This window comes from Manihot esculenta, chromosome 8 (genome assembly GCF_001659605.2).
Source record: "Manihot esculenta cultivar AM560-2 chromosome 8, M.esculenta_v8, whole genome shotgun sequence".
Taxonomy (NCBI): domain Eukaryota; kingdom Viridiplantae; phylum Streptophyta; class Magnoliopsida; order Malpighiales; family Euphorbiaceae; genus Manihot; species Manihot esculenta.
Window position 1 is genome coordinate 5578944 of NC_035168.2, and position 72089 is coordinate 5651032.

The 72089-nt window shown below is 34.8% G+C and overlaps 4 protein-coding genes across 9 annotated transcripts in view; 1 reads left to right on the forward strand and 3 right to left on the reverse strand.

Annotated features, from left to right (window-relative positions):
* The window catches only part of LOC110621295, an 8858-nt gene extending 1895 nt beyond the window's left edge, over positions 1-6963 (reverse strand). The window contains exons 1-7 of one of the 4 annotated variants that reach the window (XM_021765527.2): positions 6823-6963; positions 5352-5407; positions 5189-5248; positions 4765-5099; positions 1701-1922; positions 343-519; positions 1-88 (exon numbers count right to left, since the gene is read on the reverse strand). The exon at positions 1-88 is cut by the window's left edge and continues 116 nt beyond it. In XM_021765527.2, coding sequence (XP_021621219.1) covers positions 1-88; positions 343-519; positions 1701-1922; positions 4765-5099; positions 5189-5248; positions 5352-5382 — 913 coding nt within the window. In that variant the 5' untranslated portion in view covers positions 5383-5407; positions 6823-6963. Of the gene's footprint in view, positions 89-336; positions 520-1700; positions 1923-4764; positions 5100-5188; positions 5307-5351; positions 5408-6822 lie in introns of all 4 variants that reach the window. The other 3 variants (XM_021765524.2, XM_021765526.2, XM_043959177.1) reach the window with 3 other exon arrangements.
* Positions 6964-13216: 6253 nt separating this feature from the next.
* LOC110619979 (UDP-URONIC ACID TRANSPORTER 1) lies at positions 13217-20462 on the forward strand. The gene is made up of 4 exons (XM_021763508.2): positions 13217-14670; positions 16430-16533; positions 19110-19338; positions 20113-20462. Exons 1-4 carry the CDS (start codon positions 14179-14181, stop codon positions 20257-20259), a joined length of 972 nt encoding a protein of 323 aa, XP_021619200.1. The 5' UTR covers positions 13217-14178; the 3' UTR covers positions 20260-20462.
* Positions 20463-22803: 2341 nt separating this feature from the next.
* LOC110621167 (calcium-transporting ATPase 4, plasma membrane-type) lies at positions 22804-29384 on the reverse strand. 3 transcript variants are annotated; one of them, XM_043959310.1, is made up of 8 exons: positions 28040-28996; positions 27072-27126; positions 26740-26974; positions 25011-26629; positions 24763-24921; positions 24483-24654; positions 24088-24386; positions 22804-23276 (listed from the first exon to the last, which is right to left on the reverse strand). In XM_043959310.1, the coding sequence occupies exons 3-8, from the start codon at positions 26783-26785 to the stop codon at positions 22974-22976; spliced, it is 2598 nt and encodes an 865-aa protein (XP_043815245.1). In that variant the 5' UTR covers positions 26786-26974; positions 27072-27126; positions 28040-28996; the 3' UTR covers positions 22804-22973. The 3 variants fall into 3 exon arrangements, with proteins under 3 accessions (XP_043815245.1, XP_021620987.1, XP_021620989.1); XM_021765295.2 differs by lacking the exon at positions 28040-28996 and adding an exon at positions 29022-29384 and having other exon boundaries at positions 25011-26974; XM_021765297.2 differs by lacking the exons at positions 27072-27126; positions 28040-28996 and adding an exon at positions 29022-29157.
* Positions 29385-61408: 32024 nt separating this feature from the next.
* LOC110620680 (zeatin O-glucosyltransferase) lies at positions 61409-63103 on the reverse strand. The gene has a single exon (XM_021764493.2). It carries the CDS (start codon positions 63067-63069, stop codon positions 61615-61617), a length of 1455 nt encoding a protein of 484 aa, XP_021620185.1. The 5' UTR covers positions 63070-63103; the 3' UTR covers positions 61409-61614.
* Positions 63104-72089: the final 8986 nt, after the last annotated feature.

Below are 72089 nucleotides of genomic sequence, written 5' to 3' on the forward strand. Positions count from 1 at the left end.
AGTTGCACAAAATTTTCATCTCATTGGAGTCTGCAGTCGTGTGCCTAGTAGCATTTAAGCCTAAATCTTTAACTGTAGGATTTGCAAGCTGTTCATTGCCAGAGGAAAGAACCAAAAACAGAAAGTTAGATCAGCTGCAACAACTCGTGGTGGAGACAAGTCAGCTAGGACGACCTGATTCAGTTGCATGCAGTATGCAAATCACTTGACCTACAGGTTCAACCCATGTTGTCTTCCCTAGATTTCTGAGCCCTTCAATACATGATCATATAGACTATGTACTGATGCACATTAAATGCTTGCTTAATTTAAAGCAGATGTGAAAGCTACTGGTACCTTGACCTTTTTACTTGGATCTGTTTTCTTCACCACAGACTTCAGCGATGAGCCTACAATTACATCATCTTTAGAGATATAATTACGTTCTTCAACCTCCTCACTTACAATTATTGAATCAGAATTGCCAACTGGATGCTCTGAAGAACCTGGAACTGAATTGCTAACCCCAACATCTGCAGGCTATTCAATGTCAAAGAAGACACAGCACAAACATAGATCAGTACTTGTGTAACCAAGATCAGGAATTCACATTATAAGCTACAGGGAAGAATGAAATGAAATGAAAACAATTTTCGTGGCCTATATATATGCTGGATTTCAATTGTTACTTATTAGCACAAGATAAAGATATTCTAAGTCGCACTGTAAGCATGTCAATGCATGTGTCTTACTATGTGTAAGAAACTAGAAATTCAAACTGCAGATTATTAGACCATCCTTGAAACACTGAAAGATCTGATCCTAATTTAGTTCTAAAAATAAGGACACTTCTTGAATTTCAGCAATATGATCTTTCTGTGTGATTGTTTACTGGTAAAAAAAATGTCCAAGGATTGACCAGAATAATGAAGAATATGCTTAACATCAGGTCCCCACAACTCCAACTTCTGCAACAAAGTCTTAAAAGCTAGGGAAGTTGAGCTGGGAGCTACAATCCAACTGCAATTCCCAATTTCTTATTCTTGCAATCCCACATTTGGAGAAACAAACTAACTTGAATAACCAATTCCAGCTTGTGATCATTATTACTTGGTTACAGATGGAAGAAAAAAAAAACTTTACTCACGGTTTTTCCATTAAATATAGAAAAATATTGATAGCCATTGAAAACCTGTTATGTCAGGTTTCCGCCTCTGATTTGTGATTTTATGTGCAGAAGTTATAGTAGTCAAAGAGTACTAAAATCTAATTGCAATTACTATTTAGCATTTTCATTAGAAAAATTAATTTCATAGCCTCTTTTAGACTCCAATTTTTTCACAAAAAGTATTTTCTAGAAAATCATTTTCTTCCACATTTTCTTATGTTTGGAGCACTCAAGAAAAATTGGTCTATGAAAAATATTTTTCTGGTCAAAGGTAAAATTAAGCCATTTTTAAAGAAAATGGCTTCTATTTTAAAACAAGAAAATCATTGTCTAAATTTGAGAATCTAATTAACACCATTAAACTTTTTTATATAAATTTATTAATGCCCTTTATTTTTTAATGTTTCAAAACATTTCCACAATATATGTTGTCTAGAACAACGCCTTTGTAAGTGAAAAAATTATGTATCCATTTGTTTACAAATCAAATTGCTCCAACAGATTATTTTCCTTTCAACGACCATATCTAACTAAAAACGATAAGAGAAACTACCTGAAGTTTAATAGTCTCGACATAGCATCTCGCCTTATCTTCAGAGTTTGATGATGAACTTTTTATCATTCTCTCGTCTTTTGGACTAAAATCATGTTCTCTATTTTCCCCCTTCCTAATATTTTTGGGACCATAGTAGCTTGATAATATCTCTTCATCAGACTGACCATCGGCCAAGTTCATAGAATGGGAGTTGGAGTCTTTGACACCAGCATTTGCAGGCTGCTTATTGTGAAAACAAGAAGTCAGGAAGATGCCATAAAAGTATATCAATTATTAAAGCAAAATGCAGCAGTCATCGATTTCAAGTATCTGGAAAAAAATGGACAAATGGAAAACATTCATTTGACAAGGAAGGAGAAGCAAGATTGTCTTACAAGACTAAGTACATCTTCTACTATCAAAGACCGGCATAATTCGACCGGTCTCGTTTTACTTCATTTTGTATTTTCTAGGAAAAAAGTGTAACAATCCAACTCCAACTGACCCAAATAAAATTTGAACCCTTTTTCCACTAGATCCAAATTGGTTAAGCCAACACAGTAGTTGAACCAATGATATATATATTCCTCAAATTCTTCGTATCCCACTGAATGTGGGATTGTTCTACCACTCCAATGGAGGGATATTATGGTTGCACGCATATATATGTGTGTGTGCATTATGCCAATTTTATTAAGGCATATGTGACACTTAGGCAATAGGGTTCCCTAGGGATCAGATGACTCGAGGGCCTTTTTGAAGCAAGCCACACACACAAATTTTCTGAAGAGAGCAAATATACGTTTGCTATAAGATATTTGTCAAATATTTTAATCCCAGCATTATTAACTGACAATAACCAAGAACAATTTTTTGCAATTTAATCAGGTTATTCAGTTCTACTTATTTAGTGACAGATTGGAAATTGTCTAGCAATAGCAACTAAGAAAAGCACATTTATCTGCATAGAAGATGCAGCTTATTGGCAGAACAAGTATGAACTTTTATGCATAATCTAAGAAAAACAGAGACTTGGACTTATAATGTTATCCCCTTCTCATTTTTCCTAGTGTACATGAGTTAATGCTTTTTTCCTCCCAATAGGAAGTTAAAAAGCTGAAAAGGATGGCTAGGTTAGGTTTTCTTTATACCTTTGCTATTCTTTCTTTTTTTTTTCTGTTAAAAAAAGGTCATTTCAGAGAAGCAGCACCTCTAGGCAAGGCACTCGCCTCTTACAAGAGAAGTTGCTACCTCACCCGGTGCCTTTTGGCGAGTTTAACAACAGTGATTTAAGTACATATGTGATTAAGTGTGTGTGTTTGTGCGCACACGCATAGAAACAGATTTTTAAGAAGCATGAAAATTTAATATGTCAAAAGCATAACTACACTAGAAAGAGAGATGCTAATAGAAAACTACATGCTAGGAGAGATCATGACATTTAATATACAATTGCAAGCAAATGAACAGTTGCAGGGCACTATGGCAACCATTTTGCTCCAGTTTGTTCAAACAATAGACCCTGGAGTCAACCCAAAGTGGCCTAAATTCCTCATACTTTAGTATGTTGTACCACTGCAAGTTAAATGTGCAGAGTTGGTGTATCAGAACCTTAACAGTTTTAGGATTGTAAGTTTTTATTACATATTAGACCTGTAATTCCCTTTGAAACAAAAGAATAGGGAGAGCAAGAGAAAGAAGTAGATTGGATTGAGAAAAGAAATAGATAAGGTAGAAGTAATGGGGACTATAAAAGAAGAGGACAGAGCAGAAAAATAGAGAGATAGAGATAACCTTTGACTGCTAAATTCCATTTTACAAGTAAGTTCCTACTTAGACTACTTTCGGTCCTATGATTGCTTTCTACAATTACAACTGAATGAAGAGAATACTATTCTACTGATGGACTAATCCAACACCACTTTATTCCTCAGTCGTAACATTTCCCACTCCTTAAAATCATTTTTGTCCTCAAGAATGAAGAAAATACTGTAAATTGAAATGAATCACAGGTGCTTCTTTCCCCTTGGAAGAATGTGAGAATACTACATAGCACCTTCTGCTGGCCAGTTAATCCCCTGAATCTGGAATCCCAAATGTTAACTTCCATCACGTGCTTAAGCTGAAATGTCCCAAAAAAATTGGGCTAAAAGTTGCAGGTGATAGTATGAACTCTTTATTGACAAAGAATTAACCTCTTTACAAGTTCGTTCCTATTTATACTACTTCGGGTCCTATAACTGCTGTCTACAATTACAACTGACTGAAGAGAATACTATTCCATTGATGGACTAATCCACTACCACTTTATTTCCTAGTAATAACAGTTTTCTTCTTAGCCCTAACAGTTTTCTTCTTAGCAAGCTTCAGTGGTGGATTTAAACTTGCAGCACGTCCTGTTGTAGAGCTTGCCCTCATTTCTTTCCCCATGATAAATCCTGAGGTATGATTCCTTGATATTTTTCTTTCATCTGCAATGTTGGTCGTTTGGCTTGGAACAACGGAACTTGAGTTTAAGATATTAGCAAGCTGAACTTGCTTAGGCTGTTCATTGCAGAAGGAATAACAGTGTCTAAATTAAGTTCAGTTCAGATAAGAGAAATCTGGAACAAATAGATCTTAGATAAATGTAAAATTCATTAAGAAAAAAGGTAAGAAACAGTTCCATTCAAGACAGAGACATCATAAACATCAGAAAAGACAACATCCTCTAAATGTTTGCACCACGGCTTCATACTAATGAATTTACTAAGAGAAATACCAATTTTCCTCCTTTCCAAGGAGACTACTGGATGGTAGAAGGAAAGTTTTGACATGACCTTGGCATCTCCAAGCAATACCGACAATAGCCCATAGAACCATACAAAACATAAATACCAGCCAGAGGATCTCAGGATCCAGACTTAGTTCTACCATGTTGGCAAATTAGTTGGGTAATAACTCATCACATGGATATACAGGACATCGCCATGCATGCATATGTTAAGTTGTAAAAGCTTGGTATATCATACTAATAAATTTCAAGACTGGAATGACACTAGAAAGTTAAGGAATCAACTGTAAGATATATTCAAGAGTAGACCTGCTCATCTTTGTTGCAGAAGTAATTCCTGAGCAGAGCCTTCAATATTTCATGCAGTTTTTCAACTGGTTGTGTATGCATCAGTATCTGAACCTCCATGTCATTCTTGTCCTTATTCCTCAAACTCGTTATTGAAATATCAAGGCAATTTATCTTTTCTCTCAAAGCATTAGAGCATATTTCAGACCACTCCTTATTTTCTACCCAAGCCAGTTCACATTGCAGGGATAACAAATCTTGTTCAAGTGTATCAATTTCAGCATCTGCTTTTGTTATCAAGACCTTCAAAACTTGTATGCAGCTTTTCTCATTCAAAGCATCTTCTTCAATCACATCTATATGCGTTTTTCAAAAATCATGTGAGAAACACAAATATGTACACATAATATAGTAATAAGAGAGTCAGCAAGAAAAATATTTATACCAGACACACAGCCAAAGTTAAAGTCACACTTCCATTCAGGTTGCACATAAAAGCTGCTTTCTGCAACTCAGAAGTAAATTAATCAAATCAACAACAGCAACCAAGATGGAAACTTAACCTATAAAATTCAACAACAACAACCAGGTAAGAGATTGCTATAAACCTGGATCATCAGGCCCTAGATCCCAGTCCATGAAGCTCTAATATATTTATCCTGAACTGAAAAATACACATACATCATTTCACAAGTACACACACACACACAGAGAGAGAGAGAGAGAGAGAGAGAGAGAGAGAGAGAGAGTTAGAAAAGTTTTTCCATAATACATAGTTTTAGATATTTCAAAAGGAAAAATTACTATTTAGTCCTTGTAATATGTAAAAACTCATTAGTTGGCCCTCATTTTTAAAAAAAATATTAAAGCATCCCTACGGTTTTAAAAAATCTACTAGTTAGTCCCTTCATTAATTTTAGCCGTTAAAAATTAGAGAAAAGTGTAAAATGACCCTAATTGTATTAGTTATTCACTTAATAAAAAGAAAGGTAAGTTTGGGAGGGAAATTTTCTCGCCACTTTTCATTGTTAAAGCTCATGAAATTAGCTTAAAAATCTAAATCTAATGGCAGGACTAACAGGTAAACTTTTTAAAAGTTCAGGGACAAAATCGAAGAACCAACAAATGAGTTTTCCAATCCACATAAACTAAATAGTAATTTTTCCAATTCAAAATTAGTAATTTTATTCCTTGTGATTTGTAATGCTGTCCTTTACTCTGGCGGTAAAAATGTGAGTTGTCATCATACATGTTTCAAATTAGACCACAATCAAGTCCCTAAAATTTTAAAATTTAGTAGCATTTTAGTCACTGAGTTATCAAATTACAGAACACTTTGGTCTCCAAAAATCTTTTCCTTTTCTACTAAAATTATTAATTTTGATTTAGTAGGAAGCAAAGTGTAATTTGATACAATCCTCTCAGAATTTTCCATAACTAACCCAAAAAAATTAATGTGTGTATGTGTATATATCCCATCTTGCACCTCACCAAAGGAGCGGAAATGAAAATGCCGATGAAATAATTCAATAACTAGAATATCGATTAATAAAAACACAGGTTTCTTGAATTAAGTTGAAAGTTATTGAAACATTGCAAAGATTATTCAATTCTCAATTCCTTGACAGTAAGAAACCCCAAGAAAAAAGAAATTTAAAAAGCATAAGAGATAATCCAAATCACAATGCAATAATCAAAGTTTAAGCACAATAATCAAGCCGCACCTAAAAAATTTATAAAAGCACAAAAAAGGAAAATTTGTTACTATTTTTTTAAAAGCATAAAACAGTAACATAGTTCATTAAAACAGACCAAGTTCCATATAGAATGAATTCCAAATAAAAGAATCTAAAAAACAAGAACAATGAATAAGATGCATAAAGAAAATATCCAAATTACAAAAATACTCAACTATTCATCAAAATTTGCTTCCAAACAGAGTCCAGAGTACAAATGAGAAACAAAAAAGTTATAAAAGTACTTGTGCTCAATCTAAGGCGCGAAAAAAAAAAAAGAAAATAAAATGCAACTTTCTCGCCGGCCAAACAGGATAGAACAACAATAGAGAAAAAAAGTAACCTGCGATCTCCGTGAAACAGGAGAGTGAAATTGCTCAAAACAACAACTTTAGGGCTTGGAATTCTCGAAATCATATCAGTAGTAGAGAGTGTGTACAAGTTAAGAGGAAAATAAAACAAAAAGCTGCTACAGAGACAAAACGGGAAATACAATTGACGAATCGGGGCAAAATAGTAAACATACCGTGCTTCCAAATAGGGAGAAGGAGACACGTAGACTTTCGTGGGACCCAAGAGGAGAGATTCCCTTTTTTTTACTCTATTATAAATGAACTGGCAGAATTTGGACCGCCCATTTGTTGACTTTGATGGACAGGCTGAACAGATGGTTGAAAATGAAAAACACCTGATAACGCGGGGTCCACAAGTAAAGATTTGTCTATATTTTAAAAGAGAGGGAAAGTAAATATGAAACGGCCGATATTTTACTCCGTGTAACTGCCGTTTTGATATGAGAGGGAGGAGTTGACGGACCCCAAGTGATAAAAAAGGGTTTGGACTGTAGTGGATACGTGGCGTAAATATAGATGGGTTATGGCAAGATGGTAAATAAATGGCATGTTACGAGCATTTGGATAGAAGAAACTTAAAATATAATTTATAGTCTTTAAAAATTGATAAAATAGTAAATTAATTCTTAATTTCTAAAATGAGAGTGATTTGATTCCTCAGTAATTTATAATGGAGTTCACACTATTTAATAAAATTTATAATTTAATTTCTAAATTTTTATTTTAAAATTATTTTAAAAAGTAAAATTTAAAAAATTAAATTGATATAATTTCATAGTAAATTTTAATAAAATAACAATTTTTCTTAACAAAATCAATTTTAGAAAACTAAATTTTTTTTATATAAATAATCGGATTAAGTTATAGATTTTATTAAATTTTAAGTAATATATTATAATTATGATAAGTATTCAGTAATTTCGATTTAAAATTAAATCGAACTGAATAAATTGAAAATTAAAATTTAATATTTATAAAAATTAAATCGAATCGATTTTACAAAATTGAATCGATATAAACTGAATTGATCAGTTTAAATTTTTAATATATTTTTTAGGTTAAACTGTAATTTAGTCCCTCTGGTTTAGTGAAATGCAACCTTTCATCCCTCTGTTTTAAAAAACCTTCAATTTAACTATGTCATTAATCCCTCCCGTTAGATTTTCAGTTAAATCACCATTAATTTTAGTTAAAAAGACTAAAATACATATTCTCTCTCCTTCCTCTTCCTCCTCTTCTGCTTCTTCTTCTCCTTCTTCTTCTCCTTCTTCTTCTCTTTTCCAATCTCCTTCTTCTTCTCTTTTCCAATCTCCTTTTCTTCTTCTTCTTCTCCTCTTTTCTGATCTCCTTCTTCTCCTCTTTTCCGATCTCCTTCTTCTTCTTCTTCTTCTTCTTCTTCTCCTCCTCCTCCTCTTCCTCCTCCTCCTCCTCCTCCTCAAATAAGCTAATGAAAGCAACAACCTAACGGGAAGAAAAGAAGAAGATCGGAAAGGAGAAGAAGAAGAATAAGAGGAAGAGGAAGGAGAGAGAATTGATATTTTTGTCTTTTAATTAAAATTAATGATGATTTAACTGAAAATCTAACGGGAAGGACCAATGGCATAATTTTTAAAAATTACAGTGACTAAATTGAAGATTTTTTAAAACAGAGGGATGAAAGGTTGTATTTCACTAAACCAGAGGGACTAAATTACAGTTTACCCTTTTTTTTATTTTTTATACTTTATTTTTAATATTTTAAAATTTAATTAAAATATTTTAACCTTAATATTATCTAATTTCCCTATATAATTGAAGATAATATATTATTATTATTAATCAATTTGATTTAATTTTTTTAATTTTTAATTTTTTTTATAAAATCAAATCGAACTAAAATAATCAAAATTTTTAAAATTAAAAATTAAATCGAATTGAAATAAATAAAAAATTGATCTGAATAAAAAATCGAATCAAATTTTTAAATTAATTCAATTCGATTAATTTTTTAGTTTGAAACCGTACATTCTAATTATAACACCAAAAACTTTATTTTATGAGTATTATTTACTATTAAATTACAACCGTTTAAAGTATTATATTTTATATTTTTTATAATACTTCAATTCTATAATTTTAATATTTATAACACTTTTGAATTAATTTATTAAATTTATAATTTATTAATAATAAATTTAATATAAATAATATCTCACTAATATAATACAATGTTAAAAATTAATTATTTTTTATTAATAAAATAAAAAAATAAATTACACCCTCTTCGTCTAATAAAAATAAGTTTATAGTCATTTTATATGAGTTAAATATAGTTAATATAACTAAAATAATAAATTTTATTTTATCTTTTTTAATATATTTTTATTCATTATTGTATTAATAATTATTCTTATAATTAATAAACTTTAATAACTTTATCTACTTTATGCATAATATATAATTTATTTGATCTTTTAAACTAATATATAATAATTATTTAAATTTATAAATTTTTTAAAAATAGTTATTTAACTTTAAAAATGATAACACCATTAATTATCTCATTACAAATTAAAATTTTAAATATTTAAGCTTTTTAAAAAAATAATTTAATAGCCACTAAAATCCTTATTAAATAAATAAATTTAATTTTTTTAATTTTAGTATTTAGTTTATAAATTGATGAAGCATAATTTAACCACAGTTTTAGTATATTTATTACTGTTTAATTATACATTTTCTAGCTTAATTTATGTTTTTGTTATATTTTTGTAGAAAAAGAAGAAAATAGAAAGTTGGAGAAAAAGTGAAGAAAAAATTAGAAAAGTGATTTGGGTCAAAGTGATTTGGCCAAAATACTGCCCAGATCAAGCTGAAACAGAAACCTGGAGGCAACAGACAGAAGTGATTTGGGCAAGCGATCTGCCCAAATCACTCGCAGAGATAGGAAGCTAAAAACTGGACTGACTCACGGAAAAGCGATTGGGGCAAGTGATCTGCCCAAATCACTGCCCCAATCACACTGACAACAGAAAATACAGCAGAAGCGGAAAAGTGCAGAAATTCAAGATTTAAAATAAAGAAGTCCTAACCCCTCTCAAACACTTTAAGATCAATCCTGGGGCATCTCAAAGAGTCACTCTCAAGATAGACCTCCTCAAGAAGAAGATTTATTCACAATTAAAGAAGAGATCAAAGACAAGGACCAATCCAATTTAGGATTCCAAAACCTAATTGGATTGGGATTTCTCACCTATAAAATGAGGCAGCCCAAACCAGCAAAGATATCTTCTCTCCACTGCAGAATCACAGCAGCAAGTCTGCAGCAGCCTCTCCATCTTCCTTCCTTCTTTCTTTTGTGATTTTGTCCATCATGAGTGGCTAAATTCCACATTTTCTAGTTGAAAATTGGGGAAATTCAGATTTGCGATGAATCGGGAGATTTAAAACTCCATTATTAAACTCTTATTTGCTTTCAATATTTATGCAACTTGATCTTTCTATAATTATTGTTTTGCTTTTAGAATCAATTAAGGCATGTTGCTTTTAATTGCTTGAGTAATATATTGTTTGAATAATTTAGGTCCGTAATTGCTTAGATTGTTTAAACACAAGTATAATCAGTTGCATAATTTAAACTTAATCACGCGGTTGGCAAGGTTAGAGTTGGGTTTCTCTAAGTCGTTCGATACTAAAGCCCCAAGGACGTTCCTTGGCAACTTGTTAACTAGAGTTTGATTAACGAACGTTTCCTAATCAAATTAAAACTAAAGAGGAATTTGGATTGTGAGAAGCGTCTTCCACATCCTAAACTAACTTATTGAAATAAATAAGAGTATCGAAAAGATCAATAATCAATTCTAAACAAACTGAAATAGATCCATTCTTCAACTAGAATTCTTCTCCTATTGAAATGCTCATCTATTTAAATTATTGCTTTCTCTTGCTATTTAGTTTTAATCATTAAAACAAAACCCCCCTCTTTTAATTTCTTGTTATTTACTTGTCCAAGTCATTATTAGGAAAATCCGTAGTGTCAAATCACAGTGGTTCGACCCTATTGCCACTATCTACAAGTTAATCGTTGATTGTTTAGTAGGTTTATTTTTTACGGTTTCGACAACCGCTATCATAAATATACTTATTTATATTTATATTATTAATGAACAAAATAATAATTTTATAAAATAAATAAAATATCATAAATATTTATAAATATTTGAATTTAAAATTACTATAATATATTAAAAAAAATTCATTTTAAAAAATTCAAATTATCTTTTATTTTTCTTTAATTAAATACCAATTTTAATATTAATATCTCATTATAAGTTATTAAATATATAAATATTATTATAATTATAAATAATATTACATATAAAAAAAATATAAACCATAAAAATATATTGAAAAATAATTTATAAGAAATTAATTAATATTTTTCTTAATAAAACTTAACTATAAAAACTATAAAAATATAAGAATTACTAAAATTGATTCAAAACTAAAAAAATTATAAAATATTTTTTTAATTAATTTACAATATTATTTAAATCCCATATCTATATAAAAAATTATATTTAAAATTTTAATGTAATTTATTATTTTTCTTATTTCTATTATATATATCATATTACATTATTTTCATGACATGTTCAAAATCTATAAAAAAATTTCTAATGTTAAAAGTTTAATTTTTTAATTAATAAGAAATAAAAAAAATGAAATCATTTAAAGTTTTGATTAATGTAAAAGATCTTTTAATTTAATTTATTGTTTGTTAAATTTAAATTTTTTTAGAACTTTTAAATAATTACTTTATTTATTTTATAAATTTTATAAAATTATTCTATTCATTTATATCGATATAAATTAATATAAATTATTTATAAATTAAATTATTTATTTAAAAATTTAAATGATTATTATGATATTTATTAAGATTTTATTATTTTTTATGGAGATTTAACGATGATAAACTTTAATTTTTTTATTATTTTTAATAATTTAAAAAGTTAAATAGATCATTTTATTTAGTTAAAATTTAAATAATTTTTAATAAAATTTTGAAGTGTTTAAAAAATAATTTATATATACTTATTAAAAATAAATAAAATATATTTTTCGATCAAAATATAATATATATTAAAAATTATTATCTTTAAAAAACTTTAATTTGAGGTAATAAAAAAAGCAAAAACTTAATAAATAAAGCATGAAAAAAAAATAAAGCATGAAAAAAATAAAAATAAATAGGTAGCCGAAGAAATTCTCTCAATCGACAAGCATCGCTTTTCTAAAAGAAAAACCAATAATGTATATCCAACTTAATAAACAAAAAAAGATATTTATAAAAAAAAATAAAAAAATATCAAACAAATATAAATAATTTTCACAAAAAATTTAAATTTTTTAATTGAATTACTCCCGATCAAATAAACTCTGTCATATTAATCTCCGTATTTAAAAAAATATTATATTTAATCATTGTAATTTGTCAGTTGTTTAATCATTATGGTTTATTAGCTATTTAATTATTTTAACTTTAAAAAATAACAAAATAGTCCTTAATATAATTAAGTTTTTTTAATTTCAATTAGTGATCAAAATTTTAGGCCATCTCTAACACTGCGCCAAATTCTATTTTGGCGTTGAAAATGGTCCTGAAATGCAGCGTCAAAATCCACAGAATTTTGACGCGGCGCTACAGTCACGCCAAATATAGCAGCTTCATTTTTTTTAATTTATAATATAATTTAAATTTTATATTTTTTTTATTTTTTTAATTTATAATATAATTTAAATTTTATATATATTTTCAATTAAATTTTTTTTTCATTCTCATAATTTATCATATTTTAAATTTATTTTATATTTTTATAATGATTGAAATTTAATTTAAATTAATATATTCACAATTATAAATAATATTATAAATATTTAGAGTGAATATATAAAATTATATGAATTTTTTGAGTGAAATATATAAATAAAATTAAAGTAAAATAAATAATATAATATTAAAGAAAAAGAAAAATATAAATAAAATATTTTTTTGGTGTTAAAAATGATGTATAATGTTGGAGATAATATTACACTATTTTAATGTAAAGCATCAAAATAATGTAAAAAATGGTGTATAGAGTTGAAGAAGGACTTTAGTTTCTATTTCACAATTTTTTTTATATATAATTTATGTGCAACAGATTATTTTTTTAATTAAATTATACAATAACCATGATTTCATGGTAAAGTTAATTTATTAATTTTTTAAATTATACAGAATAAATAATTGACCTTAAATTATAATTAATTTTATAAAAAAAAAATCATTAACAACTTAACAATTTAAATCTAGCTAGCCCTCAAATTTACATCAAAATATTTTACTATTTCTTGTTTTTCTTTTTCTAGAGATGTTGAAAGGTATTTTGTTAAATTTAAAGCAGACTTTAATTCACTAAAAAACTAGCTCAAGGAAGATCCTATCCCAAATTGGATTCAACATGTTCAATTCCAGCTGCCACGGTCTCTCTCACCTTGGCTGATCAAATAATGTTTTGTTTCTTTCAGTTACTGTCTTTGTTGTTGTATTTTCAGATCTTGGTATTTCATGGAAGAGGGTTTATGCCAAGGATTTGTTGCATATAAGGGCTTAGGTATGGACTCAAGGTGTTCTACTTAGTGAAGGATTCTTCCGGAGAGTTGACGATCATCCTCTTCTACAATTGGCTTCTCTAAGGCTAAAATAGAGTGAGACACTAACGAAAATTACTCCACCGCCTCCCGAAGCTACTCCCTGGTTTGGTTTAGAGTTTTCAAAATCTTGCAGTCTAGTTTTGTAAATCTGTGAGCTTCTTAGAATTTATGCAAGAACTCCAAAAAGGCTCTTGTGCAGCGAATTTCTCCATTCTAGAGGTAGCGGTTTGCTAGAGCTTTGGGTTAGATGGTGGCACTAGTAGGGTTTACGAATTAATGGAAGTGAGGCTCTTTGAGGTTTTAGCTGGAGTGATTAATTTTGCTGTCTATCTAACATTTTACTTGTATTTACTCTTTTGAGCCTTATTAATGCAATTGGGAAAAAAAATTTTGTCTTCATTTAAAAAAAAAAGGATATATTTTTTGAGAGAAAAAGAGAAAAGAAAGCTGAATATAACATGAGATTCCATGTAATAGATTTGGACTTAAAAATTTCAAAGGCAACTTGACACCAAATTGCAGTTAGTGACAAAACTTCAGCACCGCATAAAATTACATCTTTCTCTTTCTCTCCACCCACCCACGTACATTCCTCCAAATTTTTACAAACCTTTACAAACAGAAAAAACCGAAAAACATCCCAAAAATTTTCCATTGATGAAGCTCAGATGAGATCTTCATCACCTACTTCAATTCCATCTACAATGTCATCATCTTCTTCCTCAAAGAAACAAGCCCTTTTCATTTCTTCCCTTATTGTCCTTTGGTACTCCTCAAACATTGGTGTTTTGCTTCTCAACAAGTACTTACTCTCCAACTATGGCTTCAGGTTCCCAATCTTCCTCACCATGTGCCACATGTCTGCTTGTGCCATTCTCAGTTATCTATCCATTGTTTTCTTCAAGATGGTTCCTCTTCAGCCTGTCAAATCTAGGCATCAGTTATTCAAGATTGCAACTTTGAGTGTTGTCTTTTGTGGGTCTGTTGTCGGTGGCAATATTTCGCTCAGGTATTTGCCCGTTTCCTTTAATCAGGCCGTTGGTGCTACGACACCGTTTTTCACTGCCGTTTTTGCCTACTTGATGACCTTCAAGAGGGAGGCTTGGGTTACGTATGCTGCTCTTGTGCCTGTTGTTGCGGGCGTTGTCATTGCCAGTGGGGTGTGCTTCACTTCCTCCCTCCCTCTCATTTTATTTTTCTAGATTTTTATGTTGATTATTGTTATTATTTTTGAATTTGATCCGAACTTTCTGGGTTGCTATTTGAGTTTGAGATTCAAATTTCTTAAAAAATGCAATGCCCTTTGATGATTATAGTGCGGATCTGAGATCTAGTTTGCATTTGTCTCTGTTTGAATTGATGCTTGCTAATTGCCATTTGTAACCATCATATGCTATGATCTTAGATATCAGATGCTACAAGCAGGTCTAGTGCATGATATTGTTTGGTAGAATAACGATCATTAATAGAAAATAATCCTCACAGTTTCCTCCTTTTTGAAGCTATGAAATGGTGGGTCAAAATGGTAGACTGACTGAACAGTGTTAATAGTTTTGAACTATTTAACTGCTACAATGCTGATATGCAGTATCCTATTCTGAAGAAGCAAAAAAATATCATATTTTGTTGAATCTTGACAAAGCTCCTTCTTAGCATGTCCTTATCCGTAAATTTGGAGTACATCATTGCTGGTTTTGCTGTAAAATAATAGCAAACCTAAAGGAACTGATGCAGATTTTTGTAGCTTCGCCAGAAAAAGGGGTCCTACAGCTCATGAACCTTAAAAGGACTTGCAAAATAAGAGAAAATTGTTAAAGGTCCACCGGAGATGTCTTGGTGAGAATCCTCCGATACTCGAGTTAGATCTAGAAATTCACGGTGGTAGTACCCCTTAAGAAGGTTGCAGAGAAGGATTAAAAGGAGAAGATGAGAAGAGAAAGAGAGGCAGAGTTGTTGGACTCTAGGACTAAAGGAAAATTGCCCCTTTGGAGCTTAGATATTCACGAAATGTTGTTGGTCTTTCTTTAGAGTATATAATTGAGTTATAGCAGAATGATGAATTATATATATAATCCCAAGTTGGGTGTCTAACTGGATGATTTTGAATTAAATGTATTTTTTCCTTTGGTTTTCTTTTCTGATGACAATTAGCTGGTTACAGAGTAATGGTTGCATGTAACCTAAATTAGTTTAAAATTAGTGACCAAAGCATAAATACAAGTAAGAAATGCGTCAAGTTGCTAAATCTGTTACTGGAGCTGGGATGGACAGAAAAGGGCTCTTTCAATTTAATTGACATCACTGCAATGTGGAATGAACAGTTTGAGCGTGCCATGCTGCAACTTAGACCAAAGATGCCGTAAACCTTGTAAATTTTTATGTTTGTATAAGAATAATGTCACTATTAATCTCCCACTATGCATAGTGATTCCTCGAAAAACTTTGTCATGGTTGGTGACACTTTTGAGTAAATGATTGAATAGTTGTGGCTTTATTTTTCAGAGAAGCAATGGTTGATTCAATTTTTATAGCTGCACGTATCTTTAGTATGCCTGTATGGTGCTATACACAGGCTATAGAATTTGCAATCTTCCTACATTTGAGGGACATTATGCTTTTTTCACATTTTGTCTAATAGCTGTAACCTATAGTTTTCTTCCCTATTGAGTCATAATCTCTTGGTTTACTTTTAACTATACATTGTACAGTGGAGGAAGTTCTTTATATTAGCTCAAACACTGCCCTTTTTTTTGGTATTCTTTTATATTATATTAGCTGAGTTTTAGTATTTTAAGTTTTTGTCTGTTTTAATATTGCTACTTTTGTTGTATGGTCAAACTTTACTAGTCTCTAACATCATTTATGCTGTCTCCTAATCCCAGCAGAGGTTTAAGCTTAAAATTTTTCTGTTGGTGGCAGGGTGAGCCAGGTTTTCACTTGTATGGATTTATTATGTGCATAAGTGCAACTGCTGCAAGGGCCTTTAAGTCTGTTCTCCAAGGCATTCTGCTTTCTTCTGAGGGGTAAATGCATTTTATCCTTGAAGTTGATATTTGCTATGAATGCATTCCTGTCATGTATATATTATAAATATCCTTGTCATATTATTCATATTGAACCTCACGTCGGTTTGGAACAGGGTAATGTGCCTCTTATAAGAATTTTAGGCACTCCTTCCTCTTAGCTAACTTTTGCGTGAGTTAGATTTGATCCAAATTTAACATGCTATTAGATTTTCCCAACGATATTAGGCCTCCCGTAAATATGTCACGCTGCAGTGTAGTCTTGAGTGTGAGGGGTGTGTTGAATCCCATGTTGGTTTAGAATAGGATATTATTTCCTTATAATGGTTTTAGGCACTCCTTCTTTAAACTAATTTTTGGGTTGAGTTAGGCCGGACCCAAATTTAACAATTTATAAGTCTTTTTAGTATTTTGGGGAATTGAAGAAAGAACTACTCTTCCTAGTCTTCTCATTATATTATGTGTGCCAGTCTTTTTTCTTAATCTCTCGCTCTCCGCCCCTCCCCCCCTCCATTCTCCCATTTCACATGAGCATTATATAAACTCATTGACCAAGGCATATTTCTATTTGTCATTCATTTTTTCTTTTCCTGATTTTTTATGTGCCAAACTACATTATTCATTCTTAATATAGATAACATTGGTTCAAAGATTTCAGGCATTTGAAATGAAAATAGTATGGACACAATATATAGGGAAAGCTCAGTTTCAAATGGATATGCACATGAAGGGGCACAAAATAGTTAACACATAAGAAAAGAAGAATAACTGAAGACAATCCTACAATAACAAAATGCAGCAACCATTAAAATGGCGTCTTTCAAATTTTAAATTTCTAACTTAAATATATTTTTCTCATAAATTTCATTTTTTCTGGTAGAGGTGTGCACTTTCATTAATATGCTGACTTAGTTATCATAGGTTAAAGTGAGGGGTCAAAATAACTTTGTGATACGCATATTTTCAGATGTAGCATCTCCTAAAATAGTAGGATATATTATCATGAGGATGTTTCAGTCTGAAAGTATAGGATGTGAAACCCAAAATGAAAGTATACATGATGTGTTAAATACTCTACAAGCTGCAACTTACAGTAACTTAATTCAATCAGCTCTTGTGAGTTTTGTGAAAACATGCATTATAAAAGCCATTTTAAATATCAGGTATGATTGATTTTGTTGATAGGTCAAAGTGTTCATATGTGTAGTAGCAATTTAGTATAATTATACACAATTGGTATGGCTTGAGAATAGAATCAGGTAAATTAGGGCAGAAAACCTTTTCATGTCTCCATATCACAATGTGGTCATGTGTTTCCACTGGCTCTTCTACAGTTTGCCAGACTTTGAATCTCACTATTGGTATGTTCTACTTCGATTTAAAAATCCCAAAATGGAAAAAAGTCTAAATAAGCCCCTATATTTTTATGTGAGGACCAAATAACCCCAATTTCAACTTTTTGGCTAAGTAAACCATCCTACTTTACATTTAAGTTCAAATAAGCCCATTTTTAAAATTAATAATTTTTAAAAATAGAACATTAATTTTTATTATTTTAATTGAAAATAATTTAATTAAAAGAAAAACCTAGTACACTGGGAGGCTTTCTTCCATTTCCTAATGTTTCTTGAATAACCACCAGTTATTAATATTTATAAAATAATATAAAATATCATTTTATTGTTAAAAAAATAACATTTATTATGTGAGGACCTACTTGAACTTAAAAGGAAAGTAGAGGCTTTAATTGGCCAAAAAAATTAAAATGGAGTTTATTTGATCCTCACATAAAAAAAATATAGGGGTTGATTTGGACTTTCTTCCATTTAAAAACCATTTGTTCTTATCATAATCATTTGATGTTCCTGAGTGTAGCCTTGGTTTAGACCACACTTAGCTGGATTATATTATTTGCACCCCAATTCAAACAGATGTAATGTTGAGGTGTAGATGTGGCCCTATGGATTGTCATAGATGAATTGACTAGTTGGAGATTAAGGCTTAGTTTAATTAAGTTATCATAATTATGTGCTGCTCCTTACGTGTTAAGCCACATCAGATGCAGATGGATGAACTTTATAATACACAGTTTATCGTTTCGCATCTTCAGAATTAAAAAATATTGAAAGTAAATTCACGCGGGTTGGCTATAGTCTGGTGGCAACTTGGTTCCATGTATTTCTTCTTTTTCATTGTTATAGAAATATGGAAGAGGCATCCAGTGCTATGAATCATCTTGTTGTACAATTAAAGTTATGCTTTATATGGATGGAATTTTATGAATGAGTCTCTATATGACTCAAATTGCAGCCTACAGCTCGTCACAAACTTCTTATTATTTTCTTCTTTCCCTTTTTCTCTGTGATATGTCCTTTTAGACTTGAGGGGGATGGATTAAAAATGAAAAGAATTGGGTAAATGTTTTAGTTGTTTGTTCTGTCATGCTATTTAATATTAAAGTTTTAATTTCTTTTCATCTCTACAAGAATCAACTTAAGCAGATTCTTACAAAAATTCCAATATTCTGTCGCTTAAACGGGTTGATGCCTCATATCTTCAGTTCTTTTGCATTGCAGAGAAAAGCTGAACTCGATGAATTTGCTGCTCTATATGTCCCCAATTGCGGTTTTAGTATTGTTGCCTGCAGCAATTATAATGGAGCCCAATGTGTTAGAAGTCACTTTATCTCTTGGAAGGCAACATAAATATATGTGGTTGCTGCTGATTCTTAATTCTACAATGGCCTACTCAGCTAACTTGTCGAACTTCTTGGTTACTAAGCATACAAGTGCTCTAACGCTCCAGGTTTGGCATTGTTCGCCCTCTTCACTCTTCTTTTTTTCCCAATTTATTTGTGGATTGCAGGATGCATAGCTGAATTTGAAGAAAATGGAAATGCTTATTAGTTGATGTTTTGAATAATTATCATATAATGTCTCGTCTGTGTTGTTCATGAATAGAATTATTATGCAGCTGCTGTATTTATAATCCTGATCCTAAATTTGCTAGTATCGATCAATAATAAAGTTGACAAATTCAGTGGTTGTAATTAAAGAAGATGAAGAAAGGTTCTTATTTCCCTTGTTTAGAATTAAAAATTCTACAATAATTCAATTAAATTCATTTCTTTTCTATCAATTTTCTTATTTGGAATGGAAGAATTTATTTCTTTTTTAACTTACGAAATTTTCAATCTCAGAAAATGAAATCATGCATGTCTTTGTAAAAGTTCATTTGAATTCTTTTCTTGCGTAATAAATCATGTCAAATGGAGGATTTATGATTGCTTTGGGGTTATTTCTACCTTGAACACAAAACCAAATGGCCTGTGCCATGTTTGTCTTCCCCAAATGTTGTGCAAGTTTTGTCAGAGCTCATAAGTAGTTCCTCGTACACAACTACAATCCCATTGAAACCTGCAACTAACAAACAAAACTGTTTGGTTATAATTTTGGAGAGTTACTTTCTCCATCTGGGTTTGGGAAACAAGTTCTTGTCATCAACTGGAATTGCTGCATTGCTCAGTTTTCAATCCTCTTGAGCCTTAGCTTTGTATCTTTTGTGGAATGTTGTGATCAGGTGTTAGGCAATGCAAAAGGTGCTGTTGCTGTTGTTATCTCAATCTTCATCTTCAGGAATCCTGTAACGTTCGTGGGCATCGCCGGTTACTCGATGACTGTTGCTGGTGTAGTCGCTTATGGAGAAGCAAAGAGAAGATTTAGATGAATGGTTTTGCTAGATCTTTCATTTTTAGTTATTTATTTTAGTTACCACTGAGGTTAGTGAAGTTGTTATGTAAGTCAGAATCATCATACTTTCTTTCAGAGGTGAGAGACAGATGAAGGGAAACAGAGAGAATTGCATTGTTGTGTTGTATTTACCATATGTACAAGCTTATGCTCTTATTATATTCATTTCTATTCTGATTCTGTGATTTGCTTGAGAAGAATATTTAGAGTTTATCCATTTTATTCTCCCCAAGTGTCTGAAAAATTTACTATTTAGTTTTTAGATTTTATTATTTACTATTTAGTCTCAAGATTTTCTCACTAATAATGATTTTTTTTTTCATTTTGAAAATTATAGTATTTAGGTTATTTTTTCTGTTTATTTTGGGTTAGTTTTAAACTAAAATTACAATTTAATGCTTGAAATTATTGTCATTTTTATATTATTTAGATTTTTTTTATCACCTTATATTTATTTCATCATTTCTCTTTCTTTTTTTCTCTCTTTTGAGAGATGAAATGCGGAGATAAAATTAATGGATAAAATTTTAAATAATTACAAAATTAAATGATAAAAAAAAATAATTATAAATAGTTTGAATAATGATTTTTATATTTTATAATTTTTGTCTAATTTTTTTAATTATCTCAAAATTATTATTTATTTATTTGACTATAATAATATATAAATAGATTATTGTAATTTTATTTTATTATTAAAAAAATTTCAAAATATTTTTTAATATTTAATAAAATATAATTTATTTAAAATAAATATAATTAAAAAATTAATAAAATAAATTATATTTATAGTGAATAAAAATTACGAAAGGAGGGAGTAATTTATCTAAAAATGCTAATGGAAACATGGTGAAAGGATCTAAGCCTGTGATAGAAGAGACTTCTTTTATGCACAACTCTTCATAATTTTAATTGATGAAAGTTATGATCTTATCAAAAGAGATTAAATGTAATGTGGTGAGTTACATGTTGTTTTTAGTAATTTTAATAAAAAAAATTATGTTAATTAAAAACGTTACACTATATTGAGGATTGTGTAAAATTAATATAAATATAAATGTTTAATTTAATTATTATTAAATTTATTATAGCATAAATTTAAGCTCTTTATAATTTATCCATTGTACTAAATCTAAAAAATACATGTATTTTCAAATTTATAATGTTCCTAAAATTCTTAAAATTTGTACTCTATTAAAAATGATTTTAGAAATAAATTTATCCAAACTAATCTAAGTGATTAGTTAGTCCGTTGAAAAAATAGGATAAAAATAATAAAATTGAGTCGTGGTGAATACTGTTTTTAAAATTTTATTTTATAATTTTCAAAATTTTTCAAAAATTTAATTTTCAAAATTAATATAATAAAAATTTATCTTTAATTTATAATTCAGCAAAAAATATAAAAAAAATAATAAAATAAAAAAAATGGAAATATTTTTTTACAAAAATAGAAGCAATTTATAGTGAAAAAAATAATTTTTGTAAGCGTTTATAAAAATTTTGAGATAATATATTAAAATCATAACGATCAAATTTAATATTAGATTTAAATATCAAATATGTAACGGCTAAAAAATCTCATAAATAAATAAAATCTTTGCCGCTGATAAAATTTTCAATAACCATAAAATTTTTAACTATCATAAAATCTTCAAATATCATAAAATTTTTGATGATCACAAAATTTTCAACATAATTATATGATAATATGTCTCTAATACGAATGGACTAATTAGTAAATTTTTTTAAAAGTTTAAAAGACTAGCTAATAAATCTTTTAAAATTACAAGTACTAAATAATTAAATATTTAACGGTAAAATTAACGCAGTGACTAATTAATAGATTTTTCAAAACGTAAATGATGTTTTAATGTATTTTTTAAAATGTGAAGGATGTTTTTATGTATTTTTCTGAATCGAGAGATTAATTAATAAATTTTACCTCGTAAGAAGTAAATAGTAATTTTTCCATTCTTTCAAATAAGCTGCCAACTAAAAGGAGGGGAAAATGAAGCCATAAAATTTTCCCTATGCCACAAACCTTTTAATTTTATCACTTTTCTCCCCTATCATTAGAATGATTTCAGAATTAATAATTTAATTCAAATTTAATACCAAATATTAGTTAAAAATAATTTAGACAAATCTTAGCCAACAATTTTAATTTTATAAATAGACTGACATAATGTGGAGAAGGTACTTTCACCATGAAATCATTACAGAAGTTCATATATTGATTTTAGAATATGCAGATCATGGATGATTTGGCAATTCATAGCAAAAAAAAAAAAAACTTCTTAGTATATTTGTAAATAAAAGAAAAAAGTTAATATTCATAATTCATTAGAAAGATAGTATAAAATTAATTATTCAGTTTTTTCAATCATTTAGTGTCAATTCAAAGTCAATTGCTAAAATTGAAACCAATTCTATAAGGAGAGAATAAAATTTAAATCACTTAATAAAATTGAAAATTCGCGAAAAACTAGTAGATTTTTAAGGCATTTGGCTAAAAGGATGAGGAAAAAATAAATAATTTATATATATAAACATAAATACTGTCTTAGTGCACAAGAAGCAAGCAATATGAGCTTGGGCAAAAGTTCAAAAACACTTCTATTCATTTACTATTTCTGTAGTTTCAAAACTTTCAAACCTAGAATACCAACCTTGATGATTCCAGCTTTTTCAAGTGAGTTCCGGACCAGTAGATAGAGCATCATAGCCATCATGGTGCTCTGCAGCGCGTCTGTGGACAGGTATGCACTTGACGACAACTGCGACCGGCACACTAACTGCTCCGATTAAGACGCTGAGAAGCCATAGTTGCCAGCTTAGTGGCACAGTGCTTGCAAAAGTTCCCAAGAACTCCACTATGATTACTTGGAATGTCACTGTTGAAACAATAACAGCTACAAATATCTTGCTGCTGAATATGCCCTGGAATACATTTATCTTCTCTATGTCGCGGCTGTTTATTTCATTGAAGACCTGGAACAAGAACAAAATTAAACACCATGTTAAATAAACAAATCGAAAAATTATACCCCAGATGATTTTATCCCCTAGATGATTTGCATATTGCCTGCTGGTTTTCATCATAAAATGAATTTGTACACTTTGGACTAAATGCATGAATATAGTGCACTAGAAATTCATTTTAGCAAGACGCACATATCAGTCCAATCATTGTGAGAGCACAAAGTATGATTCTTGGATCTGAAAAAACATTCAAAGTTCCAAATAAATAGAAAAACACAATCTACTTTGTTTTGGATAATGAGCAATTCTTGGATCAAAGAGTCATGAATGAAGCAGGAATGCAAGAAGTGTTTTTAACATGTAATAAAAATTTTCTGCTCTTTAGCGACCAGCAAGGTTTGAGTTGGGAATGGAAACAAGATGACGATTCTGGCTATTTCAAAATGAATAGTAGAACATAAAGTGAAGCAAAGCTGAAAATAGAGCGTGAATTGGGACGCATAGCAGTTGCACATCAGACTCCGCTTCCTATTTACACCATGCATAAGTACATGCCTAATATTATTTTGTGAGTCATTTTGTAGCTGAATAACTAATCTAACATAAAAATAATACATAGAAATTTCATTGGGCTTCTAGCCCAATCGTCAAATGCTTGCTTTTTAGTACAGAAGCCAGAAGGTTAAGCACTCAGACTTTGTTCAAGACCCATCTTGGCCTCTCTCGTCAATAGTTTCTGAATTACCAAAGTAGAAAAATAATACTTGCAAAATAAAAGAAAACAATAAAAGAAAATATGGCAGGATCCAAATACACATACCTGGCAAAAAACAAAGGAGTTGAATATCAAAGTATTGACAGTTTTAGTGGCATCTGAGCCACTCAGTCCTAATAGGCGCTTCCCATCGAAATTGAGAATGGCAAGTACAACCAGTTGATAAATACTCTGGCCAAATATATTCCTCCACATGGCCCTTGTAATGAAGCTTTCACCCCTGCCTACAGGAGGCCTTTTCATCAATTCATCAACAGGAGGTTCTGTTGCTAGTGCCAATGCACCAAGGGTGTCCATTATCATGTTGACCCAAAGCAACTGCACAGCAGTTAAAGGAGCAGACCCTGAAAGAATGAGAAAGAAAACAGTGGCAAATATTAGCATAATAATTGGCATAGCCATAATAGTCTATACTAACAAAATAGTCTAAACCAGCACACCTGAGATGCATGCAGAGACAAAATTGATTACAAGAGCTACTACATTAACTGTTAGCTGGAACTGCACAAACTTTTGAATGTTTCTATAGACAGCTCGTCCCCTTTTAGCAACATTTACGATGGTTGTAAAATTGTCATCCATTATAATGACATCTGCATTCTCTCTTGCAACCTGGGCAAGGTCAAATGTTAAGTGACATTGTGAAATAAGAGAAAGAGGGTCTAACATTAAAATTGTCAGAATCAGCAGTGTAAATTAGAAGCAAGCAAATAATCAAACCTCCGTTCCTGATTTCCCCATTGCAAGTCCAATGTCTGCCTCATGCAAAGCTGGAGCATCGTTGGTCCCATCTCCAGTTACTGCTACAACTTCTCCAAACATATTCCTCAAATTAGTTACCAAGGTGTGTTTGTCCGCAGGTGAAGATCGAGCCATCACCTGTTCCCAAGATGAGCTATTTAGAAAATTATGCATCTAGAAACACACATAACTAAGTGATAAAATATTCCATGCAGTTGTTCAGAAACCTGGATATATGGTATGATGCCCCTCATCTCCTCAGCAGTCTTCCTACGAAAGTCTGGTGCTTCTATGGCCAAGCCATTCTCAGTAAGTATGCCACATTCTTTGGCTATAGCTTTAGCTGTATTTATATTATCGCCAGTTACCATACGAACAGTAATTCCAGCTTCTAAACAAATTCGAACTGCATCCTTGACTCCAGGTCGCAATGGATCCTTGATTCCAATGATGGCTACCAATGTGTAGCCAAAATCAGGGATGTCGCTTTGTTCAGAATTATCATCTAGATCTTTAAAAGCCAAGCACAGGGTTCTCAGAGCTTCAGAGGCAAAGCCATTTATAACATCTGAGATATTCCTGGTCTGTTCTTCAGACAGGTTAGCAGCTTTTCCACTATCATCAATAACCTTGTCACACATTGTTAATACAATTTCAGATGCGCCTTTGCAAGTTGCCCACAATCCCCCTTCAGGAAGAGCTACAAGCACAGACATCTTTTTCCTGACTGAATTGAAAGGCTTAACCTTGAGTATCTGAAACGCTTTGCGATGTGAATCCAAATCACCACCCAAAAGAAAGCCAAATTCTAATAGTGCTTTTTCAGTTGGTGTTCCCAAAATTTTCATCCGTCCATCTTCGAGCTTACTTATTTCACAGCCTGTATTTTGAAATATAACCTGCAGAAGGATGCTCAAGACACTTTTAGATATTTCCGATCCCAAAATGTCCTCACTGCTATTGTTGTTAATAGCTTTAGCTTTTCCACATATCCATATTTTATCAACTACCATGTGGTTAGTAGTTAAGGTCCCTGTTTTATCAGTGCAAATACAACTAGCAGAACCCATTGTCTCACATGCAGCAAGATGCCTGACTAATGCCTTGTCATACATCAATTTTTTCATTGCAAAGGCAAGACTCAAAGTCACTGCCAACGGTAATCCTTCAGGAACAGCAACAACAATTATAGTTACTGCTATAGCAAAGTAGTCCAGAAGTGTGAATGCATCATGTGAAGACCAATGTGTGAATTCCTTGAGAAGTGCTTTCTCCACCAAAAACCGCACAGTCAATACCAAAAATGTAAGCACAGCAAAAGCCACACCAATTTTTCCGATAATTGTAGCAACACCATTCAGCTTCACCTGTAGTGGGGTCTCATCTTCTCCACCCTCATTCAGAGTTTCCATCAATTTTCCCCATTCGGTTTTCATACCAACAGCTGTCACTAGCATCTTTCCTGAACCATCTTGCACTTTGGTTCCCGAGAGAAGAAAAGGTTTTTGGTTATCTATATTCACAGGTTCACTCTCCCCTGACAAGCTTGACTCATCAATCACTAAGCTATATCCTATTATGTAAATCCCATCAGCTGGAACTATGTCTCCAGTAGATAATTGAACAACATCTCCAATAACCAAGTCATAAATGGAGACTTCTTGCGTTCTCCCATCCCTTATTACTTGGATATAAATCTTTTTTTTCTCCTTGTCCAGGTCCCTGAATTGCAAGGCCTGCTTATAGTCGCTAATAGCAGTAACCATGACTACCAAGAATACACTGAGTATGATTCCTAAACCATCATACATGCCCTTTGGCCATCCTTCAGTAGCAATTCCTACACCTATAGAAACCACAGCACAAACCATAAGGATTATTAGCGTTAAGTCCTGCATCGCATCCCAAACAAACATCAAAAAACTTCTAGGAGGTTTTTCAGTATAACGGTTGCACCCATAAATCTTTTGCCTGTTAGGTATACTGCTCTGATGGATGCCATCTTTCAGTGAGACAGAAACTAGCAGTGCAATCCCTTCAACTCCACCATTGGCTCTTAAAGCCTTAATATCATGGTCATGAGCAATAGATGCAAGTTCATTTGGTTCAATTCCAAAGCCTGCTTCTCTGACCTCGTCTGAAAGCTTGTGTTCAGCTGGCAAACCACCTGCTGCATCAGCTGCTGTGGCAGCTACAGAATACAAAACCAAGGAAGGAAAAAAAACACATAAGAATAAACATCTTAGGACACAAAGATCTTCTAGAAAACAGAAATTTGTGGATCATACCATCAATGAACTGCAGAGCTGCTTTTTTGACGTATAAAGCAACTCGAATTTTTTCCTGATTGAGCGCGAAAGGAGGAGGGAGGAAAGTAGAGAAGGAAAGAAGTTAGATATGATAATAACACTCACTCATTGGGGTGAGGCTAGAAAATTTCACAAGTGCCATCACCGACTTCCCATACTTTGATTTCTTGTTAATGAATTGCAGTATCTCATATTTGTGTCTACATCTTCATGCATTATATTTTGATAAACATTGTAAATACAACCAATTGACTCAAAATCATGGTATAAATGGTTATCAAGTATCCAGCAGTCTGTTTATTTATTCCTTCATTTCTAAAGACAATATGCTCAAAGGAAAATCATTTAGTATCCTAATTTTCTAGCTAGTTGATTTGCGTATTAGATTTTATCTCTGTTAAAATGAAATGCTAATCATCTAGAGGATCCTACCAAAAGATGAACTTTAAAAATAACTAAATCACACGAGACTGGATTAGAACATTTTTCTTTAAGAATTCAGACCATTAATTCTGTCATTGATTGTATTTGGATTTTGGAACTAAAATTTGAAAATATAATTTGACAAAGACCGACTATTAGAATGCCACAATTGCATGGCATAAAGACTATGAAATTGTATAATCATAATTTTGTCCTGTCTCTCCTTAGTTGATCCATATTTATTTAAGCAAAGATTATCATCTCAATGTCGCCACATGGCCTTCTAATTGTCTCTCTCTCCCAAGTCCCACCTCCCCTTCCAATCTTCACAAAAAAAAAAAAAAAATATATATATATATATATATATATTCAACTTATTAATAATTAAGTTAAATCAAACTACAAACTAACATCTAAATTTCATGTAAGAAAATTTCAAAAAAGTACTAATATTTTTAAAATAATATTAAAGAAAATTCAAAATTCATCTCTTATCAAACCCAAGACACAAGTTGACAACCAACCTTTTTTTCCAAATTCTAACAATTCGCATTCACATCATTGATGCGGGCATAGAAATTTTCATGTTTGGAAACATAATATAAATTGATAGAACATTTCAACATAATGACTGCCAGAAAACAGTTAAAATACGCGGAATGTGCCCATTAAAAAACAATGGGGCCAGCAGGTTCGATGCCCTCAATGGCAAAAGATAATCAACTAAAGAAATTTGACGTGGGACAGACACCAAAAGATATGAGGATAAGAATCAAAATAATTCCATTAGAAGATCTAACACTTCAACAGCTCATCTTTATATCTTAGCCCCTACCACCAAGTTTGCCACACTTGGTCAAATATCTTATATTCCAATATAGCTTTAAGACAATCTATAATTAATTTCCTTTTGTATTTTGAGATATGACAACAGGATGAGAAATTTCAAGGAAGCTTCATGGGTTGCCATCATTTGACGCTAAATGTCAAAAGGCGGGAGTTTTTTATTGGTGTCACAGTTCATTTATAAAGCCCACAAAAACCGACGAAAAACTTTCCGAAGGGGAAAAGGAAGTCTGTGGATACGAGGGGTTAACCAACAAATGAAAACGCCTTATGGGTTCATATTTATTACTAATATTTCATAAAACAATCAAGTAATCTTAAAAGGAAGGATTAAAAAAATTGTTATTCTCAATCTAACAATTAATTTCATTCTTTATTGAATCATATACATTCTACCTCTTGAACTTAATAAAAAATAAATGTTCTCCTACAAATCCAGCATAGATGAATTAAAAAAAAAAAGCATGCAAAATGTGAGGAAGAAGCATGTGATATTTCTGTTTGGCAGCCTAAAAAAAAAAAGGAAGAAAATAAGCTAAACAGAACAGTACTAAGGACTGATTTTCTTCTTCTTTTCACGTTTAGCAACCAGAAGTAACAGCTAAAAACATTTCCAAAAATGCACATTTTTAAGCTAAGGAAAAAATCTCAAATAGAAACCTGGATGCTCCGTTTCTTCTTCTCTGCCTCAGATCGCTTGACGAGATCAGCAACCATACGGAACCTACGCCGTGGATTCTTGACGATGGAAACTGCCTTTCTCCATCTCCGCAAGGCTTCCTCGTTGGGATTCTTGTGCTCCACTTCAAAGTCCTTCAACAGGCTCTCCATTCTCCTTGTGACTATAAAGCCTACAAGCGAAACTTTTGCAAGTATGCAAGTGAAACTTTCGGAAAGGAGGCCAATAGTAATAACAGGCTGTTTGGTTTGAGGGAAAATGAGAGGAAAGAAAATTAAGCCAGTCGGTAACAGAACAGAAGGAAGGAAGGAAGGAGGGAAGGGATTCCGTACGTTTGCGGACTCGTACTTTTAAAAGGACGGACACCGCCGTGTCCAATACGAACAAAACGAATACATCAATATTTCATTATTTACTTTTTTAAAAATAATTTTCTAAATTTTAGAAAATTTATTAATACTATTTGCTTTTTAAATTATAATATTATAGTTATATTTGCTATATTTTTTACAAATAATAATGAAAATTAATCAATACATTAATAAAAAAAACTTTTTATAGAAATTATTTGAATACAAATAAAAATAGAATTGCAATAAAAAATAGAATTAATAAAACTAAAATAGAATTAAAATTAATTATTTTATTCAAATCAAAATAAGATTGATTAAAACTCTTTTTTCTGAAAACATTAATTGAATATAAATTGAAATAAAATTAGACTAACTATGATTTAGGAAACAATTAAATTAAATATAATGAAAAATAAAATGTGAAGTGGAAAAATCGTTATGAATTTTATAACTTTAGCTATTTCATATTTATAAATCGAAATAAATAACTTAGTTTTTATGGTATATACAAAATTTTTAATATTTTTTATTAATTTTAATCGTTAAATATTATAAAAAAATTTAAAAAATTAAAAAATTAATTAATAAATTTTCAATACCTAAAAAATAAAATAAAAAATTAATTAATAGACTTTTTAAAATATCAAAAATATTTTAATGTGTTTTAAAATTAAAATATTAATTAATAAATTTTTTATATTATAGAAACTAAATAAAATTATAATAAAATTATAAATTAGTATAATGAAAAAATTAGTTTAAAATAGGATGAAAATTTATTTTTTATATATATAAATTATATTATTATATTATAAGGATTTCTTTTTTTTTACCGTTCATAAGTTTACTCAGAAGAAAAAAAATGTAAATTATGACGTAATTAACATGATGGAAAAATAATAAAATTTAAAGTTTATACCTTGCAATTGCAAATGCAATAATTGGTGAAAATAATTAAAAATCTAAAATTAAAATCTTACTTCGCACAAAAAATTATTTTTATAATTTAATTTTTAATATTACAACTGCTCAAAATATAGTAATGAAAATATTCTGATCGACATTAAAATACAAATTGAAGAATATTTAATTGAAATAAAAATAGGAATTAGTTATTAAAGTTTCTTTTATAAATAAATTAAGATACAATTAGAACAAATATAATTATTTAATTTGATTGAAATGAGAGTTATTGTGATTGATTAGTCCAGAGAGAGTAAGGTAGTTGGCACTTACGATCAACTTTTCGACGCTCAAATCAGTAAATTAAAAAAAATAAATGTAATACTTTGAATTTAAAAATAATTATGTAAAACTTGTGCCATTAATTTTTATATTGTATAAAGATAGAGTTAGTTATCACACCTTTTAAAAAATTTAATTAATACCAATTAGGAGATCCCACAATTATAAATACAACGAGAGTAAGGTAATTGACATTTCCGATCAACTTTTCAACATTCAAGTGAATAAATTAAAGAAAAAGTTAAATGTAATACTTTGAATTCAAAAGTAATTGCGTAAAATTACGTTATTAACTTTTATATTATATAAAAATAGAGTTAGTTATCGCATTTTTTAAAAAATTTAATTAATATTGGTTAGGAAATTTCACGATTATAAATACAATAGAGATTTGTCGAATTATACTTGATGACCGCTGGATTCCTTCATCCCGGTCCAAGGCCTCGACCACAACCTAAAACCCACTAAGTAAAGGCCCACGTACTTGGCACCCAAAGTAGGTCCGGCTCATCCAACTTCCAAGGCCAGACTCGACCAAGCCTCCTCACCCAGATTGGCTCAGTCCGCGCAAAACAGGCCGTCTCCACTCTGGCCCAACTCTCGGCCCGACCCAGCATCCAGAATGATACTCACCAGACAGCCTGGCACATCCGTTCGAACGTACGCACAAGGAGAATCAGAGGCCGTTACGCATGGGGCAGGTGCCTGATACCCTCGTACGCCCGAATCTGTATGGCAGAGACGCGTGGCCCAATCCTAGAGAGACCTTTACATGTCACCAGCAAGCAAGACGAAATGGATAAAAGGGGAGTCCCCTCCTCAGAATGGGAAGCTTTATGATTCAATACAAAAAACCCTTGTAAAACCCTGTTCTATTGGATCTCATATCATCAATTGGCGCCGTCTGTGGGAAACGACGGAGATCTTTTCATCACCAGAGTTTTCACTCTTATTGAAACCCACTGAGATCCACGATTGCTAATCACCAAGAAAGTAACCTTAACATCCCAAATGACCTAAGCTCTGCCCAGGAGGGGCAACAATTCTCCTTTTCTAGTCTTACGACATTAAACACCCAAACACCTGTTCCTCTTAATCCCTCGCCAAGTTTGGCAGGAAATACTCCGCTGTCACCTTGTCTAACCAAGATCTTCAAACCATGGCTTTCCAGTTACAGAACACAGCCCACTGGTTGGGGCAGATAATGCAACAGAGAGGCCTCAACACCCCAGCAAATACTCTCCCGGTTGTAGAGGAACCTCAGACTAATGACCCCCGACCCGCACCTGACCGTCTTCCAACCAGTAGCCGCGATACTGAAGAGAGAGGGAGAAGAGCCGGCGAAGAGGAAGGACCGGAGGCCCGAATCCATGGGAGGAGGGCGAGAGAGATGATAGAAAATGAGGAGGTGGATAACTATTCCGCCGAAATAACCGGGTGGACGAGAACTGAAGCAGAGGAGGAGGAGTACCACCTGGAGAAAAAACTCAGCCCAGAAGACGAGAAGGTGGACTAGAAGTTGAAGAAACTGAGAGAACAGCTCCTCGCCGAGTTAGGTAAGAAAGACCAAAACCAAACCTCTTTGCCTACTTCTTCCCCTTTCTCCAAGTGGGTACAGCAAGAGACTGTCCCTAAGAAGTTTATGATGCCATCAGTGGCGGCTTATGATGGAACTGGTAACCCGAGGGAGCACGTCATGAACTATAAGACTTTCATGGAGTTGCAAACTCTATCTGATGCCTTAATGTGTAAAGTATTCCCAACGACGCTCTCGGGACCAGCGCGGGCGTGGTTCAACAGCCTTGAGGCCGGAAGTATCAGGAGTTTCGGAGACCTAGCCATTCGCTTCATCAGTCGATTTATAGCCGGAGTGCCAGCGGAGAGGAAGACGAGCTACTTGGAGACAGTAAGGCTGAGAGAGGGTGAATCACTCAGAGAGTATGTCGCTCGTTTCAATATGGAGGCCCTGCAGATCCCCGATCTTGATGAAGGAAGGGCAGTAGAGGCAATGCAAAAGGGAACGACCTCTGCCGAGTTCTTCGGTTCCTTGAGCAGGAAGCCTCCCACATCCCTGGCCGAGCTGATGCAGAGAGCGAAAAAGTATATAAGGCAGGATGACGCCTTAGTAACAAGCCGATTTGCCAAAAGGATGGCAGCAAAAGAAAAAGCCTCAGAAGAAAGAAGGCCGGAGAAACATGAAAAGAAACACAGCAGGAGGCCCGAGCCATACAAGCAGGCCTGGGAGCGAAGGAATCAAAGGCCTCCTCCTCCACGGGCCCTTGAGCCAAGGATGCCTCCCCCTTGGGTCCCTGAAAAGCCAATTCCATTAAATGCGTCCAGAGCCAAGGTGCTCATGGCTGTCCAGGATAAGGATTTTCTCCAGTGGCCCAAACCTATGAAGTCGGAAGCAGATCATCGGAATCCTGACAAATACTGTCAGTATCATCGGACGCATGGCCACGATACCAACAACTGCTTCCAGTTGATAGCAGAGATCGAGAGGTTGATAAAGAGGGGGCACCTAAAGAATTTTGTAAAGAAATCATAGGGACAAAGGCCTCAATCCAGCCCGGCGGCTCAGGCGCCGAGGAGAACGGGAGCGGGACCAGTGAACGATGGATCCAGTGGGACCATCAACATGATTGTTGGAGGAACGGGAGGATGGATGGGCCGCCGAGGGAAGAAGAGAAATCGGGAGGGAGAGACCGGCAGCACCGAGGTCATGCAGATCGTTGACCACTCTCCCATGACAATCACCTTCTCTTCAGACGATGCTCAGGGTATCCAGATGCCCCATGATGACGCGCTCGTCATTGAGGCCGTCATTCACAATTATCGGGTAAAGAAGGTCTTAGTGGATGACGGAAGTAAAGTCAACTTGCTACCATACCGGGTTTTTCAGCAGATGCGAATTCCGGAGGAACAGCTGGTCCAAGACCAGGCACCAATCAAGGGGATCGGAGGGGTACCGGTGGTCGTAGAAGGGAAGGTGAAGCTGGCTCTCACCTTGGGCGAAGCACCCAGAACTCGTACTCACCACGAGGTATTTTTAGTGGTCAAACTTCCGTTAAGCTATAATGTGATCTTGGGGAGGCCTGCGCTGTTCAATTTCGAAGTCGTCACCAGTATCAGGTATTTGGCGCTTAAGTTTCCAACAGAAGAAGGAGTGGGAGTAGTCCGGGGCAGCCAGGAAGAGGCAAGAGTAGTATACTTAGCCACAGTAGCAGAACCAAGCTCCATCGGAGAGGCTATTGACTCGGAAGTCCTAGAGGTTCGAGATGAGAAAACAGAGGCCAGGACAGAGCCGGTGGGGAAGCTGGAGACCTTCCCTTTATCAGAAGCAGAGATAGAAAAGGTCTTTAGTCTCAACGTCGGCCTCACTAAAGAACAGAAAGCTGAAGTCATGGCCCTGATCCGAGGTCATGCGTCTAGTTTCGCCTGGAAGCCCTCCGACATGCCTGGCATTGACCCCACGGTAACGACACACAAGCTGAATGTACTCCCCGAAGCCAAGCCAGTAAAACAGAAGAAGAGAGTGGTAGGAAGAGAGAAGCAGCAGGCCACCAGGGAAGAGGTGCAGAAACTTGAGGAGGCAGGCTTTATTAGGGAGGTTATGTACCCACAGTGGTTAGCAAATCCTGTATTAGTCAAAAAAGCCAATGGCAAATATAGGATGTGCATAGATTTTACTGACCTAAATAAGGCCTGCCCTAAAGATTGTTATCCACTTCCTGACATTAATAAAATGGTCGACTCTACGGCCGGTTTTGATTATATGTCTTCTTTGGATGCTATGTCTGGTTATCATCAAATCCCAATGGAAAGGTCGGATGAGGAAAAGACCTCGTTTATAACTGAAGATGGGACTTATTGCTACAGAGTTATGCCATTCGGATTGAGGAATGCCGGGGCAACGTACCAAAGATTGATGAATAAAATCTTCAAAAATCAGATTGGCAGGAGCGTAGAAGTTTATGTAGATGATATGGTGGTCAAAAGCCCAAACTTCCAGCAGCACATGGCAGACTTGAGGGAAGTATTCGGGGTATTAAACCAGTACAAAATAAAGTTGAACCCAGCAAAGTGTGCTTTCTTTATTCGAGGGGGAAAATTCCTGGGATTCATGGTAAGCGGAAAAGGCATCGAGCCTAATCCGGAGAAGGTGGAAGCCATATTGAATATGCCAGAGCCGACCTGTGTAAGAGACGTCCAGAGACTAACTGGAAGAGTAGTGGCGCTCAACCGATTCATGTCCAGATCGGCAGAAAAGTGCTTGCCGTTCTTCCAAAAGCTGAGGAAAGTACCAAACTTCGAGTGGACGGAAGACTGCAAAAAAGCCTTCACAGAGCTTAAGAAATATCTTAGCTCGCCCCATGTACTCAGCAGCCCTGTAAAAGGAGAGGAACTTCTGATATACTTGGCGGCCTCAGAACAAGCAGTCAGCGTAGTGTTAGTAAGGGTGGAAGAGGGGGAGCAGAAACCCGTCTTTTACGTCAGCAAGGTACTCAGAGATACCGAGGTCAGATATTCAAACATTGAAAAAATGGCTTACGCCCTATTGCTAGCAGTTCGAAAATTCAAGGTTTACTTGGAAGGCCACCAAGGAGTTGTGATGACAGACCAACCCTTAAAGAAGATTCTACGCAGGCCAGAAACTTCAGGTCGGATGTTGGCTTGGTCCGTCGAGATCAGCCCTTACTGTCTAGAATATCGACCCAGGACAGCTATAAAATCCCAAGTTTTGGCTGACTTCATAGCAGAGTGCTCATTCAACGAGGGGCAAGGAGGATCATCCTCAGGGACAGCAAGACAGCAAAATGAGGAGGAGCCTCATCCAGAATTTAACTGGAAGCTGTATGTAGACGGAGCATCAAGCACTGAGGGCAATGGTGCCGAATAATGCTCAAAGGGCCAGAGGAGTTTAAGGTGTGTTACGCCCTACGTCTAGAGTTCAAAGCCTCGAATAACGTAGCAGAATATGAAGCCCTGGTGAATGGAATGTTGGTAGCTTTGGAGGTAGGGGTAACCGACCTTGAGGTGAATAGCGACTCTCAGCTAGTGATCAACCAGGTGACGGGAGTATATCATGCTAGAGACCCCGTCATGCAGAACTACCTTGATAAAGTAAAAGCTTTGGAAGCCGAGCTCATGGGTCGAGGAGTAACCATCAGGTTTCAAAGAATACCCCGAGAGGAAAATGAGGAAGCAGATCTGCTCAGCCGATTATCCAAAGAAGAACTGGAACAGCTTCCCGATGAAGTATACATACAACAGGTCCATACACCTGCTTTTAATAAAACTAATACAATATTGCAGGTAGAACAAAGCCCAACTTGGATGACCCCATATCTGAGATACTTGGAAAAGGGCGAGCTCCCCGAAGATAAAGATGAAGCCAGAAAGATAGCAGCTCGTGCCGCTAACTACCAAGCAATAAGGGGGACCTTATACAGAAAAGGAAAATCCAGTCCATGGCTCCGATGTGTGAGCCCGGAAGAGGCTAGAAAGGTAATGGAAGAGATACATAGAGGCCTGTGTGGAGCCCACGAGGGAGCAGGAACATTAGCCAACAAAATATTCAGGCAAGGATACTATTGGTCCACTGTTAAAAAAGAAGCAGAAGAGTTTGTCCGGAAGTGTGACGTATGTCAGAGATTTGCTAATGCCATCAAAACTCCTGCCACTCCTCAAGCAAGCATATCCAGTCCATGGCCCTTCTCACAGTAGGGAATCGATATCCTGGGACCGTTCCCCAAGACTACGGGGCAAAGGAAATTCGTAGTAGTGGCTGTAGAATACTTTTCAAAATGGCCGGAGGCAGAAGCGATAGCCACAATCACAGCTCGCAAGATGATAGATTTCGTGTGGGGGCACATCATCTGTAGATTCGGCATACCTAGAGTGCTCATCTCAGACAATGGCAGACAATTTGACTGCAGTACCTTCAGAGCCTTCACGACGAACATGGGCATATGGCACAAATTCTCCTCTGTGGCCCATCCTCAAACTAATGGCCAAACAGAAGTCAGGATAATTTTTTGTTAAAATAAAGAAAGCAAGGTAAAAGCAAATCCCCGGGGCAGCAAAGCAATGAAGCCTCCGGCTCACCTTAATCTGTGTGAAGAAAACGTCAAATACATCCTTTGCGGAAAAAAAAAACAAGAGAATCTCGATGGAAGGAAAGACTCCTTTTCTCCGACAAAGGGCCTAGAAGTGAAGAGGAGTCCACACTGATATATACTCGAAATCTGAAGTCTCAGCGCAAAGTAACTCTAGACTCTAAGACCACAATGTCAGGATCTTTAACAGATATTCATGGAAAAGGAAAAAGAAGCGCACCCAGGCAATAATGACAAGAAAGTAAAGAAGAGCAGAGTATTTGAGAGGTAAGGAAAAGCCAGAAAGGGAAAGAGGCAGATAGGATTCAAGAAATGAGGAATGACAAAAAGATGAAAGGGAGTTATGAAGGCACCTGTACGCGAACAGACGCGATCATAATGGTTCTCGATATTCACCCCCTCGGCAGTCAGAGCAATAACTACTGAGAAGGTGAAGGGGCAATTGATGACTGCTGGATTCCTTCATCCCGGTCCAAGGCCTCGACCACAACCTAAAGCCCACTAAGTAAAGGCCCACGTACTTGGCACCCAAAGTAGGTCCGGCTCATCCAACTTCCAAGGCCAGACTCGACCAAGCCTCCTCACCCAGATTGGCTCAGTCCGCGCAAAACAGGCCGTCTCCACTCTGGCCCAACTCTCGGCCCGACCCAGCATCCAGAATGATACTCACCAGACAGCCTGGCAGATCCGTTCGAACGTACGCACAAGGAGAATCAGAGGCCGTTACGCATGGGGCAGGTGCCTGATACCCTCGTACGCCCGAATCTGTATGGCAGAGACGCGTGGCCCAATCCTAGAGAGACCTTTACACGTCACCAGCAAGCAAGACGAAATGGATAAAAGGGGAGTCCCCTCCTCAGAATGGGAAGCTTTATGATTCAATACAAAAAACCCTTGTAAAACCCTGTTCTATTGGATCTCATATCATCAATACTGCTAATGGTAATTTTATATGAAAACTCGATTTGTTCAGAAGAGAGTGAGTCTTACCATTTTGAATATTGAATATTACGATACTCTAACTTTTCATTTTATATGTGAGACTTACAATCGAGTATTATAATTTATTAAGATTTTATCACATGATTTTATTATGTGATAACGACCATAATATATTTTAAGCGAATATTATATCGTATCATTATCGAGATAAAATATAAGGATATAAATATAAAAAGGAAGGAAAATATAATTAACTTAAATAATAATGTTGAAAAAGAAAAATTTTTAAAAAGTCATAAAATTTAAAATGTCAAGTACTTTTATAAATATGAAATTGAATATGTATTTTTAAAGTAAGATTACGCTTTACAATTACATAATTTTTTTACTTAGATAGTATTTTTTTTTAAATAATTATAATTTAATTTAAATAATCTATTATTTTTTAGAATAAACATATAAAAATATTTTATCGTTTTACAAGTTGATTCAGAAAATTTTTCAAAATATTTTTCTGAAAAAATACTTTTAAGATTCACATTGATGATCACTGGATTTCTTCACCCCGGTCTGGAGCTCACCCATGAAATAGCCCATCACCTGGAGACCCTCATGCCTCCCACGCAAACCAGGTCCAGTCCGTTCAAACCTTGAGACCGGGTTCCATCTGAATTTCTCAACCAGGCCGTCCCAGCCTTCATAGCCCATCAAGCAGATCTCCTCTGGGCCCCGCTTTAATCTTATCTTCCGGTCCAGCCCGGAACCAGGAAGGAGATCAACCCATCTGTCTTGTGGGTCCATCCACACGAGCGCCCGGGGAGAATCAGAGGCCGTTACGCATGAGGCAGGGATATGATATTCTCATACGTCCGAATCAACATGGCAGGGACAGGTGGTCCAGTGATAGACAGTTTATTATACGTTACTAGCAGACAAAAGAAATCAGATAAAAGGAGGATTGTCCTCCTCGAGGTCTAAATTTTTTCTAAATTCACAAAATCCCTGTAAAATTCTATTTTTCTAGATTTCAGATCATCACACATAATAAATTTTTTAAAGGACACAACGTATAATTACTTATCTTTGTTAAAAATAATAAAGAAAACATAACTTACTTTTCACAAAGAAAAAAATTTAAATAAATTTTTACAAAATTATCTATAATTTTATTTTTTAAAAAATAAAATTTTTATAAATAAAAAAAAATTCATTTCAAATAAAAAAAATTTAATTGAATACTTATAAAATTACTGATTACAAACCAAGGGATTATAATTATAGTAGAATTAGAATTAAAATAATATACTAATTATTTAAATTTATAAAATAATATTTTATGATTTAAAAATATTTATTTAAAAAAATAAATTCTTATATAATCGTTTGAATTTTTTTAAATAAATATTACCAAATAAAGGGACAATGATTAGATTAAATGAATAATAAGCTCAAAATTTTTATTTTTTAAAAATAAATTGATCAAACCTTTATAGAAATTGAGTTAAAAAAAAAAAACATAAAACATTGACCGGTTAAGAATCAGTTAGCCATTTTTGAAGCAACAAGGATTGAAATTCAAGAGTCAATATCATGAAAAGAGAGTTACCTACTTCCTGTTTTTTTATTAAAAGCTTTTTTTTTTTTACAATGGTCACAATATTTTACAAAATCTTTTATAAAACAATAAAAATAGAAATTAAAATATTCAATTTTTGTTCAGAAAATACTTTAGCCATATGACAGACGACTTTGGCATTAAAAGCCGTCCATGCAATTCTCATCTTGCAGCGTGATTCCCACTTCCCATGTGATTGAGGTGGATAATAAATTTTCCAAAGGTGAAATATATATTTCGTTGTCAATTAGCACTCCGTCTATTTACTATTAACTTTTCAATATTTAATTTTAAAATATAATTATTTAATTCTCTAAAATAAAATTTTTAAAAATTAATCACGTATAACTAGAAATCATCATTCGGTCGGTTCAATTCAAAATCAAATCAAACTGAATAAACTAAAAATTGAAATTTTAATATTTATGAAAATCAAATCGAACTGATTTTGGTCAGAAACCGAATCGAATCAAACCGGTCTGATTCGGATCGATTCGGTTCTGTTTGATCGATTTCTGTAACGACCCGAAAATCGGACCGCTACCGGCGCTAGGATCCAGATCGGCTTAAGGCCGCCGGGACCCGTAGCAAGCCTGACCTATAACCTGTAAACCTGTATAATCCCATACATGATCAACAACATACATAAAAATTAAAACTTTTCTTTCCATATACATCAACCAAACTCAACCTGTGCATGCACTGTACATAACATAAATCATAAACATTGATCCCTCTTGGGATCTCATCAGTGCCCCCAATGTGTAACGACCCGAAAATCGGACCGCTACCGGCGCTAGGATCCGGGTCGACTTAAGGCCGCCGGGACCCGTAGCAAGCCAAACATACATTCTGTAAACCTGTATAATCCCATACATGATCAACAATATGCATAAAAATTTAAACTTTTCTTTTAACATCCAACTCAACCTGAATATACATGTACATAGTCCTGATCATAGTCATGATCCCTCTGTGGGATCTCATCAATGCCCCAACGGGCGATACTACATGAGATGAGTTGGCTTAAACATAAACATTATAAAACATTTCTATAGATCATGTATCAAAAGGGATTACAATACTTATAGGATCAAGCACATCTATAACCTCAAAAATATATATATATCTCAATACACAACATACTATAATCTCTTACATTACATCATAATACATTTGTCATGTCCACAATCTAACTATTACATCAACATACTTCCATAAACTCTGGCTAACCTTATGGTCTACCCGGTACCTGCACATCTGGGGTTAGGGGAGAGGGGTGAGCTACAAAACCCAGTGAGCAGAATAGTAGAAAACAATACATTAAAATTTCATGCTTTCATGGAATGCAACACAACACAACAAATCACATCACGGATGGTATTGTCACCTATAGTCCTCTACATAGGTCCAACTGTGCCGGGACGTAGAATGGGTCAACCGGTCTTTCCCTTATCATAACATAACATATGGACCAACTGTGCCAGAGACGTAGAATGGGTACAACCTGGACTTTCTCTTACATCGTGCCAGGGACGTAGAATGGGTACAACCTGGACTTCCATACCATATCATGCCATAACATCATCATATCATATGAGGACTAAAGGGTCATCCAATAACCAATCCACATCAACATCAAAATCATAAATGCAATGCAACATATTCGTGAATACTAATGCATCAACCTATTATATCTCATGGCATTCATGATGCATGGATCATGCTCAAAATTCATATTTCATCTAATTTAAAAACTTAAGGTTTATTCCACTCACCTCTGGCTAGCTCTGACAACCTCTGTAGCAGCTGGCTCACTGCTGGGGTCCTCGGTTCCTCGGGTCCGAACCTACACAGGTGGACTCCAATGAGGGACCAAACATACATAAACATGACTCTAATATGCTCCCCAAAAACCCCCTAAAACATCATAAACAATCACATAAAAACATGCAAGAAATGGCTGAACAGGGCACTTTCGGCGGCCGAAAGTCCCTCCAGAGCCGAAAGTCAGGCAGGTTCGGCGGCACCTTCGGCGGCCGAAACTCCCAGACAGAGACGAAAGTCTCCTTTCGGGGGCAACTTCGGCAGCCGAAAGGCCTGCCTCCACAAGGGGGTTCGGCGGCCGAAAGTCCCTTCGGCGGCCGAACCTGAGCTTCTCCCGAATGGCAGAAACTCAGCTCCCCTTAGCACATTTCGCCTCCCAAGCTCAAATCATACATAAACTCAACCAAAACATGCATACAAGCTCCTAGGGGCCTCAAACAAACATATACCCCAACTACAACACTTCAAATACACCCAAACAACACACATTGTTCAAAACATCAAGATTAACCCATAACTCCACATATAACCTAACATGCATTTCCACCCATAGATCTTGCATAAAACTTAATGAAAACACATAAGGAGCTTAAGATCGGCTCTTACCTCTTGAAGATCGAGAGGGAGACGACCTAAACTTGGAGATCCACGGAAATGAGCTCCTGAGTTCCCAAAGCTCCAAAACTTGGTTTAAAAGCTCAAAACTTACAATGTGAGTTTAAAACTCAAGAAAAATGGAAGAGATTTGGAAGAAGAACACAAGAGTTGCAAAGGGAAGGTCGGAAGCTGGCTGTGGCCGAAAATGGGAGAAAGCTCGCCCATTTCGGCTAAGTGCCCCTTTTATAGGTGGCTGGCCAGGCCACGTTCGGGGGCCGAATGTGCCTCCGCATGCATGCCATGTTCGGCGGCCGAACTTGGGTTTCGGCGGCCGAACTTGGGTTTCGGCGGCCGAACCTGGTCTTCCCTCACTCATGCTTTCGGGGGCCTAACGTGCCTCCAAAACGCATGCATGTTCGGCGGCCGAACTTGACTTTCGGCGGCCGAACCTGGGTTTTCCTCCAAAGACTTTTCGTGCAAAAACTCATTTAATTTCATACTTAAAATCATTAAAACATGAAAACATTTTTCTAAAACATGTTTCTACCCTTCTAGAGGTCTCCGACATCCGAGATTCCACCGGACGGTAGGAACTCCGATACCGGAGTCTAGCCGGTTATTACATTCTCCCCCCCTTAAGAACATTCGTCCCCGAATGTACCTCAACTAGCACAAGCATGGCATAAAGCATAACACACATGTAAAACATATAAACACATAGGGATCTAACCTTAAAAGAGATGAGGGTACTGCTGGAGCATAGACTCCCGTGTCTCCCAAGTGCATTCCTCTAAATTGTGGTGGTTCCACAAGACTTTCACCATCGGGATTTCCTTGTTTCTTAACTTTCTGATCTGGGTGTCTATGATCCGTACTGGCTGTTCAACATAGGTGAGATCCTCTTGGACCTCCACATCAGGCTCACTAAGAACCTTGCTCGGATCTGACACAAACTTCCTCAACATTGAAACATGGAAAACCGGATGGATTCTTTCCATTGAAGCAGGTAAATCTAACTTGTACGACACATTCCCAATCTTTTGCAAGATTTCAAAGGGTCCGATGTATCGTGGGGCTAGTTTACCTTTCTTCCCAAAGCGAACCACTCCTTTCATTGGAGACACCTTGAGCAATACCAGATCCCCCTCCTGAAACTCTAACTGTCTCCTGCGGACGTCTGCATAACTCTTCTGTCTGCTTGCAGCAGTCTTGATTCTCTCTCTGATTATGGGTACCACCCTGCTGGTGATCTCTACTAGCTCAGGCCCTGCCAAGGCCTTTTCTCCAACTTCCTCCCAGCAAACAGGTGATCTGCACTTTCTCCCATATAAAGCTTCATTAACGACCCGGAAATCCGACCCGTTACCGGCGCTAGGATCCAGATCGGCTTAAGGCCGCCGGGACCCGTAGCAAGCCTACATACTTCCTGTAAACCTGTGGAATCCCATACATAACAACATATACATGATCTGTAAAAATTTTTCTTTTCTCTTATCCAAGCAAAACCTGTGCATGCACAAAATCATACATAAACCCCACACTGGAGTCCTCATCAAATACTCCAATGGGGTATCATCATCATACATATCAGCTTGGATAATCATGGTCATTAACATCATTACTCATTAAACACTCTGTACATCATGGGGATTCACACACCTCTAGGTCAAGCACTACTATAATCCTCAATACATCATCAAATTATTCATTACATTACATGGTCATAAGTACTCATTACATCATGTTCATGTCCACTACCATCTATTACAACATACATGACTTAACTTCACTCTAGCCGACTTCCCGATCTATCCTGTACCTGCAACTCTGGGGATAAAGGGAGTGGGGTGAGCTACTAGAGCCCAGTGAGCAGAATAGTAAAACATCAATTTAAACCATGCTTTCATGTATGCGCCATAACACAAACATTTCACAACAAGGATGAACTTGTCACCATTTAGCCCCTATCTTTCTTACTTATACATGCCGGGGGCGTAGAGCCGTAGCAGGCACACCCGGACTTCCATAATCAGTCATAGTGCCAGGGGCGTAGAGCCGTAGCAGGCACACCTGGACTCACATAGGCTATCATGACATACAAGGGCTAATGGATCATTCAACATTCGTCCACATCAACAACAAGGTATGCAATGCAACATATTCGTGAATACTAATGCAAACATCCTAATATATCTCATGGCATTCATGATGCGTGAATCATGCTAAAACATTTCATTAATTTGCTTTAAAACTTAAAGTTTATTCCACTCACCTCTGGCTAGCTCTGAAGAGACTCTGAAGCAGCTGGCTCACTGCTGGGGGTCTCGGTTCCTCGGGTCCGAACCTACACAGGTGGACTCAAATGAGGGACCCAACATACATGAATATGACTCTAAAATACTCCCCAAAAACCCCCTAAAACATCCTGAAAACATCACATGAAAACATGTAAGAAATGGCTGAACAGGGCACTTTCGGCGGCAGGTTCGGCGGTCGAAAGTCCCTCTGCAGCCGAAAGTCATGCAGGTTCGGCGGCACTTTCGGCGGCCGAACCTCCCAGACAGAGACGAAACTTGAGTTTCGGGGGCAGGCTTCGGCAGCCGAAACTGCCTCCACAAGGGGGTTCGGCGGCCGAAAGTCACTTCGGCGGCCGAACCTGAGTTTCTGCCGAAGGGCAGAAACTTGGCTCCCTTGTGTCCACAGCCTCCAAAACGCCTCAAAACATGCATAAACTTGTTTCTACACATGCATACACATCATACATCACACCTAGGGGTCTCAAACTATAATATACCCCAACTACAACACTTCAAACAACACATTTCCAACATACATTGTTCAAATCATAACATAAACCTAACAACAAGCCTAAACATGCATTCTACCCCATCAACTTGCATAAAACTTTCATAAAACATAAAAGAAGCATAGATCCAAGCTTACCTCTTGAAGATCGAGAGGAAGAACGACCCTAGCTCGGAAAATGGAGGGATTTAGCTCCAAGACTTCCAAGCTCCAAACTTGCTTAAAAACACTCAAAAACTTTTGTGGAACCTTAAAACTCAAAGAAAAAGGTGGGGATTGAAGGAAAAACACAAGATTTGGGAGAGGGAGGTCGGAAGCTTGCTGCGGCTGAAAATGGGAGAAAACTCTCCCATTTCGGCTAAGTGCCCCTTTTATAGGTGGCTGGCCAGGCCACGTTCGGGGGCCGAAAGTGCCTCCGCATGCATGCAAGGTTCGGCGGCCGAACTTGGAGTTCGGCGGCCGAACCTGCATTTCCCTCACTCAAAATTTTCGGGCGCCTAAAGTCCCTCCGAAAGCATGCATGTTCGGCGGCCGAACCTCAAAGTTCGGCGGCCGAACCTGGGTTTTCCTCCAAAGATTGTTCATGCAAAAACTCATTTAATTCTTACTTTAAAACATGAAATACATTAAAACATATCATAAAATCATAGTTTTACCCTTCTAGAGGTTTCCGACAACCGAGATTCCACCGGACGGTAGGAATCCCGATACCGGAGTCTAGCCGGGTATTACAGGAGCCATCCCGATGCTAGCATGATGGCTGTTATTGTAGGCAAACTCCACCAAAGGTAGATGCTGCCGCCAAGAACCGCCAAAGTCCAGCACACACATTCTAAGCATATCCTCGATAGTCTGGATGGTCCTTTCTGACTGTCCATCAGTCTGGGGGTGGAAGGCAGTACTGAAATCCAACCTAGTACCCATGGCATTCTGCAGACTCCGCCAAAACCTGGAGGTGAACTGGGGCCCTCTATCTGACACTATCGAAACAGGAACCCCATGCAGCCTGACGATCTCATCAATGTACACCTGCGCCAACTTGTCCACAGAATAGCCACTCCTGACAGGGATGAAGTGAGCAGATTTGGTGAGTCTGTCCACAATCACCCATATGGAGTCCACTCTGTTGGACGCCGCCGGTAACCCCACTACGAAGTCCATAGCTATATTTTCCCATTTCCATTCTGGAATAGGTAGCGGGTTAAGCATTCCAGCCGGCTTCTGATGTTCCAGCTTCACCCTCTGACACACTTCGCAGGCTGACACGAACTGTGCCACTTCTTTCTTCATAGCTGGCCACCAATAAACCTTCTTTAAATCTTGATACATCTTGGTGGCTCCGGGGTGAATGCTGTATCTTGCATTATGAGCCTCCCTCATAATGTCTCCTTTTAGCCCAATGTCATCTGGCACACATATTCTGCTCCCATAGCGGAGGATCCCCTTGCTGTCGAATCTGAACTCACTATCATTGCCTGACTGAACAGTCCTGGCAATCTTTACTAACTCCGGGTCCTCATGCTGTTTCTGGGCCACCTGCTCCAGAAACACGGGTGCCACTCTCATCTGGGCTACCAAGGCACCTGTACCAGATAACTCCATCTGTAGACCTTCCTCAATAAGCTTGTAGAACTCCTTCACCACTGGCCTCCTCTCTGCCGATATGTGGGATAAACTGCCTAGTGACTTCCGGCTTAGGGCGTCTGCCACGACATTCGCCTTACCCGGATGATACTGAATCTTGCAATCATAGTCACTCAGCAGCTCTACCCATCTCCTCTGTCTCAAATTCAAATCTCTTTGACTCAGGATGTACTGCAGGCTTTTATGATCTGTGAAGATCTCACATTTTACCCCGTAGAGGTAGTGCCTCCACATCTTGAGTGCAAAGATTACTGCTGCCATCTCTAGGTCATGTGTGGGGTAATTCAACTCATGCTTCTTTAGCTGCCTAGAAGCATAAGCGATCACCCTCTCATTCTGCATCAGTACACAACCCAGTCCCACACGGGACGCATCACAAAAGACTGTAAAGTCCTCATCACTAGATGGCAGAGCTAAAACTGGTGCTGAAGTCAACCTCTTCTTAAGCTCTTCAAAACTCTCTTCGCACTGGTCGGTCCACATAAACTTCTGATTCTTCCTGGTTAACCTGGTCAGAGGAGCTGCTATCTTTGAGAAGTCCTGAACGAACCTCCTGTAGTAACCTGCCAAACCCAAGAAACTTCTAATCTCTGTCACTGAAGTGGGTCTAGGCCAGTTAGCCACAGTTTCTGTCTTCTTGGGGTCTACCTCTATCCCATTCTCTGACACTACATGCCCTAAGAACGAAATGCTCCTCAGTCAGAACTCACATTTTGAGAACTTGGCATACAAGCCATGTTCCCTCAAAGTCTGCAAGACCAACCGCAGATGATGGGCATGCTCCTCTGCATTCCTGGAATACACTAATATATCATCTATAAAGACAATAACGAAGTGATCCAGGTACTGGCTAAACACTCTGTTCATGAGATCCATGAATGCTGCAGGGGCGTTGGTTAACCCGAACGGCATTACAAGGAACTCAAAATGCCCATATCTGGTCCTGAAGGCTGTCTTCGGCACGTCCTCCTCCCTTATCCTTAACTGATGGTACCCCGATCTCAGATCTATTTTGGAGAAACAACCTGCTCCTACTAGCTGGTCAAATAGATCATCGATCCTTGGCAGAGGGTACCTATTCTTGGTAGTGACTTTGTTCAACTGTCTGTAGTCGATACAAAGTCTAAGGGATCCATCCTTCTTCCTCACAAACAAGACCGGAGCACCCCAAGGTGAGGTACTCTGTCGGATGAAACCCTTTTCTACCAACTCTTGCAACTGCTCTTTCAATTCCTTTAACTCGGCTGGGGCCATCCTGTAGGGAGGGATAAAGATCGGTCTAGTTTCAGGCACCAATTCTATCTCGAACTCTATCTCCCTAGCAGGTGGTATACCTGGAAGCTCATCAGGAAAGACATCCTGAAATTCTCTGACAACTGGCACCGAGGCTGGCTCCCTGACCTGACTGTCTAGCTCTCTCACATGAGCTAAGTACCCCTGACATCCCTTCCTAAGCAACCTACGAGCCTGAAGAGCTGATATCAGACCTCTAGGTGTACCCCTCTTATCTCCTCTGAAGACGACCTCTGACCCGTCCTGATCTCTGAACCTGACTACCTTGTCCCTGCAGTCCAAGGTAGCACCATGGGTAGATAGCCAATCCATCCCTAGAATGACGTCAAAGTCTGTCAAATCTAGAACCACAAGGTCGGCGGAGAGGCATCTTCCCTCAACAAAAACTGGACTGTACTGGCAGACTGACACTGCCACTGACGGGTCACACTTGGGTCCACTGACCCATAGGGGACACTCTAACCCAGAGACTATCAGACCCAACCTCTCAACGGCTCTCGGAGCAATAAATGAATGAGATGCACCCGGGTCCATTAATGCATACACATCAGAACACCCAATGACGAGATTACCTGACACCACGGTGTTGGATGTGTTAGCCTCCTGCTGTGTCATGGTGAAGATCCTGGCTGGAGCTGATGGACCTTCACCTCGGGAACCAGAAGAAGAGGCTGCCCCTCTCCCTCTACCTCTGCCACTGCCCTGAGTTGTGGCTGGAACTGTTGGCTGTGCCACACTACCAGAAGCTGTCTGCTGGGGCTGGCCCATAAAAGGCGCTCTAGGACAATCCCGAGCTATGTGTCCCTCCTGTCCACATCTGAAACATGTATTAGTCCCAGCTCGACACACTCCCCTGTGCGGTCTTCCACATCTCTGGCATTCTGTACCATCTGAGCCTGAGCTCGAGCCACCGCCAAATCCCAGACCGGATTTCAACTTGTTCCAAAACTTATTCTTCTTCGACTTCCTGGTGGTGTTATCCCACCTCTTCTTTCCTGAGCTCTGAGAAGAGAAACCTGGTCCTCCTCTGCCTGGGGTCTTAACCCCTGAAGACTGGGTCACTGACTGCTTCACTGACCCCTCAACTATAGCACTTGCTTCCATTCTTCGAGCCATATCCACCACAGTGTGGAAACTTTCTCTCTCAGCTGACTGAACCAACGAGGAGTACCTGGAATGCAGCTTCATAACATATTTCTTGGCTTTCTTTGTATCTGAATCTAGAGCTTGCCCTGAAAAAGGCAAAAGCTCCAAGAATTTATCCGTGAACTCCTCTACACCCATGTGCTCTGACTGCCTCAGTTGTTCAAACTCAATCATCTTCAGTTCTCTGGAACTGTCTGAAAAAGCCCATCCAGCGAACTCATTCGCAAATTCCTCCCATGTCATGCCGTCTAGTCTCGGGTCCACATAGCACTTGAACCATTCCCGTGCCTTCTTGCACTTTAGAGTGAACCCTGCCATCTGAATGGCCCTGCTGTCACTTGCCCCTAGCTCATCAGTTATTGTCTTCACCACTCTCAGATACTCAAAGGGGTCATCCCCTGACTTGTACTTGGGAGCATCTAGCTTGAGGTAATCTGTCATCTTTACCTTGCTCCCATCAGCTGAGCTAGGTCTAGGAGGTTGAGTAGCTGGGGCTGCTGGTTCTGTAGGTGGTGGAGGTGGAGGTGCAGCATTCCCCGAGGTGGGGTTTGCCGGGTTTGGATAGAAGGGTGAGGGTGGATAAGCTGGGTACTGTGTGTAGGGTGGATAGAAAGGTGGATAAGGCATGTAGGTAGGGTAGGGGTTAAAGCTGGAGTAATCCGATGTACCTCCCATCGGATATCCTGAACCCTGTGGGAAGGGTGGATAATGGGGTGGAAAACCATACCCGAGGCCTGAACGCCTCCCTGCGATTCCCCTGTCCCTTCTTCCTGCATGCTCACATCCAGGTTCCCATCCCTCCTTTGATCCTCTTCCATAACCTCCCTCACATCTGAAGAACTTCCTCCTCTATCAGTCCCCCTTCTGCTAGCATCAAAAGACCTTCTAGGGTCCCTTGACACTCTTTCTCTGTTGGCTCTACAAGACATTGCCCTAGGCAATGTAGGAGGACGGGCGCTTGTGCCCTCATCCTCAAGTGGCACTCCAGTCAATCGTGCAGATCGATGAGTTCCTCTCATCCTGTTTTCTGAAAAACAGTACACATCATACAAACATTAGCATCACATGGTTCATGTGGGCACACATGAACCCTCATCATATACATTACATTCATATCATAACATCAATGCACATGTATATATATTCATGGCATTTCACATCATCATACAAGACAGGACTCCACATCCTATCCTAGTGGACATGACCTTCCTATTGTGTTTGACCTTCTAGAACATCTATGAGCCCGACACTCTAGGTCCGATCCTATGAACCTAGGGCTCTGATACCATTCTGTAACGACCCGAAAATCGGACCGCTACCGGCGCTAGGATCCGGGTCGACTTAAGGCCGCCGGGACCCGTAGCAAGCCAAACATACATTCTGTAAACCTGTATAATCCCATACATGATCAACAATATGCATAAAAATTTAAACTTTTCTTTTAACATCCAACTCAACCTGAATATACATGTACATAGTCCTGATCATAGTCATGATCCCTCTGTGGGATCTCATCAATGCCCCAACGGGCGATACTACATGAGATGAGTTGGCTTAAACATAAACATTATAAAACATTTCTATAGATCATGTATCAAAAGGGATTACAATACTCATAGGATCAAGCACATCTATAACCTCAAAAATATATATATATCTCAATACACAACATACTATAATCTCTTACATTACATCATAATACATTTGTCATGTCCACAATCTAACTATTACATCAACATACTTCCATAAACTCTGGCTAACCTTCTGGTCTACCCGGTACCTGCACATCTGGGGTTAGGGGAGAGGGGTGAGCTACAAAGCCCAGTGAGCAGAATAGTAGAAAACAATACATTAAAATTTCATGCTTTCATGGAATGCAACACAACACAACAAATCACATCACGGATGGTATTGTCACCTATAGTCCTCTACATAGGTCCAACTGTGCCGGGACGTAGAATGGGTCAACCGGTCTTTCCCTTATCATAACATAACATATGGACCAACTGTGCCAGGGACGTAGAATGGGTACAACCTGGACTTTCTCTTACATCGTGCCAGGGACGTAGAATGGGTACAACCTGGACTTCCATACCATATCATGCCATAACATCATCATATCATATGAGGACTAAAGGGTCATCCAATAACCAATCCACATCAACATCAAAATCATAAATGCAATGCAACATATTCGTGAATACTAATGCATCAACCTATTATATCTCATGGCATTCATGATGCATGGATCATGCTCAAAATTCATATTTCATCTAATTTAAAAACTTAAGGTTTATTCCACTCACCTCTGGCTAGCTCTGACAACCTCTGTAGCAGCTGGCTCACTGCTGGGGTCCTCGGTTCCTCGGGTCCGAACCTACACAGGTGGACTCCAATGAGGGACCAAACATACATAAACATGACTCTAATATGCTCCCCAAAAACCCCCTAAAACATCATAAACAATCACATAAAAACATGCAAGAAATGGCTGAACAGGGCACTTTCGGCGGCCGAAAGTCCCTCCAGAGCCGAAAGTCAGGCAGGTTCGGCGGCACCTTCGGCGGCCGAAACTCCCAGACAGAGACGAAAGTCTCCTTTCGGGGGCAACTTCGGCAGCCGAAAGGCCTGCCTCCACAAGGGGGTTCGGCGGCCGAAAGTCCCTTCGGCGGCCGAACCTGAGCTTCTCCCGAATGGCAGAAACTCAGCTCCCCTTAGCACATTTCGCCTCCCAAGCTCAAATCATACATAAACTCAACCAAAACATGCATACAAGCTCCTAGGGGCCTCAAACAAACATATACCCCAACTACAACACTTCAAATACACCCAAACAACACACATTGTTCAAAACACCAAGATTAACCCATAACTCCACATATAACCTAACATGCATTTCCACCCATAGATCTTGCATAAAACTTAATGAAAACACATAAGGAGCTTAAGATCGGCTCTTACCTCTTGAAGATCGAGAGGGAGACGACCTAAACTTGGAGATCCACGGAAATGAGCTCCTGAGTTCCCAAAGCTCCAAAACTTGGTTTAAAAGCTCAAAACTTACAATGTGAGTTTAAAACTCAAGAAAAATGGAAGAGATTTGGAAGAAGAACACAAGAGTTGCAAAGGGAAGGTCGGAAGCTGGCTGTGGCCGAAAATGGGAGAAAGCTCGCCCATTTCGGCTAAGTGCCCCTTTTATAGGTGGCTGGCCAGGCCACGTTCAGGGGCCGAATGTGCCTCCGCATGCATGCCATGTTCGGCGGCCGAACTTGGGTTTCGGCGGCCGAACCTGGTCTTCCCTCACTCATGCTTTCGGGGGCCTAACGTGCCTCCAAAACGCATGCATGTTCGGCGGCCGAACTTGACTTTCGGCGGCCGAACCTGGGTTTTCCTCCAAAGACTTTTCGTGCAAAAACTCATTTAATTTCATACTTAAAATCATTAAAACATGAAAACATTTTTCTAAAACATGTTTCTACCCTTCTAGAGGTCTCCGACATCCGAGATTCCACCGGACGGTAGGAACTCCGATACCGGAGTCTAGCCGGGTATTACACAATGGGTGACATAACACAGGTTGAGTTTGGTTGATGTATATGGAAAGAAAAGTTTTAATTTTTATGTATGTTGTTGATCATGTATGGGATTATACAGGTTTGCTCGATTTCGATTTTTAATAAATTTTTTATTTTTTAAACTTTATTTTTAGTATTTTAAAATTTAATTAAAATATTTTAATTTTAATATAATTTAATTTCTCTATATTATTGAAAATAACATATTATTATCACTAATCGGTTCGATTCAGTTTTTTTAATTTTTTTTTATTAAATCAAATCGAATCAAAATAATTGAAATTTTTAAAATTAAAAATCAAATCAAATCGAATTGAATAAAAAATTGAACCAAATTTTTAAATTAATTCGATTCGATCAGTTTTTTCGATTTAAATCGAATACTGATCACTCTAGGATAACTATAATTCTATATAAGAGTTAAATAATTATATTTTTATAAAAATTAATAATGAGAAAATTAAAGGGTCAGATAATATTTTCTATAAAAGTCAAGTTTTTTCAAAATTTATATACACAGTTGCATGGTTCTCACTTCCCATGTGATAAAAGGTAGATGATAAATTTTCAAAATTTATATACCACATTTTGTAACTGTTCATAGGCTGGAACCACTTTTGTTGACTCGTTGAATATATAAAAAATATTTTTTAATAAAAGTAAGTAAAAATTGAGAGATTGAGTTTTATTTAGATTTAGGAATTTAAGGAGATCAATGAATTTATTTCTTTATTTTTTTATAGTTTGTTTATTATTTTTAATAATTTATAAAAATTGGAATTTCATTCTTTTAATTTTTATTTCTTGTGAAACTCGTTTTTTTAAGAAAAATATTAATAGTTAGATTATCATTGGTAAATTAACAATATTAAAGTAATTCAAATAAATAAAAGCTAACGAAGTAATTTACTAATATTTTTTTATTTTTTGGGTTTTATTTTATTTTTTACAATAAATATATATTATATATTTGAAAAACCTCTTGAGCAATGCATTAAATTGCCTACTACTCATTGAATAAGTTGGTAAATTAACAATATTAAAGTAATTCAAATAAATAAAAGCTAACGATGTAATTTACTAATATTTTTTATTTTTTGGGTTTTATTTTTTTTTACAATAAATATATATTATATATTTGAAAAACATCTTGAGCAATGCGTTAAATTGCCTACTACTCATTGAATAGGTATTTATTTATAAAAATCTTCTGATAACAATGAAAAATATTACTTTTTTGAAAAATGAAAGTTGTTTATAAAATAATTATTATGATATAATATTTGTCCCAAGTATGATATAAACGGTCATCACATGACGAAAACACATCGTAAAATCTTAATAAATCATGATATTTAGTCACGCGAGTCTTATTCATAGAAAATAAGACTCGGTCATCGTGGTGGTTAGTACTCCAAACAATAGAAGATTCGCCCCCTCATGAACCGATCGAGCCTTTCATGACATAAATTACCGTTAAAGAATAGAATTCAACAGAATTTCATTATACCTATAATCGCAAGATCTCTTATCCATTAGTCCATACCAATTGGATTTCTAAAAAATTTACCAACTAACTCCATCTTTTTACGGTATAAAAATAATGTATATACAGAGTTCAAGATGCGCATTTTTACACACTCTTCTTAAGCTCAAATAATATATTTACACTAACCCTCTCTAATAATTTACTGACTTGAATATCGGAGTGGTTACCCATAGGCACCAACCACCTCAATTTCTTTCTTTTTCAAAATAACCAATCAGCTCCTTTTCGGCCACATCATTTAGTTTCATTGCTGGAATATCTACTGAGTTCTTCTTATTCATTCGGGATAAATCCGATCTAACTTTCTATTCATCTTTTCACTCAAAGTATCTTTCATTTCTGTATTTTTACTCTTAAAATGGTTGAAAACTCACAAGCTCTTAAGTCAATTGCCAACAGGGGAGCTATAGTCTCTTCTATCCTTGGCAGTGGACAAGACACTCCTCCCATGATCAATGAGACAAACCTCAACAGTCTGAAAAATGAGCATATGCTACAATACAAAAAAAGTTACAGGCAATTCTTGAGCAATATAAAACTCGAGAGGAAGTCTCATTCATGACTCCTAGAATAAGGGAGGAAGGTTCTTTCGAGACCCTAGAGATTTGGACATAGGCAATTCACACGCAGTCCAAAAGAAAAAGGCCAAACTGAAGGATGAGAAATCATTAGACGAGGTTTCAAAAGACATTAACTAAAAGTTGGTTCGTGTTGTACAAAGGTACGAGAAGGTGCAAGAAGAAGATTATGACTTTGACAATATCTCACCCCTGTCAAAGAAAATTTTTGCAGAAAATTTTCCCATGAAGTTCAAGCTGCCTAGTTTGGACAAGTACAATGTGATGGCAGACCCTAAGAGTCATCTGGTAAACTTTCAAATTATGATTCAACTCTAGAATGTCAACGATTTCATACTGTGCCAAGTATTATGGTCCACTCTCACAGGTTTGGTCCAGAAATGGTACTGGTATCTGAGTCCAAGTTTTTTCTACAATTTTACACAACTTGTCATATTATTTAAATCTAAATTTGTTATTTGTACACCTCCTAAAAAACTCTCTTCAGACTTGTGAAAAATTCGACAATGAGAATGCGAATCTTTAAGGAGTTCTATTTCAAGTTTCAATGATGAAGCAATATAGATTGAAAAATCAAATCACGAGATAGTATGAGAGGCATTAAAGAAAGGGACTCACAATATAAAATTCATAGACTCGTTAATCAAGAATCCAACAGCCATTTATCAGCTATTAATAGACAAAGTGCAAAAATACATTCAATTGAACGATTAAGTCCAGGCACTAAAAAAAAATAACAGGACAAGTCAAAGCGAAATTGAGATGTAACACCTCGAATATTCATATTAAGAATAGTATTATTTTTGTAAAGTAAATAATATCACCCAAAAAGTACCTAATAACTTTTTTTTATCCATGAATAATACTAGTCAAAATATATTAAATAATTAAATTGAAAATAAAGTAAGTCAATAAAGTAAGTCAAAATAATTAAATTCAAAATATTAAAGAAATATTTTTATAAATGAGAAGGACGAAAAGTTAAACTTTGAATTAAATAGAAACATTGACAAGCTATAAAGGAAATTATAAATTGTAAAGTTAAAGTAATTGAGTTGTAAATTGAATAATATGTTCACTGGATTTGAAGAAATTTTTGGATTATTTTAAATAAGATTATAAGAATTGAATTCAAATTTAAAAATAAAATGAAATTCAACTCATTGTATTAAATGTAGTATCAGAATTTAATAAATTTATATGGTAGAAAATAATATTTAATGTAAATATTAAGAGTTAAATGTAAATTGGTTAAAATTTATAATTTAAGTGTAAATACTTTATTGTTAAATGATAAAAATGATTAGTTTTATGGTTACTAAATAAGTATAAAAGTAATTATAAGAGTTTAAGAGTGAAAAAAATAATAATAAACAATATATAATAAAAAAACTTTAAAGAAGCCAATAATAGAAATGTGAATTTAAAATATATTAATAGATTTTTATATTAAATAAATTATTTATTGAAAATTTAATAGATTTAATATGATTAAAGTAAATAACATTAAAATAATTATATTTATAAGATTATAGATAAAAATAAAGTATAAATAAAAGACTCATAATAATCGAATTAGTTAAAATTCAATGTGTATCATATATTTTAAAGATTTCTAAAAGAGTTTAAAAAGAAAAATAAAATCATATATATATATATATATAAAATGAAATGTATATACTTGATATATTCAAAGATAATTATATTTAAAAAATTTAAAAATTTCAATAATATATATAAAGAATATATATAATAGAAATTTTGCACATACATAAAATAATATGATTTATATAATATATGTAATATGTGTTATGAAATAAATGATTTTATTAAAAAGTACATGAATTACAATATTATGGTTTAATTAAATATAAAACATATGTTATTGATAAATATAAATATGTTAGTAAGAAAATAACAGTAAATAGTAATTTCTGGCTCTAGTAAATTTGGTAGAGTCATAATTAGTATAAGGATATGGCATGTCATATACAAATCTAGCAGTATTGGTACTCTATAGTAAAGGCTCTCGAGTGTTACCATCTTCGCTTTCGAGTTCTATAGTTTCGGCACTTGCTACAATTACAATTTTCCTTATATGATTTTAGTTAGAGTTATAGGAACAGAGCTAAAAAATTTATAATAAGTGAAAAATAAAAGAATTGTTGTAGAAAAAATAAATTATTAAAGAAGCACATGTCTAAAAAAAATTGATATATTATATAAAAAATTTCTCCATAATATATAAAATAAAATTTATTTATTGAATTAAAAGAAATATTTTTGATATTATAATTTTTCATCTAAATAGTTAAAGTACTCGTATTTATAAATTTAAAGTATATATTTTATAACAATACTTTCGATATAAGTTTCCCTTTGTGGTCCCTTTGGGGCTCGATACTCTCGCATTTTCCTCTTTCTTAAACGTAACTTCTTCTTTTTCCCTTCCCATGGAAGACAATGTGCTCAATTGACTATCGATAAAAAAGAAGATGTTGTTAGCCCTATTAAGGACTCTAGAGATATTCTGATCGTCACTTATGATTTCTGTATGGTGGGGATGTTTCTTACCTACAATCCAAGCAATTTTCAGAATATGCAGACCTCTTTGGTAGATTTATGGCGGCAATTCTCAGACAGTTATTGCATTGAATGATTTGGTTCCCAGTTACAAACCATACATTTTATTTTTGATAGAAACAAAACCTCTTAATTCTCGTATGGAAATTTTTCGTAATTTTTTAAATTTTGATGGTTGCTTCTCAGTCAATAGACAAGAATTGGGAGGAGGCCTTTCGTTAATGTGCAATAGTCATAGGTCTGTTTTTGTGATTGGCTTTTCTTCAAATTTTATTGATTTGGTTGTTTCGGAAGATAATATTCAATGGAGGTTTACTAGTTATTATAGGTTTCCGGAATCACAACGATGACGTCAGTCTTGGAACTTTATTCGAGTTTTATCTCGTAGAAGCTCTCTTCTGTGGCTTTGTTCAGGAGACTTTAATGATTTATGCTCGAGAGATAAGAAAGAATGAGGAGTATATTTGCCAAATTATCTTATGCAGGGGTTTAGACAGGCACTTGAAGAGTATTTTTGTCAAATTATCTTATGTAGGAGTTTAATTTTAAATAATTGTAAATTTTTGTTAAACTTTAAAATTAATATTTCTGTTAGATGAGTTCGTCGTAATACTACTCTAACTGCTCATACTTTGACTAGAGAATCTATCACTCATAATCGTCTCTCTATTTGTGATGATATTCCTTTTTGTTTAATAAAATTTTATTAATGCAATCAGTAGTTTTATTTTAAAAAAATATATATTTTATATAATTTAGTATTTTAAAAAACCCTAAGGAATATTTAAAACTTAAAAAAATTTAGAAAAAGAAAAGAAAGAGAGAAGAGGAATATTGCTTGATTATTAATTTATTTTTATAATAAAAAATATTTTATGAAGTATAAATTATAACAAAGTATAAAATAATTAATGTTTCTCTTAAATATGTGAAATAGAATGAGATGTAAAGCATATGAATGTAATTAATAATGAATATCGGTTAATTTTGTTGACAGTAGAACATGTATTATTAATTTAACTTTAAGAAAATTAAGTCAATTTTGTACATTTAAAAATTTTGTTATGGACAAATGATTTAAAAAAATATTTGAAATATTTTTAAATAATGCAGTATGCTATATAATATAGTTTTAAAGTTATATATCTATATTATTAATTATTAATTAAACTACCAATTTAAGAAAAATTATCACATAAAGTGTCCATTATTATTAAGAATTATATGTAAAAAGTTATATGTTAGGAGTTGTTAATTGAATAATATGATTTAATAATTGGTTTAAATAATTTAATCGGTTAGATTCTAAAATAGAATTATACTTATAAGTTTTCTTAATAGACTAATTATATTTTATTTCTTTTATATTGTAATTCAAAAATAATTTAACAACACTTTAAATTTTCTTTGCAAAGTATTTTATAAGAAAAATTGAGTACCATTAAATAATTTGCTTAACGCGTAAAAATTTATTTTTCTATGTGCAGATTATTGTTCCAAGGAATAGTAGATCAAAATCTGCATCGATCCAATCAGAGTACATCATTAGCTATCTTTGGATATATTTTAAAAATTTCGTGTAAAGTTGATTTTGAAAATATGGTATATACATAAGTTGTAGATACGAAATTATATATGGTTGTAAATTAGATATATTTGGAGAATTTTATTTTAGTTCAAATATATGGTTATTAGTATATGGTTTTGTGTTGAGATTAATGAGAGAATATATAAAGTGTTTGATTTGAGTTGAAATTGTTTTAGCTATTGAAAGAAATTTGGAGGTTAAAGTTGAAGTTTATAGAAGTGTGATTTACTATTTACATAAGTGTCATGGTCACAGAGTTTTTAAGGACCAAAAGTGTAATTTTTTAATATTGAAATTCTAAAGTAAACAATTTATTGTAATTCATTTCCATGTATTTATTTTGGATGATTCTTGGAACAAATCTATTTGTTTTGAAGACTCTTTAGGGGAAGTGACTAGTTGGCCACCGAAAAAGAACTAGACCCAGCTAGTCATGGCAAATATAAATTCATACTTATTTAATTTAAATTTTTTATTTAATAAAAAATTACTTCTCAAAAAATAATTTATCTTCTCAATAACTAAGTTATTTTTCTTCATTTCCAGAAAATAACTTCTTTAAATTTTTAAAAAATTAGAAAAATATGCTATTCAAACAAATTAAATGTATTAATTTAAAATTTTGAAACTTTTTAGTTAATTTAATCCCAACAAAATAAGATCTCAGTCAATTTAATTGTCAAATCTCTAACTCTCATTGTTTGAAATTAAAAATTTTATAAAAATTTAACTTAATTAAATTTTTTTATAAAATTCTTATTTAAAATAAAAGCATTTAAAATGTTTTAAAATAAAAATTTTTCATCATATATATAGAAATAAAATCATTAATAATTTTATAAATTTTTTTTTATAAAATTATTCATACCTAAAAAGAATAATAAATTTATATGTATTTAAATATAAATTGCTTCTTTACAATCTGGTAGTTACGGATTTTCATATTACAACTCAATAAGATATCCGCAGGGGTGATCATTCAGTTGGTTCGGTTCAAAATTAAATCAAATCGAATAAACTAAAAATTGAAATTTTAAGTATTTATAAAAATCGAATCGAATCGATTTTGATCAGAAACCGAATCGAACTGAATCGGTCTGATTCGATTTGATTTGGTTCAGTTTAATCAGTTTCGATTTTTAATAATTTTTTTTACATTTTATTTTTAATATTTTAAAATTTAATTAAAATATTTTAATTTTAATATAATTTAATTTCTCTTTATTATTGAAAATAACATATTATTATCACTAATCGATTCGGTTCGGTTTTTTCGATTTTTTTTATCAAAATCGAATCAAACTGAAATAACTGAAATTTTAAAAATTAAAAATTAAATCAAACCGAATTGAATAAAAAACTGAACCGAATTTTAAAATTAATTCGATTCGATCGATTTTTTCAATTTGAACCGAATACTGCTCGGCTCTAGATATCTGCCGGTGATTTATTGGTAACCTAAAAATAGGTATCGATTATTACTTATTTTGATAGATTAATACTGTGAATATAATCATAAATATTATTTTATAACAACCAATGAGAATGCTGTAAAAATATAATCAATATTCAAAAAAAAAAAATCATCAACATTCATAATCTAAATGCATAGCATAAAAAAAAAAAAAAAGAAGAGGGTCAACATCCTGGGGCGGAACAAAGAAAATTTTTGTTGAGGGATTAAAAAATTTTATTAATCAAATTTTCAATAATTTTAAAATACTTACTAAATCAAATTGAGATTATGAGAAAATAATAAAATTAATATATATATAAATTAGAAATTTAAACTTAAATTTTTTAAGTGAGTAAGATTCTTTTAATTACTGAACTAAAATATTTCGTTGTTAATGTTTTTGGTAATATATTTTTGTTTTATATCATTGTAAATCCATTGTTAATCAGAAACGGAAAATTTCATTGCTAATTTACGTTGTTATTCTGGATATTTTTTGTGGTGAAAGTGCTATTTTTGAAACATGAGGGATTAAAGTGTACTAATTGTATATATTGAAACTTTAATCTATAAAGTAAAATTACCTTAGGAAGTGTTAATGATTAGGAAAATTTTACTTTAAAAGGAGATGCATGGGAAAAAGATTTAGAATTAGAGGTGGTCCATGCTAATCAAAACATAAGGTCTAGTTGGCCCATACGTTGTTTTGCTGAGTTTTAGAATCGATCAATACTCTTTCCTTTCTATTATTTTTATTTATTTTAATTTTTCACATATATTAAAAAATATAATTTTTTTAATTATATCTATTTTAAATTTATTAAATATTAACAAATATTTTAAGAGATATTTTAGAAACAAAATAAAATTAAAAAAATTATAATAGTCGATTTATATTTTATTATAGATTAAAAATAAAAAAATAAAAAAAAATTACAATAAAAAAGAAAAAATTGATAAAAATTATTGAATAGAAAAAGTATTTATTAACCCAAAATGGATAAACACAAACGTAACCAATGGCCAAGTTTTTAGCCAAATTGGTGTAGAATTATTGTGTGTTATTTTGTAGCAACAAGCTTTAATTTTTTTAAGCAATATTACACTTTAACATTTTAATTTTTTATTTGGTATTTGAAATTTATTAATTCGACTCGTATGAAATATAAAAAATTTTTTTCAACGAACACTTATATTTTATTTCATACGTTAAGATCTTAATCATGAATCTATGACAAATTTTATAGGATCAACATATAAAAATCTTTTTTTGAGTTTGATAATAATAATAATTTAAGTAGTGTAAAATAAATAATTTAATTTAAAAACCAAAAATCAAAATTAAAATATTATTCAATGTAAATTCTAAAAATTAAAGAAAGACAAAAATGTTATGAACACTAAGAGGTTGAAGATTGATAAATTTAACTTTTAAAACATCCGAATATAATTGAATTTTTTTACAAGTCACCACATAATAATTTGAAATGATTTGCACAAAGAAAAGAAAAATATGAACATATTCATCAAACCTTCTACAATTGAAATTGACTAATCATTACAATTTCAAATTCCATCTTACATTCTTCAGATTCGTTCCAATTTGATTGGAAATATCAAATACGAGAAAAATTTATAACCAAGCAAGCTAGCCAAAGCTTAGCTTGAGATATGAGCAATGAAAGAATCAATCTCCATGCGAGAAGCTCCACCTTCAACCATTGATCGACGCACAGCCTCACACAATTCTGCTGCTCTCTTCCTCATCCCATCTCCTTCATCTGAAGCCATTAGCTTCTTCACAGAATGTTCAACCATATTTGCTGTAACAATCTCATCTCTGCGAGCCCATTCCTTAACAAGAACACCAATCTTGAGCAACTCAGTTATAAGGACTGCGTTTCTCGGTTGATCTGAATGCATTGGCCAAGCGGCAATTGGAACTCCCATGGTGATGCTCTCCATGCAAGAATTCCAACCACAGTGACTCATAAATCCTCCTGTTGCTTCGTGGGCTAAAATCTCCAGTTGGGGTACCCAATCTCTCACCACTAATCCCATGCCGTCTACTGAATTCTCATACCCTTTTGGAAGCTCAGCTTCTCTTTCATTTTCTCCGTTGAAAACATCTCCTTTATCAGCTTCTCTCAGTACCCATATGAACTTTTGGTTGCTTTGCTTCAACCCAATAGCTAGATTCTTGATTTGTTCATCGTTCATGGCTGTTGTAGTCCCAAAAGATACGTAAATTACTGAGTTTCTTGCTTGTTTATCTAGCCATTCCAAGCAAAAATGTTTCCCAGTTGAGCCTTGATCAGTCTCTGAAGATTTAGTCACTGGATTAAAAGGCCCTAAAGCCCAGTACTTCTTAGTCCTTTTGTCCATTGTTTCTTGCTGTTGTTTCTCGATCAACTCCATGAAAGCACCTTCTATCAATCTGCATGTGTTGTACACGCACCCTGAATTGAACTTATGGTACTGATACTCTGAAGCAATCAAAGCCAAGAACTCATCAGTGAAGCAACCTTCAAGAGAGGGAATCTCTTTTGGGATCGCTTCATTTTCTTGAATACTATGCATCCCTTTTCTTTCCCACTGAAACAAAGCAATGGTGAAAGCAGATACGCTATGGAAAACGTAGGAATTTGCATTGGATATTAATGCAACTTCTTGAACCACAGACGCCATTAAAGAATCATGGATGACAACAACTCTTCTTGCTTTCCTAGAAAGCGAACGCAGAAGCACAGACACAGGCTCTCGAAGATGAGATGCGGCACTGTTGAAAGCAGGTATCAAATGAGAAGGGAACTTGTTTTTGGCATTTGGGTTGGGAGGAGGGCAAGCAAATGGAGGGATTTCAAAGTCATGGAAATGAATACTAGACATGAAGAGTACATCCCAGAAGTTAACTCGGAGCTTGGCCTGGCGGTTGTGGGTAGTGGTGCCGACGAAGTGGACCGGAATGCTATAAGAAAGGATGAGCCTTGAGAGTTGGAGGAGCTGGTTGAGGTGGCCTTGTGCTGGGAGAGGCACCATAACCACTATTACTTGTGATTGTTTTTGGCCAGCTTGGGCATTAAAGGGAAGAACTTGTTGATGTGAGTTAGCCATGTGGTGATAGCTTGCAGGATTTGGGTTTTGGATAGCTTTACTTTATTATGCCTTTTCTATGTTGTTGGAAGCCTTTATTGGAGAATTGTAATCTAAGATCCGAAAATAATATAATAATATATAATTAACAGTTGTATTCATATCCAAAGTCAGCTGACTATTTGAAGCAGTCAGTAGTTGTCTGTTTGAAATTCCATATATAGAAATTTTGAATGGTATATAATTTCTCGTAAAATTATTAAATAATTTGTATAAAAAGTAAATTTAAAAATTATTTGAATCAATTTAAATCGGACTATTTTACCATATATAAAAATAAAATAAAGAAAAATAATAAATTTTAAAGTGAAAAATATATACTGTTGAAATTATTTTAACATTTTTTTAAAATAAAATAAATACTATACTAATAAATTTTAACTTTATTATATATAATATTGAAATTATTTCTTAAAAAGTTAATTAATATATCATGTTTAAGATATATAACACTATAAAATTAATTAATTATATGCTTTATTACACTCATTTAGAGTAAAATATCTTATTAAATAATCAACCAGGAGAATAAGAAAATGCATTCTATCTAATTGAGTAATCAAAATCTAATAAGTGAAGGACAATTTTTTGATAATATTAAAATTATTATTAAAAATAATTTATTAAATTTAATAAATATTAACATTTAAAAATTTTATATATTATATAATCTATATTTATTTAATTAGTTACAAATATATAATTAAAATTTAAGTAGATAATGATTTTATTATTTAAATTAATTGAAAGTTAATAAAATTTAAAATTTATATATATTTAAAATTTATAAGTGATGATAATTTTATAATTGAAATTAATTTTTAAAATAGATAATAATTTCATTGTTTAAATTAATTTATCATTAACAAAAGTTCGAATTTTAAATTGTATATAAATAATAAAAAATGAAATTTAGGGGAATATACTATTTAGTCCCTAAATATTTTTATTATTAACAAATCAGTCTCTACATTTTCAAAGATCTATTAAAACATTCTTATCTTTTCTCTCCGTCAACAAAATAATCATTTTGTCTATTTCTATCATTAAAAATATAATAAAAAACTAAATTACCCTTCTCTTCTTTTCTTTTTCTTCTTTTTCTGCGAGCTTTCTTCTTTTCTTTTCTTTTTTCTTCTTCTGGACGCTTTCTCTTCTGTTTCTTCTTTGAAGAGGAGGAGGAAAAGAAACTATTTCATTGTTAAAAAGAAAATATAAAAATATTTTAATAAATTTACAAAAAAATAAAAAAATTTTCATAGAGTTTTGAAAATATTGAGACTGATTTGTTAATAATGGTAATATCCAAAAATTAAATAAAAAATTTTATTTAGGAATAAAATTCGATTTAAAATTTTTTCTCCCATCCTTTATTTATTTTTAATAGAAAAGAGAATAAAAAAATTATTTTATTAATAAAAAGAAAAAATAAGAATATTTTAATAAATTTTTAAAAATGAAATAATTTATTTATTAATAATAAAAATATTCAGAAATTAAATAGTAAATTTTTTTTTAAATTTATAATGTAAAATTGTTAAAATAATAAATTTAAATATTAAATAATAAAAAGTGATAATATTATAACGAGTATGAATAACGTTCCTATCCATATAATCAGAACACCCAGAATATGTTGTTTGCTCATTGGCTAAGCTCCTGAATCATTGCTGTAGGTTCGTAGACATGAAGACAAGTTCTGTAGCATGCATGGACAGGGAATAGTTCCTGATATTGTTACAAATAGGGGAGACCATAAATCGGTTTGAATTGAAAAATTGAACCGATCGATTTCGATTTAATAATTTAGTTAATTAAAATATTCGATTCGATTCGGTTAATATTTTTCAATTTATTTATTTTTCGATTCGATTCGATTTAAACGTGTTAAATAATTAAAAAATTAATTTTATACATATTTTTATTATGTAAAATATTGATTTTATATGTATTTTTAAATTTTATATAGATTTTTATGGATTTTTTAAGTATTATCATTATATATTCAGATAATATTTATTAGTAAATTCATGTGAAATTAAAAGCAAAAAATTAAAAAAATTTTATAGATTTCGGTTTGAATCAAACCGAACCGAACCGATTTTTATTGATTCGATTTGGTTCGATTATATTTTTATAATCGATTTTTTTGATTTTTAATATTTTTACGATTTAATTTTCGATTTTTTCAGTTTGGTTCGGTTCAAAACCGAACCGACCGATTGAAGCACTTACAAACCCCGCATAGCATTTCCTTCCCAACAAACTCAGGTTGCTTTGGGAAAGGGGATTGGCTTGGCTGTCATGACAGGACCAATTATACAATAAAGCGTTGTGTCATAATAGTACTGTCTATACAATATAACAAATTAATAAAAAATAAATAATTATATAAACATAGTCTAATAATAAATAAATAAACACTAATATTATAATTAACTAACAATGCTTTTTATAAAAAAAAAAAAAAATTAAAAGGTACTTATTTGATAATGACAGATAAGCTACAGTATGGAAGCTTTATGTGAATTTGGGAAAACAGCAAACTTTCTCATCTACTCAAGCGAAGTCTACTTATTTGCCTAAGGACAACTTGTGAACTGCTCTAATATTCCATCATATCATGGTTTTTGGATTCGGATCGGTCTACGAACAGGTAAGACAAGTGATCAAGAGTTTAAATTATATCATGATTTTTAAACTCGTATCAATCTACGAACAAATAAAACAGATGATCAAAAATTTTAATTATATTATAGTTTTTAAACTCGTATCATCTACGAACGGATAACAGATAATTAAAGATTTAAATTTTAAAAAATTAAATGAGAATAATTTAATTAAAAAATTAATTTTAAATTGATTAATTTTTTAATTTAATTAAAATTTAGCCGATTTGCATTGATTTATTCTGATTTTAGTAAAAAAAGAATTAATGGCTCGAAACAAATCGAACCATAATGGTGGACTAATTAATGGTTGATGTTGATGAGCATAGCCAGAGAGAGTGGTTAAGTGTTGCTTTCTTTTTCTATATGCATTTATTGTATGTGATGTGTATGAATAAATGATAAAAGTTAAAGAGTATTGAAAATGAAATAATTTGTGAGACTCCTTACTCCATATTAAATATTATCGTTTTTAGACACGCATTATAATATCTCAAAAATAAAATAAAATAAAATAATAAATAAAAAAAGAAAAAAAAAGAGAAAAAATAAATTTGTTAGTCACTTAACTAAATAAATTTAAAAATAAAAGAAAAAACTAGAAGAGAAAAGGAAATTCATCTTTTCCATTTTCTTCTCCTTCCCGTGAATAAGAATGAAATTCATTTCTCCATCTTTTCTCTTCTACACCAAATTTCTATTTCCAATCAATTGTCCATTTTCTTCCAATACTTTTTCAAAATAGAATGTGAAGAAAAGAAAAGAAATTAAAGAGAAAATTCAAGATCAAGAAAGAGTGAATAGTAACAAAATATTGAAAAATTTAAAAGTATGTTAGAGGTTTTGATGTAAGAATATTTATTATGAATATTTATGAAGAATATTGTATTAATATGATTTATTTGTTTATTTTTCATGAAGAATGTAATACTCGGCTAGATTCCGGCATCGGAATCCCTACCTTCCGGCGGAATCTCCGTTGGAATATGGAATTTTGATGATGCCAGAGTCTTCTAGAGGGGTAAAATGTGATTTCTAAAATGATTTTTACTGATTTCATGGTTTTAAATGAAAAAGAAGTGAGTTTTGAAAAGAAAAGACCAAGGAGGTTTTTGCCAGGTTCGGCCGCCGAAAGTGAAGTTTGGCCGCCGAACATGAGTTGGTTTTGGGGGGCGCTTTTGGCCTCCGAAAGCTATGTTTGAACAAACCAGGTTCGGCCGCCGAACATGGGGGTGTTTTGCATGCATGTTAGGCCGCCGAAGGAGGTTTGGCTGGCCATCTATAAAAGCCCCTCAGACCGAAAATGGGCGAGATTTCTCTCCATTCTCGAGCTCAGGTGTGTTCATGTCCTCCTTTGGTCATTTTCATGTTTTCTCTTCATCTCCTTCATATTTTTATGAGTTCCATGGTTGTTTTGAAGAGTTTTCAAGCTTAGATCAAAGTTTTGGGAGCTTGGAGACCCAAGGAGTAGTTTCCTCCCATCTCCAAGTTAGAGCTCGCACAAACCCTCGATCTTCAAGAGGTAAGTGTGGATCTATGCTTTCTTTTACGTTTCATGAAGTTTTAAGTGAGTTTTAAGAGGTTTTGATGGTTGAGTATGGGTAGATATGCATGTTAGGGTTTATGTGGGTTTTATGCCCAATGTATGATAATGTATGTTCATGTGATGTTTGTGTTGGGGTTTAAGTTAGTTTTCAAGCCCCTTGAGCATATGGGAGAGAGTATGCATGATTGGGAAAGTGTATGTGAGGTTTGGTTTGTTTTGATGGTTTTGGCCTATGTGGGTCATAAACTATCTATGTATGCTTTAGATGTTGTTTTTGGGAGTTTAAGCTTGTTTGAGCTCCTTTGTGCATGGTTAAGGATGTATGCATGTGTTTGAGAAGTTGGGTGCTTGTTTTGGGGTGTATGGAAGGTTTGGAAGGCTTGAAATGCACAAAGGCTAAGTTCTGGATGAACTCAGGTTCGGCCGTCGAAGGTGGTTTCGGCCGCCGAACCTGCCTGAGGATGCAGGGATTGGCCGCCTAACCTTGCCCCCGAAAGTTGAGTTTTGGCTTGAAAGCAGACTTTCGGCCGCCGAAGGTAATGTTCGGCCGCCGAAAGTGCCTGACTTTCGTCTCTGGAGAGAGAGTTCGGCCGCCGAAGGTGCCGCCGAACCTGCCTGACTTTTGTCTCTGTCTGGGACTTTCGACCGCCGAAGGTGCCGCCGAAAGTGCCCTGTCCAGCCTTTTCATGAGTGTTTTCTATGCATGTTTAAGTGATGCTTTAGGGGGGTTTTTGGGTAGTTGTTTATGAGTTGTTTAGAGTATGTTTGGCACCTCACTGGAGTCCACCTGTGTAGGATCGGACCCGAGGAATCGAGGTGTTCAGCAGTGTTAGCTGCTTCAGAGTTAGTACAGAGCTAGCCAGAGGTGAGTGGAACTAACCCTTATATTTTAAATCAAATGTTTTCAGCATGTTCAAGCATGTTCATGCATCATAAATACCATGTTATGCAATAGGTTGTTTGCATTAGGATTCACGAATATGATGCATTGCATAATACGATGATAATGATGTGGATGGATACTGGATGATCCTCTAGCCCTCAGTATGTTATGACATGATATGAAATGATATGATATGGCATGTACGATATGATATGAGATGAGAAGTTTAGGTGTGGCCGTATCGCCCCTGGCATAGAGCATGAGAAGTCCAGGTGTGGCCGTATCGCCCCTGGCATAGAGCATATGAAGTCCAGGCGTGGCCGCATCGCCCCTGGCATAGAGTATTGTTGACTTGTTATGGTACGAGATTGATATGTAGAGGGCTATTGGTGACAGATTCATCCTTGAGGTGATATAATTGTGATGTGACGCATTCCATGATAGCATATATTAAAATGAACTGTTTTCTTTATGGTTTCTGCTCACTGGGCTTTTTAGCTCACCCCCTAACCCCAGGTTTGCAGGGTCAGAGGTAGTTCAGGAAGACGACGAGATATAGTTATGGTCTTGATATGTAATAGAGTAGTAGTGGACATGATGTAATGTAAAGTTATGTAAGGATGTAAAAGAGTTATGTTGTAATATGACTTTATGTTATATGTTCAGAGTTATAGTATTGTGCTTGGCCCGAGTTGGATAATCCCTTTGTACATGAGTTTTATTTTATGTTGTTACGTGTGATGGACCGAGTTTGACATAGGGTATGCTGACCCTAGGGGTTCTATGAGTTCAGTCATAGTGCATACACAGGTCAAACTGGTTAAAGGTAAAGTTTTAAATGTTTTATGAAAATGTTGGATCATGTTTGGGATTATACCAGCTGTACAGGATGCATAGTAGGCTTGCTACGGGTCCCGGCGGCCTTATGCCGATCTAGATCCTAGCGCCGGTAGCGGTCCAAATTTTTGGGTCGTTACAGAATGGTATCAGAGCCCTAGGTTCACATGGTCGGACCTATAGTGTGTCGGGCTCATAGAGGTTATAGTAGGGCAAGCACAATAGGAAGATCATGTCCACTAGGATAGGATATGGAGTCCTGTCTTGTATAATGATGTGAAATGCCATGATGATGAGCATGTGCATTAATGCTATGATATGTATGTTATGTATGTGATGCGGGTTCATGTGTTTCCACATGAACCATAAGATGCTAATGTTTATGTTCTATGTTATGCTTTCAGAAGTCAAGATGAGAGGAACTCGTCGATCTGCGAGATTGACTGGAGCTCCGCCAGAGAATGAGGGCATGGATGCCCATTCCCCTGCTCTGCAGAGGGCAAGATCTTGTAGAACGATCAGGGAAAGTACATCAAGGGACCCTAGAAGGTCTTTTGATGCAGGTCGGAGGAGATCAGTTCATGAAGTTATGTCAGCGGATGTGATGGAAACAGAGGAGGATAACCAAAGAAGAGATAGTAGTTTGGGCATGAGTATGTCAGTAGAGGAAATGGGAGAGTCCCAAGGAGGCACTCAGGCCTCGGGCTTTGTTCCACCACAGTATCCACCCTACCCGCAAGGGCCAGGGTATCCGATGGGAGGTACATCGGATTTCTTTAGCCATAACCCATATCCCACCTTTATGCCCTATCCTCCCTTTTACCCACAGTACCCCATGTTTCCATCCTCACCCTTTTTCCCAGGTCCAACAAACCCTAACCCAGGGGATGCTGCACCTTCTCCTCCACCAGCAGAACCAATAGTCCCTGATGTCCGGATACCCAAACCTGGTTCATCAGTTGGGGGTAAAGTAAAGATGACAGATTACCTCAAGTTGGATGCCCCCAAGTTTGAAGCAGGCGATGACCCCTTTGAGTACCTCAGAACGGTAAAGATGATAACAGATGAGCTAGGAGCAAGTGACAGTAGAGCCATTCAGATGGCAGGGTTCACATTGAAATGCAAGAAGGCAAGGGAATGGTTCAAAAACTATATGGACCCAAGGTTGGAGAGCTTATCCTGGGAGCAGTTTGCCAATGAGTTTGCAGGATGGGCTTTTCCAGATAGTTCCAGAGAACTGAAGATGATTGAGTTTGAGCAGCTAAGGCAGACGGAAGAGATGAGCGTAGAGGAGTTTACGGACAGGTTCCTGGAGCTGTTGCCGTTTGCAGGACAAGGTCTTGACACAGACCTGAAGAAGTCTAGGAGATATGTTATGAAGCTTCACTCCAGGTATTCCTCATTGATTCAAGCAGCAGAAAGGGAGAGTTTCCATGCTATAGTGGATATGGCACGAAAAATGGAGGCTAGTGCTATCATTCAAGGAACGGTTAAACAGTACGTGGCACAGTCTTCGGGTTCCAAACTCCCGGGGACAAGTGATGTTAATCTCTCCCCTCTGAGCGAGGCTGTCACAAAAAGTAAGAAGGGAGACAGAGGTCTCAGAAGATCAAAGAAGAACAAGTTCTGGAATCGGATAAAGTCTGGTCTGGGATTAGGAGGTGGCTCGAGCTCAGGCACAGAGGTTGCAGAGTGTGCAAGGTGCGGTAGGCCGCACAAGGGAGTCTGTCGGTTTGGGACTACAGCATGTTACAGATGCGGCCAGGAGGGGCACATAGCTCGAGAGTGCTGTAACGACCCGAAAATCGGACCGCTACCGGCGCTAGGATCCGGGTCGACTTAAGGCCGCCGGGACCCGTAGCAAGCCTGACATGTAACCTGTAAACCTGTTTAATCCCATACATGATCAACAATCATACATAAAATTTTAAACTTTTCCTCATACGTACTGTCATCAACTAACTCAATCTGTGCATACCCTGAACATATACATAACATAGTCCCTCTGTGGGATCTCATCATGCCTTAAAGGCAAAACAGCCTGTGTTGAGTTAGTTTACATAAACATCATAACATAAGATCATGTATAGACAAAAGGGATTAACAATACATTATGGTCAAGCACAACTCTATCCTCAATAACCTCATTACATAACATTCTGAATATTTTTACATTTCATCAATTGTCATGTCCACAAACTAACTATTACATACATAAGACATACTTCAAAACTCTGGCTAACCTTCTGATCTACCCTGTACCTGCACATCTGGGGTTAGGGGAGAGGGGTGAGCTACAAAGCCCAGTGAGCAGAATAGTATAAAACAATATATTAAAATTTTTATGCTTTCATGGAATGCAACACATCACAACAAATCACATCTCGGATGGTATTGTCACCTATAGTCCTCTACATAGGTCCAACTGTGCCGGGACGTAGAATGGGTCAACCGGTCTTTCCCTTATCATAACATATCATATGGACCAACTGTGCCAGGGACGTAGAATGGGTACAACCTGGACTTTCTCTTACATCGTGCCAGGGACGTAGAATGGGTACAACCTGGACTTCCATACCATAACATGCCATAACATCAATCATATCATATGAGGACTAAAGGATCATCCAATAACCAATCCACATCAACATTAACATCATAAATGCAATGCAACATATTCGTGAATACTAATGCAAGCAACCTATTATATCTCATGGCATTCATGATGCATGGATCATGCTCAAAATTCATATTTCATTTATTTAAAACTTAAGGTTTATTCCACTCACCTCTGGCTAGCTCTGACAAACTCTGTAGCAGCTGGCTCACTGCTGGGGTCCTCGGTTCCTCGGGTCCGAACCTACACAGGTGGACTCCAATGAGGGACCAAACATACATAAACATAACTCTAATATACTCCCCAAAAACCCCCTAAACCATCATGAAACAATCACATAACAACATGCAAGAAATGGCTGGACAGGGCACTTTCGGCGGCAGGTTCGGCGGCCGAAAGTCCCTCCAGAGCCGAAAGTCAGGCAGGTTC

What these genes read in the sequence shown, in the direction of transcription:
- LOC110619979 (XM_021763508.2), top strand. Translation starts at nt 14,179, where the DNA reads ATGAGATCTTCATCACCTACTTCAATTCCATCTACAATGTCATCATCT. An exon ending in GCGTTGTCATTGCCAGTGGG is followed by an intron (nt 14,671 to 16,429) that starts GTGTGCTTCACT and finishes TGTTGGTGGCAG; the next exon opens with GGTGAGCCAGGTTTTCACTT. An exon ending in ATTCTGCTTTCTTCTGAGGG is followed by an intron (nt 16,534 to 19,109) that starts GTAAATGCATTT and finishes TTTGCATTGCAG; the next exon opens with AGAAAAGCTGAACTCGATGA.
- LOC110621167 (XM_021765295.2), bottom strand. Translation starts at nt 29,192, where the DNA reads ATGGAGAGCCTGTTGAAGGACTTTGAAGTGGAGCACAAGAATCCCAAC. An exon ending in TGTCTCTGCATGCATCTCAG is followed by an intron (nt 24,387 to 24,482) that starts GTGTGCTGGTTT and finishes TCATTCTTTCAG; the next exon opens with GGTCTGCTCCTTTAACTGCT. An exon ending in ACTCCTTTGTTTTTTGCCAG is followed by an intron (nt 23,277 to 24,087) that starts GTATGTGTATTT and finishes TTCTTGTTCCAG; the next exon opens with GTCTTCAATGAAATAAACAG.
- LOC110620680 (XM_021764493.2), bottom strand. Translation starts at nt 63,069, where the DNA reads ATGGCTAACTCACATCAACAAGTTCTTCCCTTTAATGCCCAAGCTGGC.